This window comes from Oryzias latipes, chromosome 18 (assembly GCF_053564925.1).
Source record: "Oryzias latipes strain Hd-rR chromosome 18, Olatipes_Hd-rR_3.1".
Lineage (NCBI taxonomy): Eukaryota > Metazoa > Chordata > Actinopteri > Beloniformes > Adrianichthyidae > Oryzias > Oryzias latipes.
This window is the reverse complement of record NC_136254.1, coordinates 7816674-7887687: the sequence shown is the minus strand read 5'-3', so window position 1 is coordinate 7887687 and position 71014 is coordinate 7816674. Positions and strand designations below refer to the sequence as shown.

Here is a 71014-nt window from a genome sequence, read left to right as displayed (position 1 = left end):
GATCATATTTTTTAAATGGTAAATACTTTAAAATTGTTGACATTTATTATGCAGCGTTGAAACTGTGAGCTACGTTAATGGGACCCACATTTGAATGGACTTAAAATTTCATAAAATGTTAACTTTGAGAATAAAAGGGACACCGTTTTCCTTCACACTGAAATCAAAGTGTTGGAATGTGCATCACTATTTTTTCCTGTTCTGTCAAAATGGATAACCATGGCTTGATCCTTGTGGGTAAAATACATTTATATCTAACCCTAATAGTTGATAGTTGATGTTTTTTTTGCTGCCAACATTCTAGTTGGACAGTTTGATGGAAAACCAGCAGCAGAGTTAATACATGGAAACAAAAATCGGTGTAAAACTTAACAGGACCAATCCCAACATGGCAGAGGAAGTTGAATATTTTCATGTGGATTTAGGGGCTTTTGATTGCAGGTGTCGTCCAGGTGTGTGTCTGAGCTCCTGCATTCTGAAGAAGATGAAGCACCAAATAGCAGACTTCCCCAGCGGGCCGCTGGATATTTACAGGAAGAAGGCCTCCTTCGACTGGAAGGAAATGCTCGTCTTCATCGATGGAGATGAAATCCTCCAGTTCAAGGTGAACTAAGAGTCTCTGCTCCTGCTGATGATCTGCATTGGTAGTTCAGTCTCACTTGCTGGAGTCTGTAAACATGAAACTTGATGTGTAAAGACCCACTCTGATGAAAATTGTTTTTTTTTCTGATGATGGAGGACATTTATAAAGAAAAATAAGCGTAAAATTGAACTTCTGAGTATTTCTTTATTCAAACTGGTGTCAATCAGGAGTGAAGGAGAAAATACCGTTGGAAAAAGAGCAAATTTGTGATGTTCAACCTCCCTGCTCCAAGCTCTCAGCAATGGGTAGACTAGAGGAATAAAACACAGTTCTTTTCCATTTTGGCTTAAACTGTGTGATCATAATTAAGAGACCATTGGGAACACTTTCATAATAACTTTAAAGATGATCAGAGTGGAGCTTTAAGGCTGTTTGAGTTCAGTTTTGCAGCTTTTAAGCATCAGAATCTTTTTAGTTTTCATATAGGAAAAAAAAAGACTAAAGGGGCTTTTCTGAAAATGTTCAAACTCAGAGAGCTCCTGAAAAATGTTGGAGCTACAAAAAAAAAAATCAAACTGTGTTTTATTAAATATTTATATCTTGTCGGGACCTTTCCAAATCAATCCTGTTTGACTAAACCAGACTTGACGGAACCGTTCCTGGTTGGATCAGTCTCTCTGTTAAATGTGTTTGAGAATAAATGCATCTTTTCAAGATGCATTGTTTTTTTCAAGATGCATTTTGTCAAGGATTTTCTTTTTTTTTTTTTTTCAAGATGCATTGTTTTGTTTTGTCTGCATGTATTCTGTATTCTTCATGCAGGAATACATCTTCAAGAGTCTGGAGAACGATCCTCTGTTTGCCCGTCAGCCAGGAGAAGACCTCTCCGTAGAGAAAATGAGAGAGTTGAACTTCCTCAGGTGAACACGTATGATGAATAAATGATCCCATTCTTCAACATTTCCTGATGAGATTTTTAAAATCTGCAGAGTGAAGCAATTATTCCGCTATAATTTCCTGACAAACGAAGAAGCGACGGCAAACCCCTGGAAGCAGATGATCCTGGAGGACTGCCTCTGCATGTACGACTGGCCCTGCCTCGGCAAATTATTCCTTCACAAAACAGTACGTCTGCCGTATTAGTATCATTTATAGAAAGACAAACATTCTGTTTCCCCTTTTCTTGATTGTTTCAAGTCAAATTTTTAATTTCAGATGTTTGGGGGAACCATTGCTAAGTCGGGATCAAAGAGACACCAAAAATTTGTTGAAAGCAGCGAAGACATGACGGTAAGAAGAAAGACAAAGAGTTTGGTTTTAGAGGAAGTCCTTTAAGCTCTCCCTGTCTTACTGACCCATACTGAGGGACAGCGTAATGGCTCTGGGAACATTTGCAAATGCTATGAGTGAACTTCAGATTCCAACTTTGAATATTTTAACATTTTGATTTCAGTTGGTTCTGGAGTTTATATTACCAGCAAACTATAAATCATAAATTCTGACGAAAGCCTGAAACATTTCACTGTGTGAATATGATTCTATAGAACAGTTTTTTCAACCTTTTTTGAGCCATGGCACACTTTATCCTTGACAAAAATCCCGCGGCACACCAGCATCCCAAAAAGAAGGGGGGAAAATTATAGTCTGTACTGATGTACAGCCCCTCTGCAAACTCACATGCATTTTTGTCATAATTTTGTTAGAAAAAGCTGGAAGCTGCAGCTTTTTTTTCTAAAAGATGTAATAAAGGTTAAGTTAAAAGATTTAAAAACTGGTTTATGTGTGTTCGTTGTGGTTTCAAGACGTTTAAGAGGAGAGACAAATTGTGCGCTGAGACGCTGTCACTTTTAACCCAATGCATCATGGGAGATGTAGTGCAAACAGCCGCCGAACTCAGACAGACTTGCGTCTCCGAGGACACCAGATCTTGTGGAAAGCTACACCGCTAAAGACGAGCTTTAGCTGGTATTTTTGTTAGAACTGAGCGACTTTATCAGAACAGAACAAGGAAGTGAAGACTTTAACCACTTGTGATTGGTCAGACTGATGACATGTGATTAAGAATCCAAGAATGATTGGTGGAGACAGTTAAAGGGGTGGGACTTTTCCAAAAACAGCTGAAACTACGGCTAAATCGCGGTACCGTCATTCTTACCGAAATGTCTTTAATAGAATCAAATAAACACAAAGAAAAAAGTATTTTATGATCTTTCATATTCCTAACTCCTCAGTGTTTTATCAGGACCTGTTTGGATGAACACAGAGCTGTAAATGTTTTTAGATCAGTGAATGAGGGTAGTTTCCCACGGCACACCTGACCATCTCCCACGTCACACTGGTTGAGAAACACTGCTTTAGAAAACACAAATCTCTGTTTTAAAATTAACTATCAGAAATATTAAACATTTCTCACAAAATTGTAATTTTTGAGAAGCACAGGTTTTGGTAAAAAAGCTGAGGAACACTTGAGGATCAGGGTTGGGTAGATGAGCACTGAGAAAACACTTGATGCCACATCGGTGACTCCTGAGTTATTCCTCCCATGAGGCTTTGCTGCCTTTGAATGACTTACCTACGAGTTCTCAGGTCTTTGGCTGTTTCGCACTGACTGAGCTGAGCCATGGCAGCAACACCAGAGCCCTGAGGACCACAGCCACATACGACCCATCCACCCAGGTCAGCCCACTCTGCCCATCACCCCAAACATCAAGGCTTGAAATCATAGAGTATAGAGAGACTTCTTCTTTCTGGTTTGGTGTAGGAGTTTGTGATCAACTCTCCAGACTTCGAGGCAGCCAAGTTCTGGATGGGGAACCTGGGGAAGAACGCCACCCACTGTTTGCTGTATGCCCAGCTCTACACACCGGACCAGGTCTGCCACGGCCTTCACGCCTTTGTCGTGCCGGTAAGATCCTGAAAACCATTTGTCTCTACAGAGGTCAAAAGTCTGGATCACAGACATAGATTTGGACTGCTATCAACCACTTGCTGTATCTTGTGAATGGGCTGCATGTGAAGTGTGTGGTCTGTGTAATCACACATAAACGTGAGCAGAAGACGTGTTGTGTGTGAACCAAACAAGAATTAGCTGTGGCGTTCCTCAGGGTTCCACACTTCCATCTTTTTCATGTATGCTTCCTTGAGTCTTTAAAAAGAAGATTATAAAAAAGGAAGGGGCAGCGTGGCTGTGTAGTGGTTAGCACTCTTGAAAAAAAGGAAGAAGATCCTGGTTTGAATCATGGTTGGGTTTCTGTGTGGAGTTTGCATCTTCTCCTCGTGCATCTGTGGGTTTTCTCCAGGCATTCCAGTTTCCTCCCACAGTCCAAAACAAAAAAGCTTTCTAGGTTATTTGGTGGCTCTAAATTGCCCTTAGGTGTGCATGTGAGTCTGACAGTATGACCCTGCAACAGACTGGCGTTTGGTTCAGGATGAACCCTGCCTTTGCCTAACAGTGGCTGGATTGGCTCCAGTAATCTAATACCCCAGAAGGGATTCAGAACCTGAAAATGGATGGACGATAAGAGAAAAAGGCTTTTTTTATGTGTTGTTTCCTTTTCATAGACTTTCCTTATGAAGTCATTTTTATTTGCACCAATGTTTGCTTTAAAACTACAACTGATTTGTTTTAAAGGGAAAGATTTCAAAATGAATGTATGAATATGAAGTCAGAGCCTTGTGGAACACCAGAACTAACTGTAGCAGAAAACACTGATGTTCAAACATCTCCACATCATCAAATCATTTTCTGCAGTCAGAATGATGAACGTATGGATGTTTGTGTTTTTTAGTAAAAGATAGTTTGATGTTAAACTCTCTGCAGGTCAGAGACCCAAAGACCTTGCTGGCATTGCCAGGGGTTCTAGTTGGAGACATAGGCAAGAAACTGGGCCATAATGGACTGGATAACGGGTCAGTGAGACCAGAGACAGACACTTTTCTGTATTCTTATTTTGTCTGTATCTAAGGTTAAGTTATAACTGCCTTCTCAGTGGTTGAAATGGTTGAGCATATTTAAAAAAACGTTTAAAACATTGATAGTGTACATTTATTTTTGTTATTATTATTACTGATTTTTTAAAATGGTTAAACACAGGTTATTTTCTTCTCTGGGACAGATAGAAGTTGGATCATAGAGAACACAACGTTACCAGAACTGTGACTTTGGAATTTTACCTTTAGACAGTTTTTTCCACCAGTTTCTTTTTAGTACCATTAAAATTCCCAATGTGGATCAGAGCAGTTTTTAATTTACAACAATGTTTAACTTCAAAAGTACACCACATCTTTTTACTAACTGCACGGAAACTGAGAGGCTTCAGCATTAAAAAGCAGCTAACAGAAAATAAGAAAATCCCGGGTTTTCTTCCTACCAGGTTTGTAATGTTCCACAACGTGAGAATCCCGCGAGAAAACCTGCTGGACAAGACGGGAGACGTTACCCCTGATGGACGCTACGTCACTCCGTACAAGGTCAGAACTCTGCTGAAGGTTTAAAGATCCTGAAGAAAGCCGGTTTCCATCATCATATTTCGTTTTACTACTTCTTCACCTCTTTATCCGATTCTCTGTGTCTGTGTAAAACGTTTAGAATTGAAGCTTTTCGTGGTAAACTGAGGGGGACCTGGCTGCAGACAGGATGGCGCCAAACATCATTAACAAAGCGGAAATTCTACGAGATTTCAGAATTGTAGCACCTTTTATTTAAATCTTTTAATGTGAACAAACCATTAAGACGAGCTTATAATTGGTCAAAAACGGTCATTGGTTTATTCATTTCAAAAATGATATTAAGAAAAGATTTGTAAAACTGTTAACGCTTTCAAACCAGAGATTTAGCTACCATGTTTACATTTCTTTGACTACAGAAACCTTTCAATACTGAATGCGATCAACGTGAATCAGTGTATTCTGTCTCGGAGAAAAGCAGCTTTGCACCGGTATGCAACACTTTATCTGAGTAATGTGTTGCATATCAGTGAAAAGCTGCTCTAAAGTGTTGCTTACCGGCACAAAGCCACTTTTCTCTGCTGATTTGCTTTGATCGGGGAAGGAGTTATGGTATGTCAAAGGGCAAAGAAGACAACTTAGGTGTTAGAGATTGTAGCTTAAAACTGGAAAAAAAAAAATAATAATAATAATCACAACTCTTAGAGTCGGCAGTTTAATTTCAGCCAAAAAAAACGGTACTATTGTAATATTTTTTGACAGATTAAGACTTTCAATTGAAAGTTTCTTCCTTTGATCCAAAATTTTAAAGAACTGTTTGTTTTTTTTAATCAATGAATAATAATATAATAGAAATGATAATTGGCTTATAACCAGAAAAGAAAAGTGACAGGCAGAGAATCAGAGGATCTGACTAGTTATGGCACTGTATACTGTATACTTTGCTGACGTTAACCTGCTAGCGTTAGCATACTTCAATTCAATTTAACACTGAACCACAACTGTGGATCCCAGCTTTTAAGGAAAAAACAAGCATAGTCTAAAGTTAAACAATAAACAGGTTAGCTTGAGTATAAAATAGAGAGGGTCAATGAGTGAAAAAAAAAAAAAAACCTTTCTATAACAAAAACCTGGTTGTCACCAACTGGCCTCCTTTCCTTGTTTAAATGGGGAACAAGCAGGTCATGTATTTGCTCTCTAAGCTTCGTTTGGCCTTGTATATCATACAGGACTGCACATGCAATAGAGAGAATATGTAAATAAAGGAATTTCCTCAATGAACTCTGTTCACATCACCTCACTCCGATTTTGCTTTCTCTAGTAGAAACTGCTTTGCATCCAGGCTTTGTGCTTTATTTTGTTCAAATAAACAGTTTTATAACATTTTCATTTTAAAAAATCTGTTTCCCTTGTGTTCTGCACAGTTTGTCAAACCTTTCTTTTAAAATTTTCTCTTTATCTTCTGCAGGACCCCAAGAAGCATTTTGGAGCTTCTCTTGGGGCTCTGTCTGGTGGCCGTGTGTTGATAAGCAGGATGAGCATCGTTCACTTAAAGCTGGCTGTGATTGTGGCGATCCGCTTCTCAGCCACCAGGAGACAGTTTGGACCCAAAGACACAGAAGAGATTCCAGTGCTGGAGTACCAGTTACAGGTGGGGGTCAGAGCCAGAGGCGGAGTTACAGCAGCCTGTCCTTTGGGCAATAAGCAGATTCTCTTCACAAAAAGACAACAGTCTGTCCATCTGCTCAAGAAACATTATAGTTAGAACATCAGGAGAATGTGTGAAGCTGGAAACTATAGACAGTTATGCACTGAAGGAAGTTTGCCTGAAATACTTAAATTTATTCCTTCATGATAGAGCTGTGCTTCAACTTTCCTTAAACTAGTTTCTCCAAAAACTTTAAGCAGATTACTTTGAAAGAGAATAATCTGGAGAGAATGAGTACACTAAGGTTTCCAAAACTCAAAGGAATTCTAGCTCTCATGTTACTAAACACTCGGTCCAGTCAGCATGAAATAAAAGTCTGTTCCAGCTTGAAGGATCCTAGCAGACATCCTGAAGAGTCTCAGTCTTCAGGCTCCAGCTCAGATGTTGAGTCTCAGAGGAGAAAAGGCCACCAGAGCTGAGGATGTGGCTGCAGCTGATCACGGATCACAGCTTTTGGTTTCTCTGCAGCAATGGCGTCTCATGCCTTACCTGGCAGCAGCTTACGCTCTGGACTTCTTCACCAAATCTGTCTTCATGAACTTTGTAGAGTTCCAGATGGGACAGATGATGAAGGACAAGAGTGACAGACAGGTGAGTGGACAAGCTGCACGTCTGGACCTCAGGCAAAGGTCATTGATGGATCAGAGGCTCACTCACCGCCTCTGCTTGGAGAAACCAAGCAGCTTCAAGTGTCAGACTTTGCTGGTTTCGTCCACAGGACGAGTTGGGTCGGGAGATCCACGCCATCACCAGTTCCTGTAAACCTCTGGGCTCCTGGACGGCTCAGAGGGGGATCCAGGAGTGCAGGGAGGCCTGCGGAGGACACGGATACCTCGCCAGTCAGCTTCAGCGCACATGCTCAGACTCTGAGCGGGCCTGAGACCTGACTGCTGTTCTTGTGCGTTTCAGTGAACCGACTCGGCAGTCTGCGTGACGACAACGACCCAAACTGCACCTATGAGGGAGACAACAACGTGTTGCTGCAACAGACCAGCAACTACCTGCTCAGCTGTTTCCAGGCCAAACGGCACAGTCAGTGTCCATCTCACTCTGTGATGAGCTTTGAAGTTTCCGGGTTTTTCTCTGAATGTTTCCTTCAGTCACTTTGACTCTAACACTGCAGACAGAAAGGTGGCAGCAGAGGCTGAGGCTGCAGCTGCAGCAACCATCAGTGAGCATCTCTGCTTCTCCATAACACCTCTGTGTTTGTCTGCTTTCAGACGCCGTTCACATTCAGTCTCCTCTTCACTCTGTGGACTTTCTGGACGATTATCAGAACATCCTGAAGACCAGATTCACAGCAGGAACAATGGAGGAGTGTCTGAACTTACAAGGTCTTCATGAAAAACTAATCACATTTATTAGACAAATGCAGTTTTTTATGGGAACGAAGAGTTTTCCTCAAAGCAGAGTTTAGTTTATCAAAACATATTTTTACCGAAAGAGGCAAGGCAAGTTTATTTGTATAGTACAATTCGTACACAAAGTAATTCAAAGTGCTTCACAAAACAGAAAAATGCATTAAAATCATGATACATCTTAGAAATAATCATTGTAAAATTTACTTTAAAAGAAAAGAAAAAAATTGAAAATTGATTTAAAAATAAAGGAAGGAAAGAAAAGTGCAGATAGGTATGAAGGGCCGTATAAGACATTATTTATTCTGAACCATTCACATTCATACATTCTTGCTCTCACAGTCATATATACTCTCTTTCGCATACATATATTCTCTTACGCATACATATATTCTCACTTGCACATACATATATTCTCACTTGCACATCCATATATTCTCTCTCTCGCATGCATATATATTACTTAACACATACATACATTCTCACTCTCATTGTCACTCTTAAAAAAGAATATATGTATGTGAAAGGCAAGTATATATGTGCATGTGAGGAAGAGTATATATGTGCGTGTGAGAGAGGAGTATGCATGAAACGGAAGTGACTTTGCATGAAAAGGAAGGCACTTTGCATGAAAAGGAAGGCAGATGATTTCTCGTGCTCTGATTGGACGAGAGGCTGCCACCTCCTATTTTGAACAGAGGCTAACATGAACCAGCAAGAAGGAGCCACGGTACATATCGCCGTATTTGCTCACTCTTCCAGAAGGATGTTGTTTCCATTTCTTATGTAGTTTCTTTTTGGAATAATTTAGTTTATCATTTAGAATGGAAACAAGATTTGGAATTTACCAGCAAAATACTTTTTAACCAATAAAGTGAAAGAAATCTCATTCAAACTAATCCATAAATTCTATCCATCCAAACTATAACTGCAAAGGTTCAAAAAAGATATTGATGTTGCCTGCTGTTTTTGTCAAGAACACCTTGAAGATGCTGTACATTTATTTTGGTCATGTCCCTTTTCCACTACTTTCTGGTCTAAAGTTTGTCATTTCATTTCCGCCCACATTGACCCTGACTTTCGCCTGTACTTAGAAAATGTTATGTTTGGCATCACCCACTGTCCATCTCATAAAAAAGAACAGTTGTACTTCATTAACCTTTTGTTGTTTTTATGCAAATGGCACATTTATAAATCAAAAGTTACGAATCATACTCCTCATTTCTCACTCTTTATCAATGAGTTCAAACAATACATTAAGACAATAAGAAACTCTGATAATAAGAACGCCATCAAAACATTAGATCTGTGTGTTAGTTTCAATATATCTGCATAAAATGTATTAACCCCCTGGCTTGTTCCTTCGTTGTTGTTGTTCACTGTTTAACATTGTTCTGTATTGAATTTTTACATTCAATAAAGTTTGAAAAAAAAAAGGAGCCACGGGGGTACTGCAGCAGGCCATCGGAACCTTAAGAAGTATTTTATCTTCACCTCACCATTGCCTTTTTTAAGACATGACAGCTGGTTTTCCCACATTTATATGAAGTTATGGATCGAAAACAAAAGGAATTTGTTTTAATGTAAATGCGTGTTCCGGCGTCTACAGGAAGTGTCGCCCATAATTCATGCAAAGGCTCATGGGGGCTAGGAATAAGGTGGATACGGGTTTTCTGTTTCGGTGGCGCTTCTATTACCATTATTGGTATTTGAGACATTCCTTTGTGCCTCTAGAAATGCAGACAGATTTGTGACCACTTGAGGTGAAGATAAAATATTTCTTAAGGTTCCGATGGCCTGCTGCAGGACCCCCGTGGCTCCTTCTTGCTGGTTCATGTTAGCGTCTGTTCAAAATGGGAGGTGGCGGCTTCTCGTCCAAGCAGAGCACGAGAAATCATCTGCCTTCCTTTTCATGCAAAGTGCCTTCCTTTTCATGCAAAGTCACTTCCGTTTCATGCATACTCCTCTCTCACACGCACATATATACTCTTCCTCACACGCACATATATACTTGTCTTTCACATACATATATTCTTTTTTAAGAGTGACAATGAGAGTGAGAATGTATGTATGTGTAATGTAATATATATGCATGCGAGAGAGAGAACATATGGATATGCAAGTGAGAATATATGGATGTGCAAGTGAGAATATATGTATGCGTAAGAGAATATATGTATGCGAAAGAGAGTATATATGTATGTGCAAGAGAGTATATATGACTGTGAGAGCAAGAATGTATGAATGTGAATGGTTCAGAATAAATAATGTCTTATACGGCCCCTCATAGATAGGACCTTTCAGTCATATACACGGCTAAACAGAAATGTTTTAAGTCTAGATTTGAACATGAACACAGAAGAGGCCTGTCTTACGACTTCAGGGAGGCTGTTCCAGATTTTAGCTGAAGAATATTGAAACGCTGATTCCCCTTGTTTAGTTCTGACTCTGGGAATCAACAGGAGGCCGGCCCCTGAGGATTCCCCTTGTTTAGTTCTGACTCTGGGAATCAACAGGAGGCCGGCCCCTGAGGTCCTCAGATTACGAGATGGTTCATATGGCACTAACATGTCAGAGATGTACTTTGGTGCGCGGCCATGGACAGACTTGTACACAAGCAGAGCTGCTTTGAAGTCTATTCTTTGAGATATAGGGAGCCAGTGCAGAGAACTGAGCACAGGACTAATGTGATCATACTTCCTGGTTCTGGTCAGAACTCGAGCAGCAGCATTCTGGATTTACTGAAGCTGTTTTACAGCTCGTTTGGAGAGGCCGGTGAGCAGGCCGTTACAGTAGTCTAACCTACTGGAGACAAATGCATGAAGAAGTATCTCCAGGTCTGGCTTTGACACTATGTTTTTGATTTTGGCAATGTTTTTCAGATGGTAAAATGCCGCTGATGTTACTGACTTGATATGGCTGTTAAAGTTCAGGTCAGAGTCCATGATTACCCCTAGATTTCTGACTTGATTTGAGGGTTTAAGAGACAGAGAATGAGAGTGAGAATGAGTCCAACAGATGAGAAGCAGAAGAAGCAAGAAGCTCCTTTGACGTCTTTGTCTCTGCAGTGTCTCTACTGCAGTCTAACAGCGCCCTCGTCTGTCTCCTCAGTGCCTCTGGATGCCTATAAGTGGCTGGTTTGTTTCCTGATGGAGGAGAGTCAGAAGAGGCTGGAGCAGGAGAGAGCTGCAGGCAGAGACGACTTTGAGGCTCGGAACAACAGCCAGGTAGGAAAAGCAGCTTCATTTCAAACTAAAACTCCCACAGAACGTGATGGATTCTCCATAAATGTGCTGGGAATTGTGGGAAAAATGGGAACAATACATTAAAGATTAGTCACTGTATTGTTTTTCCAATCTGTAAAATTGTAAAGCACACATAGTGAAGATGAACACAGAAAAGAAGACTTGGAGCCGCGATCACTATGTTGAACCTGAGAGTGTCTCTTTGTGAAAATTATCTTATCATCAGATGTTTTTTTATTTTTTATTAATGTTTCCCGTTTTCCAGTTTTTCAGTGTTTTTTTTTTCAACATGGTCTAATTATTGGCTTCCAGCAAAGATGACATTATATATCATTAATGTGACTTATTTCTTTTTGAAAATATTTCTGCATACAGAATGTGAAGAAATTGAAGGGATTGATACTAAACTTTCTTAAAGAAACTGTCATAAAAAAGGTTTGGTCTGCTTTAGAGATTCATAAAAGAGCTTAGAAATAAAACAAATCTTTTATTCAAACAGAAAACATTTGATGGTTTCCCTGTTTCAAGTCTTTCATAGATTTATTAAATGATTCATCCTTCATAGGATCAGGTTAAACCACTTCTGTTTTTCTTCTCCATTGTTGCTCTGAGAAGTTTCCTGAATCACTTTCAGTCTGAAATCTCCAAAATCTGTGAAAACGGCTCCTGATCACAGAATTCCTGCAGTGAAATACCACTGATGACCCTAAGGTGGCGCTTTGGACAGAATTCCAGTCTAATAGGCCAACACTTTGGTGTTCTACTTTGTCCTCCTGGTTTCAGACGTTGAAGCTGCGGCCGTCTTTGTCCAGGTTTACTTCTGCAGGTCTCTGGCCATCGCCTTCATGGAGCACTGCTGTCTGCAGAACTGTCAGCAGCTGATCTCAGATCAGGACACGCCGGCTGCTCTCAGAGCCGTTCTCAGCAAGCTCTTCTCCCTGTATGGACTGTGGAGCCTCAGCAGCCACATGGCCACACTGTACCAGGGTATGTTGAGAAGGAGGCGGTCTGCTGGAGGCAGAGCTGGTAACACAAAGGTGATCTGTGTGCAGGCGGATATGTGAATGGAAGGAGGCCTGCAGAGCTGCTGCAGACAGCAATCCTGGCTCTCTGCTCCCAGGTACACAAAGACATCCACCCACAGAGCAATGACTGTACGGCTGATGATGCTGATGCTGAATCTGTTTGTGGCTCAGCTGAAGGATGACGCCGTTGCTCTGGTGGACGTCTTGGCTCCGCCCGACTTCATCCTCAACTCTCCTATTGGTAAAGCAGACGGACAGGTGAGAGCATCACCAGGAGCCGACTGCACTGAAAATCTCTTCATACCATGTTTAATGATTCAGCAGAAACGGCTGTTCTTGATGAAGAAGTGTCTCTCCTGTCTGCAGTTCATGGTTTTGACTTGTTCTTTATCAGTCCTGATGTTTCTGGATGATCCAGGCTCCATTTCTCCAAGCTCAGCAGGAAGTTTCTAGTTTAGTGTGGTTCTTTACAGGAGTAATGATTCAAGGCTTTCCTGCAGTTTCTGGGTTATATTCAAAGACCCACTATAATGAAAACTGTGTTTTGGGTGTTTAACACAAACATTTTCCTGATGATGGAAGACATATAGAAAGAAAATGAAGATTAAAACTGCATTTTAGTGTTTCTTTATTCAAATTGTCGTGAATCAGGAGTAGACAACATAAAGACTTGCCTTTGGAGAAAGCTTGTAGACGTTTTTGTAGCTAATATCCTGTGATTCATCTCCATGTTGCTTCTTCCTGCAGCTCTACAAGAACCTGTGGTCGGCGGTGCTGCAGAACAATCAGGTGCTGGAGCGCCCCTCCTGGTGGAAAGAGTTCTGCTGGGACAAACCGGTGGTGGGATCTCTGCGCTCAAACCTGTAGATCTTCATCTTCCTCCTTCACTGTCAACCAAAAATGCTCATTTCTCTCTTTTGGGTCAGATTCACTAAAGTCTCTAATGAGGACTGCAACACTGTACAAACACACAAATAGATGACATGTTTCAAACACCTTGACTGCATTTTTTTCTAATCAAAAAGGGTTTATTCCAGACATAATTAAAGATTTAATAAAAACCTGTGTGTGACAGAATTCTTCCCATCTGCTGACTGTCACTGGGTTTGTGGATTAGAGTCTCAGGAGACTCAAGAACTTTAGGCCACAGCTTTAAACAGCAACATCATACAAGGAGGTGGGGGGAGCCGGTTTAGCTCGTGCTGGTTTGACATGACCATGCAGTGTGCTAGAATGTTCTATTTGGATTGGATTCTTTGGATGTGGAAAAACAACAGTGGGCTGGACTTTAGAAAACTAAAATGTGAATGGATTTGACATTCATTCTTGTTTACTTGTTTGTTTGGACACATATTTAATTTAAATGTGATTATCTTCCAATAAATCCAAGGAATGTGGAAAACTTCACCTGCACTGTTCAGTATCAGCTATTTCTCTCTGAGTCACACTGGCTGAAGTTTTGAATAAAGATGTTCTGGATCCATTTTAGGTCAGTGAATCGGATCAAATTGGATTGTTCAAAATGAACCAATATCAACAATGGAGGACCACAAATGACATGTAAAATGAGTCTTTACCCTCCTACTAAATAAACATCTTCAGGTTGTCTGACCACTCTGCCTTTTCTGTCATCCATAAACTAAGAACGCGCAGAGAAAGAGCTGGATCTGTGCATCATGCTGTTCACACAGACAGAGGAAATTCAACTCAATTCAAGTCTGTCCGTCATCAGCACCACTGTTTTTCACTGCATTTCCCATGATGCATTGCGTTATTGTGACAGCTTCTATTACTGTGCTGCTGTTAACCGTCATGAAGCACAATAAATGCAAACATCTCTTCTAACAGTCTTCAAAACATCGTGATGAAAGCAGGAAAACAGTTTATTTCTCCTTTAAGGTTTGTGTTGAATAAAAGAAAATTCCAACTTAGCGTTGCTGCTCAAGTCATGTCATGAAATGCAAAGAAAAACACTGGCTATGTCCGAATTCCTTTACTACTCACTGCATAGTGCACTATATAGGCGTTCACCATTTTGTCTGGATCTACAATTCCAAAATCCAGTGCCCTGGAAATCTCCCAGAAGTCCCTGCGAGAAACCAGATTGGAAAATTATAGACCAAAATCAGTGACGGTTTTAGGCACGGTCCGTACGGGGGGTGGCCCGGTCGCGAATTTAAAGTGGGGGTGGCTCAGTGCTTGGAAACAACAAAGATCTGGGCCACTTTTGGTTTTCTATTATCTGTAATATCACAGATTTTAGAACGGCCTAAAACTTGTGAATTGGCGCCTCCTCCAGCTGCTACTCCTGTCTCTGACACGGTAAATGTGTGTGAAGGAAAAGGGGAGGAGTGAAGGCCGCAGGCTGCAAGGTGAGCACGGAGCGCAGCCGCGGGTGCTAAACCTGGATCATGGCGTGCCTTTAGATGACTCAGCTCATGATGATAATGCAAATCTTTATCGTAGACATTTTTATTATGTGTCTTTATTTTCCATCTAAAATGTATTTTTTAGGTCTGCCTGTTGTTTAGATGGTGTTAGAATCCTATTTGACATAAAGACAGAAGCTAATGCAGGCAGGAAAACAGCTGCACTGTTTAAGATCAAGATTTCTACTGTTGTAGTTGGTGCACAAAATGAGGAAAATGCCAAATATTTTTGGAGTAATCCTACTGATGAGTTACAATACAGACCAAAAGTTTGGACACACATTCTTACTCAAAGAGTTTTCTATATTTTCATGACTATAAATTGTAGATTCACACTGAATGCATCAAAACTATGAATTAACACATGTGGACTGATATACATAACAAAAGAGTGTGAAACAACTGAATATGTCAGATTATAGGTTCTTCATAGTAGCCATAATTGATATAAAAATTTAAAAAAGTGACCTTTGACCTATCATAACTTTAAAAAAAAAAACATGTCTGAAGGGCTAAAGATACAAGAGAAGATGGGACCTGGGGGTGATGGGGGGGCCTGAGAAAGACAACAAAACACCAGAGAGGTCGTCCTCGGTATCCTTAACCGTGTTGTTCTGTGTCTGTGGAGAAGCTCCAGGACACCGTTCATCGGCTGTGGAAGAGAGGCGCTGTGAATAACAACATGCCAAGAGCCATAATGATCCGGTTTGCAATGCGCACGGTGAGAGACGAAGTGTGGAGAAAATCCCAGGAAGCCAGAGTCTGCAAAGAGATGAAGATCTACTTCAGGAAGGACTTTTCCAAAGAAGATCGATGGAGGAGCAAGCCAGACGGAGCGGGAAGAGAGCCTTGAAGGAGGGAAACGTGCTGATTGAAGGGAGGAAAGTGACGCCATGAAGATCAGAGTTTCAGTGTTTTTGTTAAGCTTTAGAATGTTTTAAGTTCAAAGGTTGATAACAACAAAGTTTATAAAAAAAATTTTTTTTTAATTATAACTAATGTTATTGGGGAAAGTTGGTCCCGTATTGTCGTTTTATGGTTTTGGAAAGATATTCTGCTCATTCCTGCATCTTTAGGAAATCTCAGCGTTTATTTAGACACCAAGTATTCTGTTCAGTTTTCATGTCTATTTTCTTTGTTTCATTAAATACCAGAGGTTTGATAAATATTACAAAAGAATTTAAGGCAAATCTAATTTTACTGCTAGAAACCCACTCAGGTCCAGCAGATGAAGTATTTTGGAGCCGCTCAGCAGGAGTCATGATTCTGTTTAACAGGTTTTCAGGGAAGAATAATTAGGCATCTTGGAGATAGAGAAGGCCACTGGTTATTATCAGCTGTTGAAATTTATGAGCAATTCATCATTGTGCTGACTTTATATGGGTACAATAACAAACTACAAAATTAGAATAGGTTGGAAATTTTTTTTTTCCATTCTACTGAAATCATAGCAACAGATAAAATAAAAAAAAATGAAAAATGAAAAAAATATTTATTGGAGGAGACTTTAACATTGTTTCAAATTCCTGGCCTGATAGATTACCCATTAAAGGACAACAACCAGAACACAATGATGTCATCAGAAAATTCAATTTGTCAACAAACACATTTGATTACTGGAGATTAAAAAATCCCACGTCTCTAAACTATACATGGATTAGTGCTTCAAACAATCACAGCGATCAAGAATAGATTATTGACTTATTTCTCAACCGATATCTGCAGATGTAGAAAACTGTGTAATAGAACCGTCTCCACTTACTGACCATTGTCTAATTAGCCTTTCCCTAAAACTGCAAAAATACACACCCATCTCACAACACGTGGAAATTTAACAATAAACTTTTACTAAAAGATATATTTACCAAGGAGATCAAATCTCTATGTTTGAAAGTCAAGGGAATGGAAATGACAAACAAAGGGCATTTATACAATCCAGAGCAATCCACAGCGGCGCTGGAGAAGGCCCAGCGTCCCCACTTCCTAAGAAAACTCAGGAGGAACAACCCGCAAAGGAAGCTGCTGGTGACCTCAGGAGGTGCTCAAGAGCAAAAATGTCTATATGCCCTATCTGAATTTATCTTTAAATGTATGTTTTTTTAATTTACATTTTTTGTCTGTTCTTAAGTTTTTCATTGCATATTTGTTTAAAATTAATTTTAAACATTGTCTTTTTATCATTCTTTAAACCGCTGGAGAGAGTTGATACATTGTGTAAGTGGTTGCATCAATCCTATTCTGTACCAAGAAAAGAGCTCTGTTGCCTAGCAACATGACAAAGGCCCTTTGATGATGCCTTAGTCATGTTGCTAGGCAACGTGACAAAAAGCCCAAGTCAAGACCCATTGATGTCACCAACTGCTTTATGATGTCATGATGACTATACCAACCTGATGTTGGTGCTTTGTTAGTTACTAATTAATTAAAAAATAGAAAAAAACAACAAGAGATAAAAGGTATACAATTCTAAAGATAAAGGGAATAGAATCAGGGTTTAGTGATGTCATAGATCTCACGTGACATCAATGCCCTTATGTAATGATGATGTCAGAGCACCTGATGTGAGTTTGTCATCATGACATCATATGACATCACATGACATCACATGACATAATGTGACATATTGTAGACTGCCACTCTAGTCCACATATACATCTCAGATTTCTAGTCAAAACATTCGCTGTGGTTGAAGAGATCTAAGGTTATTGCTCTAGAAAGAGTACTTTGGAAACGCACTTGGAGCTCATTCTTTGCAGAGACAAAAAGCTTTTGTTTCTGAAATCTTCTGGAAACTCTGTAATTTCTGTTATTTTACACCTAACAAGTGGTAAAAATGCCCTGTGTAACTAAGGCAAACAGGCGCAACAATCCAAGCCCAAAACTGAGTCAAGTTCTGGAGGAACTCAACACGCTGAAAAAGGCCCATGAAAACCTCATCCAGGACAAAAAAGGCCAGGCTCTTTCTACCAAGGTGGAAGCTCTTGAGCATGAAAATGCTCAATTGAAGAAAGAACTAGAAGAACTTGCTGTTCCAACTGACACCAAAGAGTTGAGACAGAAATTCAACAACTTAAAAGAAGAGAAAGATCAGACGACTGAAGAACAGTTGACCCTGAAACAGGCCAACCTTGACATGGTCTGGGAGCTGGAAGAGTGCAAGGCCGTGTTGATCCAACAAATGGACATCAATGACAAAAATGAAGCTTGCATCAAAAAGCTGAAACAGCAGCTTAAAGATTTCAAAGAGCAGAAGGCTGCAAAGGGAGGCAAAGGACCCAAACCAGACACCAACAAAGCCTTTGAGGACCTTGAAAGAAAATATCAGGAGTCTCAAGAGGAAAATGAGGAACTAAAGGCAGAAAATCAAGTTCTGGTCAATGAAGTTGAAGATTTGGAGAAAGAAAATGCTGACCTAAACAAGAAACTGGAGGTCTCTGCTCAGCATGAATCCACAATCACTGAGCTGAAAGAGCAACTGAAGAAACATGAGGAGGAGAAAAAGGCTCTCCTTGAATTGAAGAAACTCAAGGAAAAAGAAGCAGAAGATGCAAAAAGGGAGTTGGAAGAAATGAAGGCAAACAAAGAGAAGAAAACAGTCTCTGTACAGACTGACTCTGATGCTGAGGAGAAGAAAACAGTCTCTGTACAGACTGACTCTGATGCTGAGGAGAAGAAAATAGTCTCTGTACAGACTGACTCTGGGAATCAGGAATGCATCACCAAAGAGGGAGAAACCACACAAGAACAGGTTGAGGTAGAAGAAGAGGAACCAAAGAAAGGAAAGAAGGTTAAGAGGTTTTCCTTCACCAAATTTTGGCGCAGATTGTTTTGCTCTAAAAAAGTCAAGCAAGCGACTGCACACAGTTAAAAAAAAGATCAACCCAGTCTTAAAAAAAGGGGCTGCATGGTAAGGTTTGCATGTTCTTTCCATGCATGCGTGGGTTTTTCTCTGGGTGCTCCAGTTTTCCCCCCACAACCAAAAATAGAAAAGATGTAAATCATGATTGGTCAGGGTTTAGAAGCTAGTGGGAGTGTGTGCAGTGATTGAGTTCAACTTTTATGTTTTGTTTTTTTTTTAATTGAAAAAACGGGCTGCATGGCTAAATTGGCGTGTTCTTTCCATGCATGCGTGGGGTTTTCTCTGGGTGCTCTAGTTTCCCCCCACACACACAAAAAAGTGAAAATCACGATTCCTAAATGTAATGACACAAGACACTGGTAATATCCAGGAAAACATTGAAAAAGATTTTAAGAACATTTTTTTTTGTGGTTAAATTGAAGCTTTTAACAAAAATGTTCATGTTTACTTCCAGTCATTAATTAAAACTGTATTATATTTTATTTCCATGTATTTATGCAAATGTATATAATGTACAATTATGTGTTAGTCTGTAATAATAAAAGTAACATTAAAAAAAGTTAAAATAAAAACAAATATATAATCCAGCCTCAGAGAGTCACTAAGCTGTGTACTTTCTGTGATGGTCCCAAGCCCATAGAAATGGAGAGGGTATATATGCTGGTTGGACTCCAGGTTTTTCTTAGCTTCCATGTTCAGTCAAATAAGCAAAAGGCACTGGTAGATGGTACTCTGGCTTTTGCTAGACGGGGTTCAACTCCCTGCAGTGTCCTTGAAAATTCTTTGACATGAAACATCAAAGTAAATAGTCTTCCAAAAAAGATTATTCTAAAGTTTTAAATATTAATTTATGTTGATAAAGAATTGTTTGGGCATTGATGAATATAGCAATATTAAATGTATTTCATGTACATGTATTCTTTTTTAACTCAGTTGCTTGCATTTATAAAATAAAATGTCAGACATCAAAATAAATAGAAACATTCCAAAAATGAGACTTAATTTCATAAATAGAATAATTAATGTTACATTTCACAGGGTCTTCCACCTCTCTACTGCTTTGCCAACATTAAGGTTTCTGTCCTGGCCCTCTGTGCTGATGGTCAGTCCGACACAAGACCGGACTTTCGGTTGACCCGCAGGACCATCGGGCATCTGGTGGAACAGCTTCAGGTTCCTCACACTCTGGGGGGGTACAGGACACTGAGGTCCTGGTGTTCCTTTTCTGGTTGGCGTGTGGCACATCTTACCGTGTGTTAGCCAAGGTCTTTGACATGCCACGGTCCGCTGTGAGGGACTTTGTCCACAGGACGGCAGACCGCATCCTCCAGCTGATGTACAGGGTCATCCGGCTACCCACTGTGAATGAACTGCCATTAGTCGCCACTGGTTTAGAGCAGCTCTCTGGGTCTGCTGCCTTCCAAAAGGTCATGGGGAGCATTGATGGCTGCCACATAAGAATTAAGGCCCCAAAAGAAAATGCAGTTTATTTTAACAGGAATTTTTTTATTCCATTCAGATGCAGGCTGTATGTGATTCTAATGCCACATTTTTAGATATTTTTGTTGGGTATCCAGGATCAGTCCATGATTCACGGGTTCTGCGTAACAGACCAATTTATGCCAATCAAACATTCCCCCCTGAAGGATACATCCATTTCGGTGATGGTGGGTATCTCTGCATTGCTCAACCATCATGCTGCTCCATGCTAACAGAAGCAAATCACCTTTGTTGCAGTTGGGAGGGAGCAGGAATAACAATGACAATGGGATGCTTGAAGTACCCACAGATATCCTTATCATACAGGCCATTGGCTGGAACAAGTGGAAGGTGGAAAAGCTTGACCAGACACTAGCTAAAAGATGCATCAAGGTAAAAACCAGATAGGTTTTTACTTTTTTCATTCAAACATTACTCAACAATGTTTTTGACAGTACAAAGGATTTCTGAGGCATCGGCAGACCTTGATCAGCTGACAACAGAACTATCGGTACAAGAAAACACTGTCCAGCAATGGGTGTCTGATGCTTAAAAGTGGGCTGCAGGTGCTGTGGAACTTAATATATATATTGACACTTTTTATGTCCAATAATTATTCTAGTAGTGAACTCTAGTAATATCAAGTGAACGCCTTTTTATAGCATCTTGCCTCAAGTCAAAATGTCCAAATACTCATATAATAATATGAAATGTGTTAACTTTTCTCCCCACAAGAACCAACTGGTCAAAATAACCTTGAAAATCCATTGAAGGACTTTATCTGAGCCCAGCAGAGGAAATATGAGCAGTATCACCAGACAGGTGAGGGATAAAATGCAAAGTTCTTGAAGCAAATATTATTTAATTTCATTTGCCACTTAGAAAGTTTTGTTGACTTTTTGTTTGATCATATCAGCTTGGAAAAAATGTCAGCCCAAAGCTCAAGTAACTTTGAAAGAATTCAGTCTCTCTGGTCTCCTGTGGTTGACTCCATGACTTAGGGGGTGGGGAGCTTGGTCGTCGCTGCTCCTTGCCCTTCTGCCGTGGTTTGGGGTGGGGGTCGGGGCTTCCGGTGCCTGGCGGGGGCGGTGGGGGGCGCCGTTAGTCGGGGGGTCGGGTCCGGTGCCTGGGTGGGGCGGGCTGGGGCGCTGCGTGGTCCTCTGGGCTTGGGTGTGGGGGTGCGTGGTGGGGGGGGTGGGGTGGTGGTCTGGCTTGGCTTGGGGGGGTGGTCCCTTTGCCTGTGCTGGGGGGGGTTGGCGGGGGGCCCTGTTCGGGGGGGGGGGGGGCCCAGCGGCGCCGGGTGGGCTGCCCATCTGCACCTGGGGCTGGGATCGGCCCTTCCCTGGCTCTGGGACGGGACGGGACAACCCTCTCGGGGCCCCCGGTCGCTCTGGGTGTCACCCGCTTCGGCTGCGGGGTCTGGGGTGGGGTGGGGTGGGGGGCTTGTCGGCCCTGTCCTGTGGGGGGGGGGGGGCGTTCTGGGGGGGAGGGGGTCCCATTATTGGTACGGGTCGGGGGGGCTAGCGGGTCGGGGTCTCCGCTGAGGCAATCAGTGGTTGCCTCGGCCGGTTGGCCTCCTCGGTCCCGTCGAGGCCTGACCAGAGCTCCTCTAGGGCCGGCGTCTGGGGGTGGGGGCCTTGGCTTGCTCCGGGGGGGGCGACGCTTTCTGGTTGCTCTCTCTCCGTGTGGGGTGGGTGGTGCCGGGCCTGGGGTGTCGGCGCCTCCGGGGGTGGGGCCCCTGGGCTGGGTGGCCCTGGCCCCTCTGCTGGGGGGGGACTGGGGGACGGCTGTTTGACCACCGGGGGACAGTCTACCAGCTGTCCCCAACTTACCCCCTTCCTCATATAACCTCATATTAGGGTGGGGGGGTGGGGGGTCTAGCCTGCGATGCACCTTGGGGGGGGCTACTTGGCAGTGGCCCCCCTCCTATGGTTGCCGTATGGAGTGGGCCCCCCCTCTTTCGGTTTTATTTGCACCTTAGACATGTAGGGTCCTTGGTAGGGGGGGTGCTTGCACATCACTGCAAGAAAGCAGCAGATGTCCTCCTGGCACCCTACCCGGCAATTTTAACCGCACCTTAGACATTTAGGGCCCCTTGGTGGGGAGGGTGAGGGGACATCACTGTGAGTAATCAGGAGATGTCCCCTTAGTAGCCTACTCACCAATTTTAACTGCACCCCCCTTAGTACACACACCCCTCCCCCTTCAATATATACATTCCAACATAAACACACACACATGCACACAAACACCCTCTCAAACACACATACACGCACACACATTTTACAAGGAAGGTGGGACCTGGGTCCATCTGTCCCCTACCCCTTCCCTGGTGGGGGGGTGCGGGCCCCTTGGCGATGGCGGCCGTGTCCCTTGGGTGCCGGCTCCCTGGGCCCGGCGGTGCTCTCTCCGCACGGTGGGAGGGTTCATATTACACCTGAGCCGGGGGTGTTCGTGTCCCTGGGGGGTGGGTCCTGGTCCTTGCCCCTGAGCGCTGGGCCCCGCCAAACTTCCAACATGGCCGAGCCTGGTCGGGCCATATTTATAACACCCCTTGTGGGCCACCCTTTTTTCCCCGGGGTTCCCCCCTCCTGGGCGGGGGCGGCGGACCCCTGCCTTGCTCCTACCTGGACCAACCGTGGGCCGGGTGGGTGGCTGCCTGGAGTGCGGAGCGGGTCTCCCTTGGGGGGTCCTGGCTCGTACCTGGGGTTGGGGCGGGGGGATGCCCGGAACTCCTGGGTGGTGGTGGGGTGCTCGTCTGGGGCTGTGGGCGTCCTTCTCCGGTGGGGCCCTGCGTTGGGCTCTTCCGGCGTGGCGGGGGGGCTGCTTTCCTGGCTGGGCTGGGGCGGCGCTCTCTTTCCCTCCGCGCCTCCCTGCTCTCTGGCTCTGGGGGCGTCGTGGCGGTCCTGCTGGCCCTGGCCTGGGTGGCGGTCTTGGTCGCCCGGGGGGCGGTTGTTTCCTGCCTGTTCCCGTGTGGCGTTGGGGGAATTCCGGCTGCCGCTGCTGCTGCGGCGTGGGTCTGGGTGTGGGGGTGGCTGGGCGGTCCTCCTCCTTTTCACATTCCACCATCCATTTTAGAAGAACATAAACACTCACCTGAGCACAGGTGTTAGCTCACCTTTGCACTTATAGTTTGAATGATTAAATGAATGAAAGATTTTACACTAGTAGGTTTAAAGGCATAGGTAGGCGTTCGTGAACACTATCTGTTTTGTGTACATGTTGACATGTGGACATTTTTGCAGCTAGCAGGTGTGTTGATAATATTTGAGTGTGTGTGAACAGGCCCCGCCCTTTTTGTACTACATTTGAACCGTACCGTAATGATAAACAACCAGTAAACCTGTCTGCTCTATGCTGCTTCATGGTCTTACCCCCCCTCTCACTATCACCCCCCCCCCCCCCCCGACATCCCTCCCTCTTCTTCCCTTCTTTCCTTTTCCGTCCAGTCCAACACCAAAGATTTTCAATCATGGTTGAAATGAATAAAGTTTGGCCTCATTTACAAAAGGGGTTTATTCAGTCATACCTTTGGTTTGTCTGTAGATTAATTAGATGAATAACCCCTCTTGTTAAAGTAAAATATGTCCAACACAAGAGGCCCTCACCTCTCATCTGCCTGCCTAGCTGTTGGACAGGACAAGTTAAAAAAAAAAAAAAAAAAAAAAAAATAGAAAGTTTTGTTTACAATGTCTTTGCATACATATTACTTTATATAAAACAAGTGGCCTTAAATCATTGCAGCAAGAAAGATATGCTGTACAGACATGTACCCTTGGATTTATATCAGTTTTTAAATAAAACATAAAGAGCTTTACATTTCATCAAAAATGTTATGTAAGGTTTTCTTTCTTGTTGCAATGATTTAAGGCCACTTTTTTTATATGAATGTAACACCCATTAGTTACACTAAGGAAGTAATCCCTCGATTTTTATGTTATTGTGTTTCTTTACTTTATTCAGTTATACAGTCATACAGTTGTATGGCTTAAGGTAGTTCCGATTTTAGCCAGCAGAGTGCGCGTGCGTTTAGAGACAGAGCCGTTTTTTTTCTCTTTCCTTTTGGATGCACTTGTGCCAGTCAGAACACGGACAAAGGACATGAACTCAGAGCTATACGTACTTTTTGGGAGTAACAGCTAAACTTTGATATTTTGGTGTGTGTGTTTTTTTTCAATCCTACTTTCGTGAGCGAGTGCTGTGGATAAACATCGCTGATTCTGTATATTTTTTTTCTTGTCGAGTGAATCTCCGGTGAGTAAAAATATCATTAGCCTCAAGATTAGCATGTTAGCTGAAGTCATTTTGCCTAATTAATTGGTCATTGTATTTTGTGAATGTATGTACATGTTCAATGTTGTTCGGTTGATTATAAAGAAAAGAAAAACAATCGGAGGTAGATTGAGTAAATGTTGGTAAAGTGTTATAACTCATGTGAAAATCCAATAATAATCTAACTATTGGTGTTTTGTAGCCAGCAATTTGGTGCATCTAGTTTTTTTATTAAATATGTCAATAAAAACACACATTGTGCACTGTTAGGCTACAAAAAAATATACATATTTGTATATTTTTTTTTATACAAATTTTTTTTTGTGTTGCTGTAAAACTAAAACTATTTTGCAGCTATGTTAATTTTGTCACTGAAATTCCCTTTTTCATTGATACAGTGAGAGAATACTACTGTGCAGTAAATAAGTAGATAGAGATATTTAGAACATAAGTGAGACAAAAAAAAAATTTTTATTTCTAAATTTAGAACTACCACTCCTGCTTCGTGCAGGTTGTTTTTTTTTTTTTTTTTGGTTCTTCCCCAAAGTGAGTTAAAAAGATGGCGAGCCAGAACCGGGATCCATAGACCAACGAGCGGGACACAGGCCTACGCGCGCGGAGGGTGTGACGTCTGTTCAAGCTTCGCTGTTGTCTGGAAGGAGGATAACCATCTTTTCACGCAGATAAGACAAAAGAAAAAAATCACACTACCCGGGTAGATGTACATTGACAAAACTCTGAACACTGACTGACGTTGAAGACTTACTGGACAGACATATTTTTCTTCTGGGCCCTTTTCCTTTATTTCTTTTGTATTCAGCTGGCATTTATACTAATTGATATAAAAGAACCTGTAGTTACTGTTTGTTGCAGGAATTTGTGAAAACAATATCTTTTTTTATTTACTATCTACATTTTGTTATTAAACTTGTTCCATCTATTCTTTGCAACCCCAGTGTCCATGTTCACTTTATCCTCCTAGAGCGTGCTTACCTCTTCTGATATTGGTCCAGGATTTTAGTCACGTGATTTCCAGGTATTGTAAACAAAACTTTCTAAGTGGCAAATGAAATTAAATAATATTTGCTTCAAGAACTTTGCATTTTATCCCTCACCTGTCTGGTGATACTGCTCATATTTACTCTGCTGGGCTCAGATAAAGTCCTTCAATGGATTTTCAAGGTTATTTTGACCAGTTGGTTCTTGTGGGGAGAAAAGTTAGCACAATTTAAATTATTTTAGGAACAAAAAGTATTTGGACATTTTGACTTGAGGCAAGATGCTATAAAAAGGCGTTCACTTGATAATACTAGAGTAATTAATTGGACATAAAAAAGAGTCAATATATACAGTATATTAAGTTCCACAGCACCTGCAGCCCATTTTTCAGACACCCTTTGCTGGACAGTGTCTTCTTGTATCGATAATTCCTTAGCTAGCTGATCAAGGTCTGCTGATGCCTCAGAAATCCTTGTTACTGTCAAAAACATTGCAACATTGTTGAGTAATGTTTGAATGAAAAAAGTAAAAACTTCTTAAAAAAACCTATCTGGTTTTTACCTTGATGCATCTTTTAGCTAGTGTCTGGTCAAGCTTTTCCACCTTCCGCTTGTTCCAGCCAATGGCCTGTATGAAAGGATATCTGTGGGTACTTCAAGCATCCCATTGTCATTGTTATTCCTGCTCCCTCCCAACTGCAACAAAGGTGATTTGCTTCTGTTAGCATGGAGCAGCATGATGGATGAGCAATGCAGGGATACCCACCATCACCAAAATGGATGTATCCTTCAGGTGGGAATGTTTGATTGGCATAAATTGGTCTGTTATGCAGAACCCGTGAATCATGGACTAATCCTGGATATCCAAAAATATCTAAAAATGTGGCATTAGAATCACATACAGCCTGCATCTGAATGGAATAAAAAGATTCCTGTTAAAATAAACTGCATTTTCTTTTGGGCCCTTAATTCTTATGTGGCAGCCATCAATGCTCCCCATGACCTTTTGGAAGGCAGCAGACCCAGAGAGCTGCTCTAAACCAGTGGCGACTAATGGCAGTTCATTCACAGTGGGGAGCCGGATGACCCTGTACATCAGCTGGAGGATGCGGTCTGACCATCAGCATAGAGGGCCAGGACAGAAACCTTAATGTTGGCAAAGCAGTAGAGAGGTGGAAGACCCTGTGAAATGTAACATTAATTATTCTATTTATGAAATTAAGTCTCATTTTTGGAATGTTTCTATTTATTTTGATGTCTGACATTTTATTTTATAAACTTTTAATGCTGGAAAATCTCATTTGGCTAGATTTTTGGATTTTCCCATTGTTTTTTAAATATGAAACACTTTGTGTTGAAGGCTTATGTGGTTTTACTATGAAGAGAAAACACAAGACTTTCTCTGAACCCAATAGAGTGTTCAACCTTTCTGGAACAGAAGAGGTTAAAGCATTTTTCAACTGGAGCTCAATCTTTGGTTTGACATGAAAACATTTCCAGGAACAGCAGCTGCCTCCTCATATCTGAAACTTAAGGGGAAAAAGTGTCAGGTTGGTACAATCATAATACAAACCAATGCAAGCAACTGAGTTAAAAAGGAATACATGTACATGAAATACATTTAATATTGCTATATTCATTAATCCATAAACAATTCTTTATTAACATAAATTAATCTTTAAAACTTTAGAATCATCTTTTTGGAAGACTATTTACTTTGATGTTTCATGTCAAAGAATTTTCAAGGACACTGCAGGGAGTTGAACCCCTTCTAGCTGAAGCCAGAGTTCCATCTACCAGTGCCTTTTGCTTTTATGACTGAACATGGAAGCAAAGAAAAACCTGGAGTCCAACCAGCATATATACCCTCTCCATTTCTATGGGCTTGGGACCATCACAGAAAGTACACAGCTTTGTGACTCTCTGAGGCTGGATTATATATTTGTTTTTTATTTTATTTTCTTTACTGTTTTTAATTTTTTTTATTACAAACCAAGAAATAACTATTGTACATTATATACATTTTCATAAATACATGGAAATAAATCCTAAAACAGTTTTAATTAATGACTGGAAGTAAACATGTACACTTTTGTTAAAAGCTTCAATTTAACCACAAAAAATAAATGTTCTTAAAATCTTTTTCAATGTTTTCCTGGATATTACCAGTGTCTTGTGTCATTACATTTAAGAATCTTGATTTTAACTTTTTTTGTGAGTGGGGGGAAACTAGAGCACCCAGAGAAAACCCCACGCATGCATGGAAAGAACACGCCAATTTAACCATGCAGCCCGTTTTTTCACTTAAAAAACAAAAACAAAAAAACAAAAGTTGAACTCAATCACTGCACACACTCCCACTAGCTTCTAAACCCTGACCAATCATGATTTACATCTTTTCTATTTTTGGTTGTGGGGGGAAAACTGGAGCACCCAGAGAAAAACCCACGCATGCATGGAAAGAACATGCAAACCTTACCATGCAGCCCCTTTTTTTAAGACAAGGTTCATCTTTTTTTTAATTGTGTGCAGTCGCTTGCGTGACTTTTTTAGAGCAAAACAATCTGCGCCAAAATTTGGTGAAAGAAAACCTCTTGACCTTCTTTCCTTTCTTTGGTTCCTCTTCTTCTACCTCAACCTGTTCTTCTGTGGTTTCTCCCTCTTTGGTGATGCATTCCTGATTCCCAGAGTCAGTCTGTACAGAGACTGTTTTCTTCTCCTCAGCATCAGAGTCAATCTGTACAGAGACTGTTTTCTTCTCCTCAGCATCAGAGTCAGTCTGTACAGAGACTGTTTTATTCTCCTCAGCATCAGAGTCAGTCTGCACAGAGACTGTTTTCTTCTCTTTGTTTGCCTTCATTTCTTCCAACTCCCTTTTTGCATCTTCTGCTTCTTTTTCTCTGAGTTTGTTCAATTCAAGGAGAGCCTTTTTCTCCTCCTCATGTTTCTTCAGTTGCTCTTTCAGCTCAGTAATTGTGGATTCATGCTGAGCAGAGACCTCCAGTTTCTTGTTTAGGTCAGCATTTTCTTTCTCCAAATCTTCAACTTCATTGACCAGAACTTGATTTTCTGCCTTTAGTTCCTCATTTTCCTCCTGAGACTCCTGATATTTTCTTTTAAGGTCCTCAAAGGCTTTGTTGGTGTCTGGTTTGGGTCCTTTGCCTCCCTTTGCAGCCTTCTGCTCTTTGAAATCTTTAAGCTGCTGTTTCAGCTTTTTGATGCAAGCTTCATTTTTGTCATTGATGTCCATTTGTTGGATCAACACGGCCTTGCACTCTTCCAGCTCCCAGACCATGTCAAGGTTGGCCTGTTTCAGGGTCAACTGTTCTTCAGTCGTCTGATCTTTCTCTTCTTTTAAGTTGTTGAATTTCTGTCTCAACTCTTTGGTGTCAGTTGAAACAGCAAGTTCTTCTAGTTCTTTCTTCAATTGAGCATTTTCATGCTCAAGAGCTTCCACCTTGGTAGAAAGAGCCTGGCCTTTTTTGTCCTGGATGAGGTTTTCATGGGCCTTTTTCAGCGTGTTGAGTTCCTCCAGAACTTGACTGAGTTTTGGGCTTGGATTGTTGCGCCTGTTTGCCTTAGTTACACGGGGCATTTTTACCACTTGTTAGGTGTAAAATAACAGAAATGACAGAGTTTCCAGAAGATTGCAGAAACAAAAGCTTTTTGTCTCTGCAAAGAATGAGCTCCAAGTGTCCAAGTTTCCAAAGTACTCTTTCTAGAGCAATAACCTTAGATCTCTTCAACCACAGCGAATGTTTTGACTAGAAATCTGAGATGTATATGTGGACTAGAGTGGCAGTCTACAATATGTCACATTATGTCATGTGATGTCATGTGATGTCATATGATGTCATGATGACAAACTCACATCAGGTGCTCTGACATCATCATTACATAAGGGCATTGATGTCACGTGAGATCTATGACATCACTAAACCCCTTTATCTTTAGAATTGTATACCTTTTATCTCTTGTTGTTTTTTTCTATTTTTTAATTAATTAGTAACTAACAAAAGCACCAACATCAGGTTGGTATAGTCATCATGACATCATAAAGCAGTTGGTGACATCAATGGGTCTTGACTTGGGCTTTTTGTCACGTTGCCTAGCAACATGACTAAGGCATCATCAAAGGGCCTTTGTCATGTTGCTAGGCAACAGAGCTCTTTTCTTGGTACAGAATAGGATTGATGCAACCACTTACACAATGTATCAGCTCTCTCCAGCGGTTTAAAGAATGATAAAAGACAATGTTTAAAATTAATTTTAAACAAATATGCAATGAAAAACTTAAGAACAGACAAAAAATGTAAATTAAAAAAACATACATTTAAAGATAAATACAGATAGGGCATATAGACATTTTTGCTCTTGAGCACCTCCTGAGGTCACCAGCAGCTTCCTTTGCAGGTTGTTCCTCCTGAGTATTCTTAGGAAGTGGAGACGCTGGGCCTTCTCCAGCGCCGCTGTGGATTGCTCTGGATCGTATAAATGCACTGTTTACGTTTTCTGAACAAATCTTATCAAGTTGGAATTTGGAGCAAGTTTAACTCGGCCAGATCTTCCTCTGAAGGATCAGCCGTACTGCATAAAATATTCATATTTCTGACAATTTCCTTTTGCTTTATTTTTCTATTTTTGCCAATTTCACCTGCTATATGTCTGCTTTTGAATGTAAACCACTCCCACTTCCCTTTGTTTGTCATTTCCATTCCCTTGACTTTCAAACATAGAGATTTGATCTCCTTGGTAAATATATCTTTTAGTAAAAGTTTATTGTTAAATTTCCACGTGTTGTGAGATGGGTGTGTATTTTTGCAGTTTTAGGGAAAGGTTAATTAGACAATGGTCAGTAAGTGGAGACGGTTCTATTACACAGTTTTCTACATCTGCAGATATCGGTTGAGAAATAAGTCAATAATCTATTCTTGATCGCTGTGATTGTTTGAAGCACTAATCCATGTATAGTTTAGAGACGTGGGATTTTTTAATCTCCAGTAATCAAATGTGTTTGTTGACAAAAATAAGTTTCTGATGACATCATTGTGTTCTGGTTGTTGTCCTTTAATGGGTAATCTATCAGGCCAGGAATTTGAAACAATGTTAAAGTCTCCTCCAATAATTATTTTATCTATTGCTATGATTTTAGTAGAATGGAAAATCTTTCATGCGAGTTTTTCCAACCTATTATAATTTTGTAGTTTGTTATTGTACCCATATAAAGTCAGCACAATAATGAATTGCTCATAAATTTCAATAGCTGCTAATAACCAGTGGCCTTCTCTATCTCCAAGATGCCTAATTATTCTTCCCTGAAAACCTGTTAAACAGAATCATGACTCCTGCTGAGCGGCTCGTGCCGTGTGATAAAGGACTGTATCTCCCCATTGTTGTTTCCAAAATACTTCATCTGCTGGACCTGAGTGGGTTTCTAGCAGTAAAATTAGATTTGCCTTAAATTCTTTTGTAATATTTATCAAACCTCTGGTATTTAATGAAACAAAGAAAATAGACATGAACACTAAACAGAATACTTGGTGTCTAAATAAACGCTGAGATTTCCTAAAGATGCAGGAATGAGCAGAATGTCTGTCCAAAACCATAAAACGACAATACGAGACCAACTTTCCCCAATAACATTAGTTATACGTTTTTTAATATTTGTATATACTTTGTTGTTATCAACCTTTGAACTCACATTCTAAAGCTTAACAAAAACACTGAAACTCTGGTCTTCATGGCGTCACTTTCCTCCCTTCAATCAGCGCGTATCCCTCCTTCAGAAAGGCTCTCTTCCCGCTCCGTATGGCTTGGTCCTCCATCGTTCTTCTTTGGAAAAGTCCTCTCTGAAGTAGATCTTCATCTCTTTGCAGACTCTGGCTTCCTGGGATTTTCTCCACACTTCATCTCTCACCGTGCGCATTGCAAACTAGATCATTATGGCTCTTGGCATGTTGTTATTCACAGCGCCTCTTTTCCACTGCAGCCGATGAACGGTGTCCTGGAGCTTCTCCACAGACACACAACCACACGGCTAAGGATACCGAGGACGACCTCTCTGGTGTTTTGTTGTCTTTCTCAGGCCCCCCCATCAGCCCCAGGTCCCATCTTCTCTTGTATCTTTAGCCCTCCAGACATTTCTCTCTCAACTCTTTGTTTTCTGATGAGAGATGCTCCACACCTTCTTGCAGCTCCACAAAATTTTATTTCTTCTCTTTTGTAGATTTTCCAATCACATCCATGTGATTCTCTATGCCTTCCAATTTCTTTTCCAAGTCGTCAAATCTGTTCAACGTGAGGGAGGCTAGCATTACCAGCGCCATCTTGTTTTTTCAAGGCTCCTCGTTTCTTCACTCTTTTTGGTTTGGGCTGTTTCAGCAGATCGGGTCATTCACATCCTCAGCAGCCGCTTGCTCCATTTGCACCGTATCTCCTTCTAATAACTGAAGAATGACTAATCATGGTCGCTAACGTTAGCTTGCCTTGGGTTAGCCATTCTTTGAGAAGTAGAGAAAAAATATGAAAAATGTATCTTGGATCAGGTATCTTCTTTTTTTATATTGATTTTCTGAGGCTTCTGGGGATGGTTGGTCTCACCACAATTCCTAATTGGACACAAAATTTGGTTTCTCTTTCAGAACCTGCCCCAAAAACCGCCACTCACTCCACCATCTTCCAAAACTCTCAGGTCACGTTTGTTCTGAAGCACTTGTTTTAATTTTAAAATTGATTATAGGTCAAATGTCAATCTTTTTTCTTAAGCCCTTGTTTTTATTTTTAAAGTTATGATAGGTCAAAGGTCACTTTTTTAAATTTTTATATCAATTATGGCTACTATGAAGAACCTATAATCTGACATATTCAGTTCTTTCACACTCTTTTGTTATGTATATCATTCCACATGTGTTAATTCATAGTTTTGATGCATTCAGTGTGAATCTACAATTTATAGTCATGAAAATATAGAAAACTCTTTGAATAAGAAGGTGTGTCCAAACTTTTGGTCTGTATTGTAACTCATCAGTAGGATTACTCCAAAAATATTTGGCATTTTCCTCATTTTGTGCACCAACTACAACAGTAGAAATCTTGATCTTAAACAGTGCAGCTGTTTTCCTGCCTGCATTAGCTTCTGTCTTTATGTCAAATAGGATTCTAACACCATCTAAACAACAGGCAGACCTAAAAAAAATACATTTTAGATGGAAAATAAAGACACATAATAAAAATGTCTACAATAAAGATTTACATTATCATCATGAGCTGAGTCATCTAAAGGCACGCCATGATCCAGGTTTAGCACCCGCGGCTGCGCTCCGTGCTCACCTTGCAGCCTGCGGCCTTCACTCCTCCCCTTTTCCTTCACACACATTTACCGTGTCAGAGACAGGAGTAGCAGCTGGAGGAGGCGCCAATTCACAAGTTTTAGGCCGTTCTAAAATCTGTGATATTACAGATAATAGAAAACCAAAAGTGGCACAGATCTTTGTTGTTTCCAAGCACTGAGCCGCCCCCACTTTAAATTTGCGCCCGCGCCACCCCCCGTACGGACCGTTCCTAAAACCGTCACTGATTTTGGTCTATAATTTTCCAATCTGGTTTCTCGCAGGGACTTCTGGGAGATTTCCAGGGCACTGGATTTTGGAATTGTAGATCCAGACAAAATGGTGAACGCCTATATAGTGCACTATGTAGTGAGTAGTAAAGGAATTCGGACATAGCCAGTGTTTTTCTTTGCATTTCATGACATGACTTTAGCAGCAACACAAAGTTGGAATTTTCTTTTATTCAACACAAACCTTAAAGGAGAAATAAACTGTTTTCCTGCTTTCATCACGATGTTTTGAAGACTGTTAGAAGAGATGTTTGCATTTATTGTGCTTCATGACGGTTAACAGCAGCACAGTAATAGAAGCTGTCACAATAACGCAATGCATCATGGGAAATGCAGTGAAAAACAGTGGTGCTGATGACGGACAGACTTGAATTGAGTTGAATTTCCTCTGTCTGTGTGAACAGGATGATGCACAGATCCAGCTCTTTCTCTGCGCGTTCTTAGTTTATGGATGACAGAAAAGGCAGAGTGGTCAGACAACCTGAAGATGTTTATTTAGTAGGAGGGTAAAGACTCATTTTACATGTCATTTGTGGTCCTCCATTGTTGATATTGGTTCATTTTGAACAATCCAATTCGATCCCATTCACTGACCTAAAATGGATCCAGAACTTCTTTATTCAAAACTTCGGCCAGTGTGACTCAGAGAGAAATACCTGATACTGAACAGTGCAGGTGAAGTTTTCCACATTCCTTGGATTTCTTGGAAGATAATCACATTTAAATTAAATATGTGTCCAAACAAACAAGTAAACAAGAATGAATGTCAAATCCATTCCCATTTTAGTTTTCTAAAGTCCAGCCCACTGTTGTTTTTCCACATCCAAAGAATCCAATCCAAATAGAACATTCTAGCACACTGCATGTTCATGTCTTTACAAATTCAAAGTGTTTCCACACATTGGACTGGAATGATGGACTGATCCGTGTTTGCTGATATCGCTGTGACAACATGTGACTCACAATCAAAATGGTATTTTCCAAGAAGATGGATTTATTTCATTTTGAAACTATTTTCTAATGGTTTAGGTCGATTCGATGAACAACTTGCCTCAGACAGATAATTGCAGCGCCTGGTGGGGAGTTGGAAATGCTGTGGAACAGAAGCCCAGACAGACTCTGCATGTTGTGAGTCTGTTGAAACCTCTGGCTGAGTCATCTGTCAGAAGGGAGAACTTTAGCTGGAACTGAGGGAAACAGCAGACATGAAGTTCAAGTAGACCATGTCTTCACCTCCTTGTATGATGTTGCTGTTTAAAGCTGTGACCTAAAATTCTTGAGTCTCCTGGGACTCCAGTCCACAAACCCAGTGACAGTCAGCAGATGGGAAGAATTCTGTCACACACAGGTTTTTATTAAATCTTTAATTATGGCTGAAATAGACCCTTTTTGATTAGAAAAAAATGCAGTCAAGGTGTTTGAAACATGTCATCTATTTGTGTGTTTGTACAGTGTTGCAGTCCTCATTAGAGACTTTAGTGAATCTGACCCAAAAGAGAGAAATGAGCATTTTTGGTTGACAGTGAAGGAGGAAGATGAAGATCTACAGGTTTGAGCGCAGAGATCCCACCACCGGTTTGTCCCAGCAGAACTCTTTCCACCAGGAGGGGCGCTCCAGCACCTGATTGTTCTGCAGCACCGCCGACCACAGGTTCTTGTAGAGCTGCAGGAAGAAGCAACATGGAGATGAATCACAGGATATTAGCTACAAAAACGTCTACAAGCTTTCTCCAAAGGCGTCTTTATGTTGTCTACTCCTGATTCACGACAATTTGAATAAAGAAACACTCAAAAATGCAGTTTTAATCTTCATTTTCTTTATATAAGTCTTCCATCATCAGGAAAATGTTTGTGTTAAACACCCAAAACACAGTTTTCATTATAGTGGGTCTTTGAATATAACCTAGAAACTGCAGGAAAGCCTTGAATCATTATTCCTGTAAAGAACCACACTAAACTAGAAACTTCCTGCTGAACTTGGAGAAATGGAGCCTGGATCATCCAGAAACATCAGGACTGATAAAAAACAAGTCAAAACCATGAACTGCAGACAGGAGAGACGCTTCTTCATCAAGAACAGCCATTTCTGCTGAATCATGAAACATGGTATGAAGAGATTTTCAGTGCAGTCGGCTCCTGGTGATGCTCTCACCTGTCCGTCTGCTTTACCAATAGGAGAGTTGAGGATGAAGTCGGGCGGAGCCAAGACGTCCACCAGAGCAACGGCGTCATCCTTCAGCTGAGCCACAAACAGATTCAGCATCAGCATCATCAGCCATAGTCATTGCTCTGTGGGTGGATGTCTTTGTGTACCTGGGAGCAGAGAGCCAGGATTGCTGTCTGCAGCAGCTCTGCAGGCCTCCTTCCATTCACATATCCGCCTGCACACAGATCACCTTTGTGTTACCAGCTCTGCCTCCAGCAGACCGCCTCCTTCTCAACATACCCTGGTACAGTGTGGCCATGTGGCTGCTGAGGCTCCACAGTCCATACAGGGAGAAGAGCTTGCTGAGAACGGCTCTGAGAGCAGCCGGCGTGTCCTGATCTGAGATCAGCTGCTGACAGTTCTGCAGACAGCAGTGCTCCATGAAGGCGATGGCCAGAGACCTGCAGAAGTAAACCTGGACAAAGACGGCCGCAGCTTCAACGTCTGAAACCAGGAGGACAAAGTAGAACACCAAAGTGTTGGCCTATTAGACTGGAATTCTGTTCAAAGCGCCACCTTAGGGTCATCAGTGGTATTTCACTGCAGGAATTCTGTGATCAGGAGCCGTTTTCACAGATTTTGGAGATTTCAGACTAAAAGTGATTCAGGAAACTTCTCAGAGCAACAATGGAGAAGAAAAACAGAAGTGGTTTAACCTGATCCTATGAAGGATGAATCATTTTAATAAATCAAAATGTGGTTAACACCATAATTACACGAGGATAAGAGGGGCATTACTGATGTTTGATTTTGTAAATAAATGTAAAAGAACTAGGCCAGAAGAGCAGCGTCTACTGAGCCTGATTAACGAGACACGAGACAGAAGTTGACTGTGTGCTGTTTGTGTTCCAGCTGCTCACTAAAGGCTAACTCTAAAATAAATCCACATTTGTCCGGGTCATCCTTTCAAGTGTGCAACATATATACCCTCTCCATTTCTATGGGCTTGGGACCATCACAGAAAGTACACAGCTTTGTGACTCTGAGGCTGGATTATGTATTTGTTTTTTTATTTTATTTTCTTTACTGTTTTTAATTTTTTTTTATTACAAACTAAGAAATAACTATTGTGCATTATATACATTTGCATAAATACATGGAAATAAAACCTAAAACAGTTTTAATTAATGACTGGAAGTAAACATGAACATTTTTGTTAAAAGCTTCAATTTAACCACAAAAAATAAATGTTCTTAAAATCTTTTTCAATGTTTTCCAGGATATTACCAGTGTCTTGTGTCATTACATTTAAGAATCTTGATTTTAACTTTTTTTGTGTGTGGGGGGAAACTAGAGCTGAGAAAACCCCACGCATGCATGGAAAGAACACGCCAATTTAACCTTGCAGCCCGTTTTTTCAATTAAAAAACAAAAACAAAAAAACAAAAGTTGAACTCAATCACTGCACACACTCCCACTAGCTTCTAAACCCTGACCAATCATGATTTACATCTTTTCTATTTTTGGTTGTGGGGGGAAAACTGGAGCACCCAGAGAAAAACCCACGCATGCATGGAAAGAACATGCAAACCTTACTGTGACAGAGCACAAGTCTGTCACGATTTGAGTTAAATAAAGTGTATTTGCTTCTGACAGCATCAGTGGGTGCACACACTGTATAGCTGTAAACTTCCAACAGTTCTTGCAATTCACTTTATTTATTTTCTGTTTTTGGTTGTTTTCTATGTCTTATCTGTTTACTTCCTGATTTCATAGGAGTACTTCCTGTATCCTGAATGTCCAGTGGACCCACCTATTGTTTTGGTTTCCTTTGACAGGCCTGTTTTAAATTCAAAATGATTTCTTTTTATTTTGCATTTTTGTTTAAAGAATGTTGTTAAAGTTTGGACTTCTTTGTCTAATTATTGCTTTGGTAATTAGGAAAATGCATGTAATTGTTCTTTTGTTTTTAGGAAATGTTTGATTTTGATTGTTAATTGTGTTTGTTTGGCAAGGGGTGGAGCCAACCACCTATAAAAGAGGACCTCTTTTCAAGATGGAGTCTGTCTGGTGATGTCTGGCTGCCATGCTGCTGCACTGTAGGCTGCAGACTTGCCACATTATTTTCAATGGGTGCATTTTTCCCCACATTCTGCCTTACAACTACATAAAGAATGAGAGCACTTTGACTCTTTGTGTGGACAGTAGTTTGTAATTCTGACATATGGTGTCAGAAGTGGGATCAGTGTCTTGGAAGGAGGCCAAATATGGCAAGCCGCAAAGGCCCAAAGAGGAGCTACGCACGTCCCACAATGCGAACCAGAAGTCAAGCGGTGAAGGATGAGGAAGTCGAACCAGACTGGGAAACCGATGACGATGGGCCATCAGCAGAGCGTCCCGGCCCGAGTGGAGATGTGGAGCAGCCTAAGATGGTGGAAATGCTCCAGCAGTTCCTTGGCGCACAGAGGACCAGAGAAGAGGGTTTGTTGGCTGAACTGAAGAACCTGAGGGTGGTTCTCCAATCCCAGAGACAACCTGCATCAGATGTAAGTGACTCTCCACGCGCAGTTAGGAGTGAGGCCTCCTTATTGCCACTCCCAACACCAGCGCCCCCACATCGTCGAACAGATTGCGATGAAGTTGACATGGACATGACAGCTGTACCCTCCATGATGCAACCACCACCCTTCCATCGGAAGGACCCCAAGATGCTACCATATCAGCCGGAGGAAGATATTGAAAATTTTTTACTCCGTTTTGAGAGGATTGCAAAGACTTGGGGTTGGGTGTACACTGAATGGGCATACAGACTTGTACCATTGTTAACAGGAAAGGCTCTAGCAGCCTACTCAGCGATGGATGAGGACCTCTCAGACTCCTATCCTGATATCAAGGAGGCTTTATTGGCCAAATTTAATGTCTCAGCTGAGACCTATAGACAACGTTTCAGAGACACTAATGTCCCACAAGGGGAGTTGCCTACAGAGACCTATCATCGTCTTAGGGGTTTATATCGTCGATGGATAAGGCCTGACCAACGTGGTGTAGAAGATATTGGAGAAATCATCATCTTGGAACAGTTTCTTCGGACCTTACCCCCTGATATACGCACGTGGGTGAAGGAGCATGAACCACCAACTGGGATGGAAGCAGCTAAACTTGCAACACAGTACATTAATGCTCACAGAACAACTGGCCCAAGGACACAGCAGCGGGTCTTTCATCACACCCTTGGAGATGGGCGGCGGCCGGTTGACAAAAGACCAGAGGCTCAGAGAACCGGCAGTGGCGTGAGTAAGACTACACCTCGTGGTGACAATGCAGGACAGGCTTTAATCTGCTATTATTGTCAGCAGCCTGGACATAAAGCTTCTGTGTGTCCTCTTAAAAAGCCCAAAATGTCTGGTTATTGTTGTGTGCCACAAATGAGTGTTACTAAGTTGCAACATCCATGTTCAGACCCTGCTTCTTCCTACCCAGTGATTGTTAATGGTGTTCATTTAACTGCTTTATTAGACAGCGGCAGTTCCAAGTCTTTGGTAAAGAAATGTTATTTACCAGACCATGTTCTCAATTATAAGAACAAAACTGTTATTGAGTGTGTCCATGGAGATGGCAAAGTATATCCCACTGCTGAAGTTACTTTGGATCTGGATGATCGAGCATTTCTTTTGCAAGTTGCAGTGTTGGACAAAATGCCAGTGGATTGTGTTATTGGGAGGGATTGTCCTCTTTTGTGGGACTTACTTGGGGACAAAAGACAGACCAATGTTGTTGCTGTAGTCACAAGGTCTCAGGTTAAGGCTGGGCTGGAACCTCTTCCAGATCTTCATGGTGATCTTTTTGAGGGCGGCTACAAAGGCCAAAAGAAAACACGGCGTCAACGCCGTCAAGAAAAGCATAGAGGGTCTTTTGAATCTCTTGAACAGAAACCTCAATGTCAGAATTTTGTTTGGGATGTACCAAATGACATTAGACATTTGCAGTTGACTGACACTACTTTGGCTTTTCTGTATAATCAAGTTGAAACTGAAACTGACAATGTCTCTACAGATACAAAATGTGTGTTAGATAACGATATTTTGTATATTCAGGGAGAAACAGGTAAGCGGTTGGTAGTGCCTACTGGATGCAGATCTGTAGTTTTGCACCTAGCTCATACAGTTCCATGGGCAGGACACCTGGGCCATCTAAAAACATATGCAAGATTAGCAAAGCGCTTTTACTGGCCAGGTATGTTTAAAGATGTCAGAGACTTTTGTGCTTCATGCCCTCAGTGCCAGCTGACCAGTTTAAATAAGGTTAAACAAGCACCGCTACATCCTCTGCCAGTTATTAGTACCCCTTTCCAGCGCATTGCCATGGATATTGTAGGACCCCTGGAGAAAAGCAGTTCTGGAAACAAATATATTCTGGTCATCTGTGATTATGCAACCCGCTTTCCGGAAGCTTTCCCTTTACGTACCATCAAAACGAAGGCAATAATAAATGCTCTTGTTCAGCTTTTTTCTCGTGTAGGAGTGCCGAGCGAAATCCTGACTGATCAAGGTACCAACTTCACCTCCAACCTGATGTTACTACTGCATAAAGAACTGGGCATCAAAGGAATCCGGACAACGCCATATCATCCACAAACTGATGGCCTGGTGGAGAGATTTAATCAGAGTCTCAAGCAGATGTTGCGTAAATTTGTTTCAGAAACTGGACGTGACTGGGATAAATGGTTGCCTTTTCTCCTGTTTGCATACAGAGAAGTTCCCCAGGCTTCCACAGGTTTCTCCCCATTTGAGCTCCTGTACGGGTGGCCAGTCCAGGGACCCTTGGATTTGCTGAGAAAAGAATGGGAAGCAAGTAAGAAACCAGTGGCTGAGGGAATCCTGTCCTATGTACTTCAGATGAGGAATCATTTGGAAAAGTACAGGGACCTGGCACAAGAGAACCTTACCAGAGCCCAAAGAGACCAAAAATCCTGGTATGACAAGAAAGCTCGTCAGCGTGAGTTGGAACCAGGTAAAAAAGTTTTGATACTTTTACCGCTGACGGCAAACAAACTTTTGGCTAAATGGCAGGGTCCATATGAAGTGATTAGACGGGTTGGTCCAGTAACATATGAAATAGCACACCCAGACAAAGGGAAGCACAGTCAAATATATCACGTCAATTTGCTGAAAGAGTGGAAAGACCGTGAGCAACTACAATCTCAACAGACATTAATGGTGTGCAAAATACACGAGGATGGTGATGACCCTATTACCTGTATGCCAGATGTTTCTTCTATGCAGCCTCGATTGGATCATCTTTCACTTCAACAGAAACAGGAGATGTTGGATCTACTGGCACAAGTACCTGGCCTGTTCAAGGATGGACCAGGGAGGACTTCGCTAGTCCAACACACCATCCATCTAAAAGATTCTGCACCTATTCGACAGAGGCCTTACAGGATCCCTGAGTGTCTGACACACTCTCTTAAGGAGGAAATCAAGAAAATGACAGACTTGGGGGTCATTGAGCCATCTGAAAGTGAATGGTCTAGTCCAGTGGTAATGGTTCCGAAGAAGGATGGGTCCCAGCGTCTTTGCATTGATTTTAGAAAAGTGAATGCTGTGTCCCGCTTTGATGCATACCCCATGCCTCGTGTTGATGACCTGGTAGAGTGTATCGGAAAAGCCCACTATCTGACCACATTAGACCTATGTAAGGGCTATTGGCAGATTCCATTGGAAGCGGCCTCCAGGCAATACACAGCTTTTCGAACACCAGGGGGTTTATATCAATTCACAGTGATGCCATTTGGGCTCCATGGAGCACCTGCCACTTTTCAGAGACTAATGGATACACTTCTGAGGGGTTGTGAAAGTTACTGTTCTGCCTATCTAGATGATGTGGTGGTTTTTAGCCATTCATGGGAAGATCACAAGAGACATCTTAAAAATGTTCTCACAAACATTGAGAAGGCAGGACTAACACTCAATCCACAGAAATGCGAGTGGGCGAGGATGGAAACCCAGTACCTTGGATTTCAACTGGGCGGTGGCAACATTCGTCCCATGGTTGATAAGGTGGAGGCAATACAGAAGACTGAACGACCCCGCACCAAGAAACAGCTGAGATCTTTTCTTGGACTTGTTGGTTGGTACAGCAGATTCATCCCACATTTTGCAACCATGGCAACACCTCTTACGAATCTCACCCGCAAATCCTCACCAAATCCAATTCGATGGTCAGTTGATTGTGAAAGGTCTTTTGATGCCTTGAAGAATGCCATGTGCTCTTCTCCAGTTTTGTGCAGTCCAGACTTCCAGAAACATTTTTTGGTGCAGGTGGACGCCTCAGACGTTGGACTTGGAGCAGTTCTGACCCAGAAAACTGAAGGACAAGAAAGACCTGTACTGTATCTAAGTCGTAAGCTGCTGCCAAGAGAAACCAGGTACTCGACTGTAGAAAAAGAAGCGCTTGCAATCAAATGGGCCTTGGACAGTTTGAAATATTATCTCTTGGGGCGTGACTTTGATCTGGAGTCAGATCATAGAGCGCTGCAATGGATCCATACTATGAAGGATCACAACCCCAGGATCATGAGATGGTACCTTGCCTTACAACCTTTCAGTTTCAGCATACGTCACAAGCCTGGAAGAAACAACACCTTGGCAGACTACTTATCTAGATTTCCCACAATGGCAGCGCTCGGAGAGGGGGAAAGTAATGTGACAGAGCACAAGTCTGTCACGATTTGAGTTAAATAAAGTGTATTTGCTTCTGACAGCATCAGTGGGTGCACACACTGTATAGCTGTAAACTTCCAACAGTTCTTGCAATTCACTTTATTTATTTTCTGTTTTTGGTTGTTTTCTATGTCTTATCTGTTTACTTCCTGATTTCATAGGAGTACTTCCTGTATCCTGAATGTCCAGTGGACCCACCTATTGTTTTGGTTTCCTTTGACAGGCCTGTTTTAAATTCAAAATGATTTCTTTTTATTTTGCATTTTTGTTTAAAGAATGTTGTTAAAGTTTGGACTTCTTTGTCTAATTATTGCTTTGGTAATTAGGAAAATGCATGTAATTGTTCTTTTGTTTTTAGGAAATGTTTGATTTTGATTGTTAATTGTGTTTGTTTGGCAAGGGGTGGAGCCAACCACCTATAAAAGAGGACCTCTTTTCAAGATGGAGTCTGTCTGGTGATGTCTGGCTGCCATGCTGCTGCACTGTAGGCTGCAGACTTGCCACATTATTTTCAATGGGTGCATTTTTCCCCACATTCTGCCTTACAACTACATAAAGAATGAGAGCACTTTGACTCTTTGTGTGGACAGTAGTTTGTAATTCTGACACTTACCATGCAGCCCCTTTTTTTAAGACTAGGTTGATCTTTTTTTTTAATTGTGTGCAGTCGCTTGCTTGACTTTTTTAGAGCAAAACAATCTGCGCCAAAATTTGGTGAAGGAAAACCTCTTGACCTTCTTTCCTTTCTTTGGTTCCTCTTCTTCTACCTCAACCTGTTCTTCTGTGGTTTCTCCCTCTTTGGTGATGCATTCCTGATTCCCAGAGTCAGTCTGTACAGAGACTGTTTTCTTCTCCTCAGCATCAGAGTCAGTCTGTACAGAGACTGTTTTCTTCTCCTCAGCATCAGAGTCAGTCTGCACAGAGACTGTTTTCTTCTCTTTGTTTGCCTTCATTTCTTCCAACTCCCTTTTTGCATCTTCTGCTTCTTTTTCTCTGAGTTTGTTCAATTCAAGGAGAGCCTTTTTCTCCTCCTCATGTTTCTTCAGTTGCTCTTTCAGCTCAGTAATTGTGGATTCATGCTGAGCAGAGACCTCCAGTTTCTTGTTTAGGTCAGCATTTTCTTTCTCCAAGTTTAGTTTATTAAATTAGTTTTATAAACTAATTTAATCAAATATTAAAGGATAATTAAAGAGGTTTTCATGACCAGATGATGATTTCTATGAAGCTTTTTCTCTGAAATTATTGTTACATTTTTCTTTAACAAACTTATATAGTAGAGTGATGGGAAAGCTCTGCAATTTCAGTCATTTCAAAGATAATTTAATAGTAAATGCTTGATGCAAATGATCTGACCTGCTAAAGAAAGAAGGAACTAAACGCATCAGGGGGACAGTGATTAAAAAACATTCAAAATTTCCTGATGAGTAAGTTTAGAAAACATTGTGATCACAGCTCCAGATCTTCTTTTCTGCGTTCCATCTTCTCTACATTTACTTTACATTTTTACAGTTTAACCCTTGTGCTATCTTAGATGACCCCACCCTTTCATTGACGTGTTCTCCCTACCATGACAAAGGTGGATAAAGGTGGAAAGATTTCATGTAATCCATGGACACCAGTGAAGATCACAAATCATTGAAGAAAAAAGGTTCAGAGCACTGTCTAGTGGGTCTAGATGACCCAACTCCCAACGTTAAAGTACCTAGGATAGCACAAGGGTTACAATCATAATGCTGAAAATCCTCAATGCAGTTTCTGTTTTCACTGTTTGATATTTCCCACAATTCCTAGCATATTTATGGAGAATCCATAGTGTTTTGTGGGAGTTTCTGTTTGAATTGAAGCTGTTTTTTCAAATCCAAACCGCTAAAGTGTGTCATCCAGACTGCTGAGTGGATTGTTGGCTCCCCACTACCACAGCTGGAGGAAATCTACTCCACCAGGCCCCTTCGTCGAGCCACAACGACCCCACCACCCGGGACTCTTCATATGCAACCATCTCTCTTGTGGCAGACTCATGAGCAGTCATGACCCCCCCAAGTGTTACTGACAAAAAGTAAAAGGTAGTTATATTCAAATATAATAACATGAAAGCTTTTCCTTCTTTTCCTACCTGGCTGTTGTTCCGAGCCTCAAAGTCGTCTCTGCCTGCAGCTCTCTCCTGCTCCAGCCTCTTCTGACTCTCCTCCATCAGGAAACAAACCAGCCACTTATAGGCATCCAGAGGCACTGAGGAGACAGACGAGGGCGCTGTTAGACTGCAGTAGAGACACTGCAGAGACAAAGACGTCAAAGGAGCTTCTTCTGCTTCTCATCTGTTGGTCTCTTTAGGTAAAAAGCAGCTCAAACTAGATTCAGTTTAACTCAGAATTTCATGTCAGGAAAATAAATGACAGCAGTGGATTTTAGTGAAAGTATTGAAAATATTTATCAACAAATGAAGATGTCAAACTGTTCAGTCTTGACTCAGTCTTGAAGGAAAATTCAGAAGCAAATTTTTAAAGGTAACATCCATAAACTGCATTGCTGCTGTGAAGAGTTACCTGATGGGATTAAACAGTAAGGGGCCGAGCACAGAGCCATGTGGTACACCACAGAAATCTCTGAAATGAACATTTAAATTTTTTCTCTAATGTTTATCTAGAAATTCTCTAAATTGATGTTTTGATAAACCAAACTCTGCTTTGAGGAAAACTCTTCGTTCCCATAAAAAACTGCATTTGTCTAATAAATGTGATTAGTTTGTCGTGAAGACCTTGTAAGTTCAGACACTCCTCCATTGTTTCTGCTGTGAATCTGGTCTTCAGGATGTTCTGATAATCGTCCAGAAAGTCCACAGAGTGAAGAGGAGACTGAATGTGAACGGCGTCTGAAAGCAGACAAACACAGAGGTGTTATGGAGAAGCAGAGATGCTCACTGATGGTTGCTGCAGCTGCAGCCTCAGCCTCTGCTGCCACCTTTCTGTCTGCAGTGTTAGAGTCAAAGTGACTGAAGGAAACATTCAGATAAAATCCCGGAAACTTCAAAGCTCATCACAGAGTGAGATGGACACTGACTGTGCCGTTTGGCCTGGAAACAGCTGAGCAGGTAGTTGCTGGTCTGTTGCAGCAACACGTTGTTGTCTCCCTCATAGGTGCAGTTTGGGTCGTTGTCGTCACGCAGACTGCCGAGTCGGTTCACTGAAACGCACAAGAACAGCAGTCAGGTCTCAGGCCCGCTCAGAGTCTGAGCATGTGCGCTGAAGCTGACTGGCGAGGTATCCGTGTCCTCCGCAGGCCTCCCTGCACTCCTGGATCCCCCTCTGAGCCGTCCAGGAGCCCAGAGGTTTACAGGAACTGGTGATGGCGTGGATCTCCCGACCCAACTCGTCCTGTGGACGACACCAGCAAAGTCTGACACTTGAAGCTGCTTGGTTTCTCCAAGCAGAGGCGGTGAGTGAGCCTCTGATCCATCAATGACCTTTGCCTGAGGTCCAGACATGCAGCGTGTCCACTCACCTGTCTGTCACTCTTGTCCTTCATCATCTGTCCCATCTGGAACTCTACAAAGTTCATGAAGACGGATTTGGTGAAGAAGTCCAGAGCGTAAGCTGCTGCCAGGTAAGGCATGAGACGCCATTGCTGCAGAGAAACCAAAAGCTGTGATCCGTGATCAGCTGCAGCCACATCCTCAGCTCTGGTGGCCTTTTCTCCTCTGAGACTCAACATCTGAGCTGGAGCCTGAAGACTGAGCCTCTTCAGGATGTCTGCTAGGATCCTTTAAGCTGGAACGGACTTTTATTTCATGCTGACTGGACCGAGAGTTTAGGAACATGAGAGCTAGAATTCCTTTGAATTTTGGAAACCTAAGTGTACTCATTCTCTCCAGATTATTCTCTTTCAAAGTAATCTGCTTAAAGTTTTTGGAGAAACCGACATGGGGCCTCTGTCAATTACCTTCCCCCTCCCCCGTTCCTGCTCTGCCCTGGACGCGACCAGCTGGGTTCACTTACCTCATCTTCATCCCCGCCTACTTAAGGAGATCCAGGACCTGTTTTCGACGCCAGTCCGTTGTTCCTTCCTCGGTGCTTACGTCTGGCCAGCTCACGTTGTGTGCCTTGTCTAAATCCAAGCTTCGTTAACGTTTTATCTCTTCTCCACCCTCAGGAACTGTCCGCTTCACGGGTGAACCTCAGGTCGCAGTCCACCGCTCACGCTCTCCCCCTTGGATTCTGCCGAAGTCACGCTCTCTGGACCTTCCTGCGGCAAACCTCCAGTCAGCCGCCACGCCACGTCAAGACTCCTAACTACTCACCCTCTGTTAATTAAACCATCTTAAACTTACCTCACGACTCCTAGTGTCCTTCTGGGTTCCAGCGTTTGGGTCTGTCAGAAATCCCGCAAGATCATGACAGAAACTAGTTTAAGGGAAGTTGAACCACAGCTCTATCATGAAGGGTTAAATCATTATTATAGTTATTATCATCATCATTACATTTATGGACTTTATCAATAAATATAGAAAATGTATACGATAAATGCTCTACAATATTAGTGCATAAACTTTTTGTCTTTAGTTACAGTTTAGTACAGCACAGAGTTTCATTCATTGGCTGATCAATTTCTTCAGGTATTGTGAAATTCAGTGATCAGACAGTTTGATCAAATCCACCTGTAGCTGGTACTCCAGCACTGGAATCTCCTCCGTGTCTTTGGGTCCAAACTGTCTCCTGGTGGCTGAGAAGCGGATCGCCACGGTCAGAGCCAGCTTTAAATTGACGACACCCATCCTGCCGATGTACGCACGACCTCCAGACAGGGCCCCCAGAGAGGCCCCAAAGCGCTTGTTGGGGTCCTGCAGAAGAAAACAGAAACTTAAGACTGTAAACTCTTCAGCACACAAACTGATTTCTTTCAAAGTTGTAATAAAGCTACAGTCAAATCTGCTGATGAAATCGGAATAAGACACAAAATCTAAATCTCTGAAACACACTAAATGACTCAAAGTAGAGCTAAACCTGACAGATGTATTTCCATTTCATTCTGAATCAGGGTTTATTGATTTAAAGGGCCTTTATCGTGCTTTTCTTGGGTCTTTTAGAGTACATCCATATATATAATTTATTACCTTTGCCACACTAAAGAACAATTTTTCTTTAAATATGAGTTCTTTTTGCAGTTTTTTTTCCTTCCTAGAAGTAAGACGACTCAATCTCTGAAACTCTGCCTTTCTCTCCTTGTGGGTACCGCCCATTTGATGACGTCATCCCAGAGTTGCCCTCGGCAGCGTTTCTGCCTCCCGCCCACAAAAACAAGCAACATCTGAACTTTTGCAAAGATGGATGAGCATATTTTGCATATAAAAGGAAAGTGTTCAGTCGATCACCGCTAGCTAAACAGAGAAAGTGGTTAGCCTGGGGGCGGGGCTGGCAGACTCTTCCTGGAAGGGGCGATTCCTCACTTTGTGAAGTCACAATGTGAGGACCCCTTGCTTCCTTGAGCTGGGACTTTCTCCACACAGACACCTGCATGAACATAGAAGCAGAAAAAGAAGTGAAGACATAACCAAAGATGATGATTGAAACCAACTTTTCTTCAGGCTCTTTAAACCTTCATTAGTTCAGCAGGAGCTAGGAAAGACAAACGATCCAAACCTCTGTGAGAACCTTCCACCCATGTCAACACCCCCAAAGGTGTTGAAACCACAGAAAGACCACGTTTCATTTTGAGACATGAAGCTGATAAATGTGAAGAGCATTGGTCAAACTGGAACATCCACCTGAAACGTGGGATAAATGAGAAAATCCTCATTTGTTCAGCAGAGTTCTGACCTTGTACGGAGTGACGTAGCGTCCATCAGGGGTAACGTCTCCCGTCTTGTTCAGCAGGTTTTCTCGCGGGATTCTCACGTCGTGGAACATTACAAACCTGATAGGAAGGAAACAAACTTTGTAATGACTCCTACATTTCCTATTAAGATATATTTAGCTGCATTTTAATGCTAAAGCCTATCTGTTTCCATGGTAAAGATTCTGTTAAATTAACACACAGTTTGTGTTCTGTGTCTTCCACCTCCTAACCCTTCTAGAGAAAAGCTGGAAGCTTTACATTAGATACAGACAAAATAAAAACACAGAAAAGTGTCGGTCTCTGGTCTCACTGACCCGTTATCCAGTCCGTTCTGGCCCAGTTTCTTGCCCATGTCTCCAACAACAACCCCTGGCAACGCCAGCAAGGTCTTTGGGTCTCTGACCTGCAGCACAGAGTTGAACATCTTTGATCACTAAATATTAATAAAGTTAAGCTCATTTTGAGTGCAAGTTCTACAAAACATAAACACAAAAATGGATCAAACAGCTTTTAAGTTTTGATGTTGGAGATATTTGAGCATCAGAATGTTTCTGCTGTGTTCCACAAGGCTCTGACTCAATATGAAGGGAGAGATTTCATTTTTCATCTCAGTTTTTACTACAGGCTCTATAATTGTACTCAAGTCCCTGTTCATGACTTTATTTTAAGTCTTTGCGTTTAGAAAAAAATCCAAGGTTTCTACAGTCATTCAGATGTTAGTACAAATAAACAAAAATAGATCAGAATGGAAATATATTATTTCAATAGGGAGCCAGAAGCTTAATTACTTAAGAAAAAAACATAAAAAACAAAGTTGTTGCAGTTCATACAGTTTTAACGCTTGTGTTATCTTAGATGACCCCACCCATGCATTGACGTGTTCTCCCTACCATGACAAAGGTGGATGAAGGTGGAAAGATTTCATGTAATCCATGGACACCAGTGAAGATCACAAATCATTGAAGAAAAAAGGTTCAGCGCACTGTCTAGTGGGTCTAGATGACCCAACTCCCAATGTTAAAGTGCCTAGGATAGCACAAGGGTTAAGTGTGGGTACGCAGGTTCCGCTGGTGAGCCTGGTTCCTGCAGGGGGCCTGGGCAGGCCTCCTTGCCCAGGAAGAGGAGCGTCTGCCCTTGGTCTGGAGGTGGAGCTAATGTCGGCTTCTGCTTCCAGGCTGTAGCCCAGGTGGTCCAAGTTCAGAGCCCTGTGGAACACCATAGCTAATTCTCGGTTGGTTCACATGAGTCATGTCTCCTGCTCATGTTCATGTGTGGTTACAGGAGGAAGGAAGGCTGTCTTTTTCATCAGGAAACTTCATACTACCTGAAAAAATGTGCAGAAGTTGTCCTGCAGCTGCAAACCTCACGTGCTCTATAAACCATGTGAACCAACAGCACCAATCACAAGACAGAAGTTTGTCTAAGCAGACGGCGTTCAGGGGAATTTTCCCACACAAGGATTCGACATTACATCCCTTGTAAACATTTTGTTTGTCAGGACTGCCCAAAGCGGCACTTCCGCCTTCAAAAGCCGCCTTTAAAGCTCCTCCTCTGCTCAGAGACTCGGTCCTCCTGAGCCGGGCAGCTCACTCAGATCAGTCGTACGGACTGAGGTCTGAAGCGTCCTCCGGAGAGTTGTACGTTACAAAGCCCCCTTCCCGCAAACTCGAGGACTCCGGCTGCACTGATCAGAGACATGCTTGGCTCGCGTTGAGCATGTAGCCACACCGAGTGAGCTCTGATGTCATCGCCCCGCCTCCCTCCTGGAAATGCTGACTGGTATTGAGTTTTGCTACAGTTTTTGCAGTGTGAATGTGAAAAAGGGAAAATGCAATCCCCTCTTTGCATTTTCGATTTATTTATGTCACAAAATGAGCGATGTTGAAGTAGAAAATGAAAAAGCATTTTAAAGGACTGGCATTTAATTTTATTTTTGAGCCATTTGATGCAGTTACATTGTAAAAATGAACAAACATTTCTGTTAATCCATTTTAATGATCAAATTAGATTTTTCTAGATGAATTTTGCTACACATTTACCAGAACTTTTTGAAAATGAAATGTATAATACTATTTTCTTTATAATTTTAATTAAGTGACAGAATAAGCAGTGTTTAAGTAGAAAAGAAAAAAGCATTTTAAAGGATTTCTTTTTCATTTTGAGTCAAGAAATGCAGCTTCATTTTGAAAATGAAGAAGCATTTCTGGTATTGACTTTTATTTTTAGTTATGCTTCAGAAACGCTTCCATAATTTTGAGCTGTAAAAGTGGAAAAGCTCGACTAGCTTTCCCTAAAACAAATATTTCAAAAAATCCCTTGTTCAACAGTGTGACAACTTTTTTTTTTCCGTTTGACAATGTGACCCCTAACTTTTGAAGTTTTGTCCTGATGACGCTGTGATACAGAACTAAACCTGAGGGCTGTGCTGGAAAAATATTGTGAGAACCATCATTACATCTCCTCCTTCCTCTTTCGGCTTCTCCCATCAGGGGTCGCCACAGCGAAACAACCTCTCCTTCGAGGACGAGTCGCATGGTTAACTTGGCAATGTTTTACGCCGGATGCCCTTCCTGATGCAACCCTCTCAATTTATCCGGGCTTGGGACCGGCACAGAAGCAGAGAAGGGAATAGGGAGGAGCCCGGATTCGAACCTTGGTCTGACGGACAGAAGGAGCCGCAAACCAGCACAAGCTAAACTAGCTCCGCTAGAACCATCATTACATCTGTGAGACAAAAAGGACTTACCGGCACGACAAAGAAGGGAAGGCCATGGCAGACCTGGTCCGGTGTGTAGAGCTGGGCATACAGCAAACAGTGGGTGGCGTTCTTCCCCAGGTTCCCCACCCAGAACTTGGCTGCCTCGAAGTCTGGAAAGTTGATCACAAACTCCTACACCAAACCAGAAAAAAGAAGTCTCTCTATACGCTATGATTTCAAGCCTTGGTGTTTGGGATGATGGGCAGAGTGGCTGACCTGGGTGGATGGGTCGTATGTGGCTGTGGTCCTCATGGCTCTGGTGTTGCTGCCATGGCTCAGCTCAGTCAGTGCGAAACAGCCAAAGACCTGAGAACACGTAGGTAAGTCATTCAAAGGCAGCAAAGCCTCATGGGAGGAATAACTCAGGAGTCACCGATGTGGCATCAAGAGTTTTCTCAGTGCTCAGCTACCCAACCCTGATCCTCCAATGTTACTCACACCTTTTTTTGAATCTCTGGGAAAAAAATGCTTTTTTTTTGACAATGAATTTAAAAAAATCAATTCAAATGAATTTTTAGACATAATCTTTACAGATGGAGTGGATTGTTTTTTGCAACTTTGATAATGCAACCACAAAGGGGCACTATCCAGCGCTTTGGTATGAGAGTTCTAAGTTTGAGTTATTAAAAAGTATAATTATAGTATTATTATAAAGAATTATTTTTAAGGAAAATGTCCTCCAGTGTAACTCTAAAGCCAAATAAACCATGTAAATCACTGACAGAACTTCCATACTGGGTCAGTTGTGGTGCAATTGATTCACAAGGTGCTGGTGGAAAATTGGGGGTGGACTTTGCTAAAAGACCGGTCTGTCTAAAGTTGGCCTAATTGCCTCTCTGCCTGTCATTAATTTTGGAAGGGCCAACATGTTTCCTTGTTGTTGGTTTGGACTTTAGTTTTTGTATAGTAGTTGTAGTCTTCTGTGTCTTTCTAAAACGTTTGGGGCTGCTGGTTGAACGGGGAGACCTTGAGGACCAGAGTTGGGCAGGTGCTTTAAAACCAAACAGGAACTCCTTAATCTTTCTTCTTACCGTCATGTCTTCGCTGCTTTCAACAAATTTTCTGTGCCTGCTTGTTCCTGAATTAGCAATAGTTCCTCCAAACATCTGAAATGAACACATTAACAGGAAAAGGGTAGAAGAATGCTAACACAAGTAATGATACAAACTTAGACTCTCTGAATCAGTGCATAAGTTCACGATTTGATTTATAGTTTGATCCAACTCAATGCTAATACTATTTCCTATAGCTTTATTTTTTTTAAATGAAAATTCATATAAACTGCCACCTTCTAGGCGTGTGAGAGCTTGAATTATCCTAGGGACTATGCTAATCTTGTAAAATGCATTTACCAGGAGGTACTGTCCCTGGTTAGGGTCTCCGATGGCAAATGAGTCTGAGGTGACGAGCCAGACTAAGAGCACTTCAAATTCCCCTTTTGAATATTTTAAAACAAGGCCTACTAGATCGCCTAGACTGACATCAACATAATCCCAGCCCGGAGCCAGGCCTGGGGTTCGGGGCTTACAGGCAAGGACCAGGCAGAATAGTCATTGGTTGAGGTTCTTCCCAGTGAGTGAGAGAATTACATCACTGCCATTCCAGGGATGTCAGGGTCACTGTCAGGGACATGTCTCTACCTGGGATCTTGGCTTCTGAGGCAAACTTTAGTACAGAGTACCCACCCTTCTTGGAGTCTCCAGGAGAGGTATTAGAAAGTGCTCCAAATGGGACTCTATTGTCTTACTGAGAGACTTTGTTGCATAAATGGACAGTGACAGTTATACCTGGAAGGTCATGGTTGGGAGAACTGTTCTGAATCCCTGATTTTGGAATTTTGTGTCAGTCCCAGTTTGTTGACAACACCGTGTTTGAGTACAAGGTTGTCCATCAGTGCACATGGAACCAGAACAGCCAAGGAAGACGGTGAATGATCAACTTTGACGTTGTGTCATCTGACCTTCTGTCATGTGTTTTGGACATTTGGATGAAAAGAGGGGCAGAGCTATTAATCAATCACCCACTGGTGGAGGAGAAGGTCGGACAAGCCACGACGACTAAAAAGTATTGGGGGAGTCTTTTGGGCATATTTTGCTGGGCCCACTGTCAGAAGGGTCCTTAAACCCTTATGAGCAAGGGCTCTAATGAGGTACCACTGTCTACTGACGGCGTGGCTGTAAGATTTCTGGTATTAGTTGGGGCGGCAATCCACAGATCTGGGGACTGTCGCCAAAAGTAAGGGATGCCATCAACCTGTAGGAGCTGGGCTGACTTCCGGGACTCCCAAAGCAGTCAACATGTAGTGATAGTCCAATTAACATCCACCACAGTTAATTGAAGAGGCAAACATTCATGTGTAAGAGGAGTTTGGGGAGGCCATAGAGAGGGACAATTGGTTGGCATCAAAGAAATTCTGGCAAGCCATACCAAACCTCAAGAGGGGAAAACGGTTCTCTCCCAATACTGTCTACAGAGCTGGTGGAAGCTACTCCACTCAACTGAGGACATTGCCAAGAGGCGGTCGGAATACTTATACTCGCCGACATGCATTCCACTGAGAAAACATAGGCTGAATAGCCAAGGGTGGGCAACAACATCCCCAAGCTGTAGTCAATGAACTAGTCAAAGCTTCTTGGTACCAAGGATCCCAAGGTGGATATTGTGGGGCTATCCTGAAATTCTCCTTTTGACATCTCACAGTGCCTCTGAACTGGCATACTGGTCGTCCTTGTAAAGAGCAATTCCTGTTCCAAAGGGTTCTCTACAGCTACAGTACACACACTTGTATACATTATTCAGCATCCCTAAAAAAATCCACTCATGGGTAGTGCTGAAGAGAATTCTGACAATAGTCAAACCACAGGATCAAAAGGAACAGATCAGTTTTTGTCCTGGTCGTGGCTCTACTTACAGCAGAAAATATTTTCTGGAATTTTATCAGGTGTTGTTGTTCGTCAACTCGTAGTCGAGTATGACCATAGCAATACTAATAGTACATTGTCTAAGGGGCGGAGGGATGTGTCCGCATATGGCTAATAAGGCCAATATGGGCAAGAAAACCCCTTCCACAGGTTGAACACCAGTGAGAGGGGGTCGTGTTGGTAGGTTGGTCAGCTAGAGCCTTACGTTTTTGGCGTTTTTCCTTGGCTGCGTTGGAACGTTTATTTTCTGAGTAGATGGCACCTTTATGAATCAAGTTACGCCAAGTCGGTCTGTCAGATGCTGCAGTTTCCCACGTGGAAACGTCGATATTGAAATCTTTCAGATGTGATTTGATGCAGTCTTTGTAGCGTTTGCGCTGGCCTCCAACTTTCCTGCTACCATGGCTGAGTTCACCATACAGCAGCTGTTTGGGTATCCTGGAGTCTGACATACGGCAGACGTGTCCTGCCCATCGTGTCTGAGCTTTGCGCATGGTGGTAATGACGCTAAGGAGGTCTGCTCTCTCCAGGACCTCAGTGTTTGTGATTCGATCATGCCAGCGAATATTAAGGATGTTTCGGAGACAGCGGAGATGGAACTGCTGGAGAAGTTTCTCATGTCTTCTGTAGGTGGTCCAGGTTTCGCAGCCGTAAAGAAGTGTTGTTAAGACGACTGCTCTGTACACTTTGATCTTGGTGTTTTGTAAGATGCCTCTACGTTCCCAGACTGACTTCCTCAGTCTCCCAAAGGCACTGCTTGCCTTCGCGATGCGGTTGTTGACTTCTGCATCGATGTTGGCGTTGCGGGAGAGAGTGCTGCCGAGGTAGGTAAAGTTTTCTACATCTTGAAGTCGCTGCCCCTTGACTGTGATGTTTGGTTCCTGATATGGTTTTCCTGGGGCGGGCTGATACATCACTTCAGTCTTCTTGATATTGATGGTGAGGCCAAAGTTGTCGCAGGCAGATGAGAAAGCGTCCATTTCCTGTTGCATGTCTTGCTCATTGATGGCATTGAGGGCACAGTCATCAGCAAAGAGCAGGTCACGAATCACAGTTTCTTTTACTCTAGTGACGGCCTTCAGACGTCTGAGGTTGAACAGCCTTCCATCACACCTATACCTGATGGGTATGCCTAAGGGTGTCTCCCTGAAAGCATCAGTCAGCATTGCAGAGAACATCAAGCTAAACAGTGTAGGGGCAAGTACGCAACCTTGCTTAACTCCATTTGACACTTGGAAAGGGGCAGAGGTATTTCCATCATCAAGAACACGGGCCATCATCCCATCGTGAAATTGTTTAACAATCTTTACAAACCTGTTTGGGCAGCCAAATTTTGCCATGATTTTCCACAGTCCCTCTCTACTCACAGTGTCAAACGCTTTTGTTAAATCTACAAAGGTGGTATAGAGATCTTGATTGTGTTCCACACTTTTCTCCTGGATCTGACGAGCAGCAAAGATCATATCAACAGTCCCTCGACCTGCACGGAAACCGCATTGGCTCTCAGGGAGATGACCTTGCTCAAGGTGTTTAAGGAGGCGATTTAGGAGCAGTCGGGCAAAGATCTTTGCAGCGATGGAGAGAAGTGAAATCCCTCTATGGTTGTCACAGGAACGCTTGTTGCCCTTTCTCTTGTAGATGTGGACAATTGTGGCATCTTTAAAATCTTGCGGGAGGGTCTCACTTACCCAGAAAGATTGGAGTAGCACTGTTAATTTGTGTAGGAGAGAAGGGCCCCCTGACTTGAATACTTCAGCAGGGATGGCGTCAGAGCCAGGTGCTTTTCCAGTCGACATCTGCTTGATTGCCTTGGCAACCTCGTCCTCTGATGGTATTATATCCAGGTCTGGGTTAATGTCCACCTGTGGGAGGCGTTGGATAGCTTCGTCATTGATAGAAGATGGACGATTTAGTACGCCATTGAAGTGTTCTGCCCATCTCTCTACAATCTTGTTTTTGTCAGTGATGAGTGTTGCTCCGTCGGCGCTCAGTAGAGGGGAACTGCCTGATGTTGGTGGTCCGAATATACACCTGAGCGAGTCGTAGAATCGTTTCATGTCGTGTCTGTCTGCAAAGCCTTGAATCTCGTCAGCCTTTTCACTCAGCCATGTATTTCGAATGGAACGGAGTTTTGATTGAACCTGTCTACGTTTACTGACGTAGGCATCTTTCTTTAAGACTGAGTTTGGATCGCACTGATGAGCTCTGAAGAGCTGGTGTTTTTCTTCCAGAAGAGCTGTGATTTTGGCATCATTTTCATCGAACCAGTCTTGATGATTCCTGGTAACTGGTCCGAGCACCTTAAGGGCAGCAGAATGAATTGTTGTCTTCAAGGAGTCCCAGTCGTTTCCGATATCCTCAGTCAACTGATTTTCTAGGCTTTCTACTAGTTTTTCTTGAATGAAAGGGAGCTTAAGCTTGTTGACATTGAGCTTTTTTACAACCGTCTGACCCTGTGGTCTTCTTTTGGACTGAATATGCATATTGGTCTTAGAAATGATGAGACGATGGTCCGTCCAACAGTCAGCACCACACATCGCCTTAGTCACGCAAACATCCCGTCTGTCCTTTGCTCTGACGATGACGTAGTCGATGAGGTGCCAATGCTTAGATCGAGGGTGCATCCAAGATGTTTTCTTTCGAGATGGGAGGCGGAACATGGTGTTGGTGATAGCTAAGCCATGGGTGGCGCACATTCTAAGCAGGAGGAGACCGTTACTGTTGCATTTTCCTACTCCATGGTGTCCGAGGACACCTTCCCAAGCCTGGTGGTCTTGACCTACACGAGCATTAAAGTCGCCAAGAAGTAGAAGCTTATCCGACTGCGGAACAGTGGAAATGAGGGCATCCAGTTCTTCATAGAACTTCTCCTTAGCATCTTCCGGGTTAGTCATGGTGGGGGCGTAAGCGCTAATGAGGGTAGCGGATCTCCCTCTGCCCAGTGAGAGCTTGAGTTTCATGAGACGATCGTTTATGCCTTCTGGTATATTGTCAAGTTTCCCTATAAGATGATCTTTGATTGCAAAGCCAACACCAGACTCACGTCGCTCTTCACTACTGCGGCCACTCCAGAAAAAGGTGTAGCCGCCTCCGATCTCATTGAGCTGGCCTTTGCCTGGGAAGCGTGTTTCGCTGAGGGCTGCAATGTCGACGTTATAACGGGCAAGTTCTCTCGCTACGAGGGCCGTTCGTCTTTCTGGTCTCCTTGACTTACAGGTGGTTGAGTCGAGGAGAGTTCTAACGTTCCATGACGCAAGGGTGAGCTTGAGTGTTTTCTTCTTGAGTATTTTCTTGTAATTTCGACCGCAGTGTGGGAACCCGCCAGCTGCGGTATGCTGGCCAGGTGTGTTGTGGAACAGGCTATGTTTAGAGCACCTTTTCTAGCTCCGTCCTCAGGCTACGGAGGCAGGCAGAGCTATCCTGAATAGGGCTGCCTGGTCGCTTAGGGGGCTGCCGGACTTCCCTGCTGTCCCAATCAGAGAAGAACGACCGTATGGCCTAAGCCGCCTGTGTGTAGGATTGCAGCTACAGCTTCCAGTGATTCCGCACCTGCTGCTTCGCCGTTCCCCCATCGCCACAGGGCTTTGAATAGGTCGATGAAAGTATTGCTATGACGTGCGCTGTACTTGGATTAAAGTGAAGGTGGCTTGCGCAGCACCAGCCTCACTCTCTCGTCCTGGTGAGCCTGACCCAACGGCAAGACAGGGCCAAGACAGTTGGAGACTCATCGAGGGTGCAGGAGCTGCCGGAGAGGGACGAAGTACGCCTTCTAACCGTCTGCGGGGCTTCACTCCGGATTTGCTGTCGGGGTTTACTCCCTTAGCCTTTAGCCAACCAAGACCGACCTGCAAGGCAACAGGAGGCTTATGCCACGCAGTCTCCATTATTTCGCCGAGACCCTGGCACGGGGGGCTAAGTGGGTACTCGATCTTGCCCAAGGATCTCCCACGGACTAGTGGAGGGAAGGAGGTGTCCTACTTCTCCATTCTAGACCTGCTCCAGGCTGGGCCTAGCCACCCAGGCTGGGCCTAGCCAAAAATATTTTCTGGAATTTTATCAGGTACTACGGGTATAATCACCTATGATGCCCTGGTTATTTAGGTCTTTTGAAACAAAGTGACCCATAATGCACTCCTTATGACTCACTCCTTTGTTGAGAAAGACCTTGGCGAGGCAGGACCAGTCGTACATGCCGAGGCAGTCCTCCAGGGTTTTCAGCTTCCAGGGGTTCCCATACGCTTCTTCTTTTGTCAGGAAATTGTAGCGAAAAATTTGCTTCATCCTGCAGGTTCTAAAATTCTCGTCAGAAAATGTTTGTGAAGAGCAAGATCATTTATTCATCATACGTGGTCACCTGAGGAAGTTCAACTCTCTCATTTTCTCTAAGGAGAGGTCTTCTCCTGGCTGACGGGCAAACAGAGGATCGTTCTCCAGACTCTTGAAGATGTATTCCTGCATGAAGAATACAAAGAATACAGAATACATGCAGACAAAACAAAAAGGGCACCACATTAAACAATGTAGTGGTTCCATAGATTGTAAAAATAATGGACAGCTCAACCCCTCCCTTCTCGTCTTCCCAAATAGGATGTACCATTGCTTCCTGGTATGGGCGCTGCCATGTTGAAACCAGTTTACAATGATTGAGTTGCTCTGAGTCATTGTATCTATGGTCACTACATTGCCATAGATACGATGACTCAGAACGACTCAGACCAATTACTGTCGACTGGTTTCAACATGGCGGCGCCCGTATCAGGAAGTGTTGTTTTTATGGTCTATGAGTGAACGTAGAACAGATACGTTTATTTCCAGACACTTTTTACAGGGAGACTGTTTCAACCAGGAAAGGTTTCATCAGGTTTGGTTTAGTCAAACAAACATAAAATTAGTCAAATGGAAAAGCACCGACTTTCAAAACTGCACAAAAACACAAGAAACAACCAATGTTTGGCAACAAAATATAAGAATGTAGATTAATACAAATTATTTTATAAAACAGTTTGATAATAAAATTTCATTTAAATGCTCTGAAACTCTAACATTTTTCAGCTCTTCGAATTTGAACCACTGTAGTCTTTTCTTTCACTTCATACGAACTAGAAAAATTCTGATGTTTAAAAGCTGCAAATCTGAACTCAAACAGCCTTAAAGTTCCACTCTGATCCTCTTTAAAGTTATTATAAGTGTTCCCCATGGTCTCTTAATTATGATCACACAGTTTAAGCCAAAATGGAAAAGAACTGTGTTTTATTCCTCTAGTCTACCCATCGCTGAGAGCTTGGAGCAGGGAGGTTGAACATCACAAATTTGCTCTTTTTCCAACGGTATTTTCAGTTCACTCCTGATTGACACCAGTTTGAATAAAGAAATACTCAGAAGTTCAATTTTACGCTTATTTTTCTTTATAAATGTCTTCCATCATCAGAAAAATAAAAAATTTTCATCAGAGTGGGTCTTTACACATCAAGTTTCATGTTTACAGACTCCAGCAAGTGAGACTGAACTAGCAATGCAGATCATCAGCAGGAGCAGAGACTCTTAGTTCACCTTGAACTGGAGGATTTCATCTCCATCCATGAAGACGAGCATTTCCTTCCAGTCGAAGGAGGCCTTCTTCCTGTAAATATCCAGCGGCCCGCTGGGGAAGTCTGCTTTTTGGTGCTTCATCTTCTTCAGGCTGCAGGAGCTCAGACACACACCTGGACGACACCTGCAATCAAAAGCCCCTAAATCCACATGAAAATATTCAACTTCCTCTGCCATGTTGGGATTAGTCGTGTTAAGTTTTACACCGATTTTTGTTTCCATGTATTAACTCTGTTGCTGGTTTTCCATCAAACTGTCCAACAAGAATGTTGGCAGCAAAAAACCCATCAACTATCAACTATTAGGGGTTAGATATAAATGTATTTTACCCACAAGGATCAAGCCATGGTTATCCATTTTGACAGAACAGGAAAAAATAGTGATGCACATTCCAACACTTTGATTTCAGTGTGAAGGAAAACTGTGTCTTTAACGTGTCCCGTGTTCTCAAAATTAACATTTTATGAACAAAACTTGTGAAAAAAAGTGAAATTTTAAGTTCATTCAAATGTAGGTCCCATTAACGTAGCGTACAGTTTCAACGCTGCATAATAAATGTCAACAATGTTAAAGTATTTACCATTTTAAAAATATGATCCAAGACAAAAGCAAATATATCACAGAAGTTTGTGTCTTTGAACTTACAGGTTAACCAATCTTCAACACAAAAATCTGTTTCTGGGAGTGGTTTGTTGATCATCATGGTGTGGTCAGTACACTTTGACTTTATCAGAGCTGTTCTCTCTAACACATTAAGCCGTAGTCACATGCACCCATACGGGGGTTTGACCTGTGTTGCTGTTGTGGGACTTCGGGTCTTTTGGATCTTCAGTGGAGCAAAGGTCTGTCCTTCCCTCCCTTGAGGCTTTTTCGGCTGCCCTTAAGGGACGTTATGAAAATGGAATGTACCATTGTCATAAAAATGGAATGTACCATTGTCATAAAAATGGAATGTACCATTGTCGGGAAATGTATCTGTAAATGTATAGTGAAGTATTTGTTATGTGAATGTAAGTTACGTAAGGGTTAATGGCTGACGAAGTGTACATATCAGAAATGATACCATGGTCCGGGTAAATAGTTGATTCTGTTTGGCCAAACTGCAAGAACGCACAACCACACACTCACATCAACACATCGGGACAATTTAGATTCTCCAATAAACATAAACTTATGAAGCATGTTCGACCATTTGACATGAAAACCCAGAAATACATGAAATCATTAAAAAAAACAGTTACAGAATGGAGAAATAAAGAGAGTAACAAACATAATCTGACAAAGATAAAAGAAAACTCTCAGAGGAGCGGCCCTGGCAACCCTCCTTAAGAAGAAGCATGGCTTGGCATGGTACAGCGAGACTTCTGCCTTCCGCGGTCCTATTTCGTCGAAACTTCCCCCCGGACTAGCTTTGTCTGTGGACCGGCAGAGCTGTAGAGCGTAGTGCAGCGTAGTGCAGCGGAGCGCGACGCCCCGCGATCCGAAGCTCCAGATCGCCGAAGGCGGAAGTGATCTGAGAAACTCTAAAACATTATATGAATTTGTTTTTCCAGTGGTGTCCAGACAAAATAAAGGCTGATGTTATTCCCTCATATTTACATCCAAGATGCTAATTACGGCATTATGGAGTTCCTCCATGGCTAATGTTTTTAGCACGTATTAGCCTCATGCTAACCCTTCTATCGGGTCCTTGGAGCCAAGAAAAAAGCACTGACCAGACAGATTAAACAATTGTGAGCCAGCAGGCCCTTAATATTTATCATAACAGTAATAAAAGGACGATACGTGTTGGTCTAAACGGCAAATGTTTAGCATGGCGAAATGTGCTATAGCTGTTGATGGGGCTCCAGCTGTCCTCGAACAGCAAAATCAGCGCCAAGCTGCAGGAGAATATCTTCTAAATGTGCTTTTCTAACGGTAATGATTATTCATCTGAAGGAGGACCGCGGAAGGCGGAAATGCTGCTACGTAGTCCTGATGAGCTGTGTACAATCATCAGGAGTGCACAGCCGTCACAAAGCCACAAAAATGCAGATTCATTTTAAAAATGAAAAAGCAATTCTGGTTTTGACTTTTATTTTTAACTATGCTACACAAATGTTTCAATACCTTCACTGTTTTTGAGTTTTAAAATGTCAGCTTTTTTCAAAATGTTATTTAAAAGAAACATTTAGATATTGTCATGAACAGCTGAAAATGCAGCTGTGTAAATATTAGTCTCCAGAAACACTGTTCTGGTTCACTACTGCCACCTGCTGGCATAAATGACAGTCAAGTAAAGCTCCATAAGTGAGTGATGAGCATAAACATGAAGCTGCCTCATAACAGCTAAAAAAATTCCAAATGCCTGAAGCAGAAGAATGAGGCAAAAAAGAAAACCTTACATAACATTTTTGATGAAATGTAAAGCTCTATATGTTTTATTTAAAAACTGATATAAATCCAAGGGTACATATCTGTACAGCATATCTTTCTTGCTGCAATGATTTAATGCCACTTGTTTTATATAAAGTAATATGTATCCAAAGACATTGTAAACAAAACTTTCTAAGTGGCAAATGAAATTAAATAATATTTGCTTCAAGAACTTTGCATTTTATCCCTCACCTGTCTGGTGATACTGCTCATATTTCCTCTGCTGGGCTCAGATAAAGTCCTTCAATGGATTTTCAAGGTGATTTTGACCAGTTGGTTCTTGTGGGGAGAAAAGTTAACACATTTCATATTATTATATGAGTATTTGGACATTTTGACTTGAGCCAAGATGCTATAAAAAGGCGTTCACTTGATATTACTAGAGTTCACTACTAGAATAATTATTGGACATAAAAAAGTGTCAATATATATATTAAGTTCCACAGCACCTGCAGCCCACTTTTAAGCATCAGACACCCATTGCTGGACAGTGTTTTCTTGTACCGATAGTTCTGTTGTCAGCTGATCAAGGTCTGCTGATGCCTCAGAAATCCTTTGTACTGTCAAAAACATTGTTGAGTAATGTTTGAATGAAAAAAGTAAAAACCTATCTGGTTTTTACCTTGATGCATCTTTTAGCTAGTGTCTGGTCAAGCTTTTCCACCTTCCGCTTGTTCCAGCCAATGGCCTGTATGATAAAGATATCTGTGGGTACTTCAAGCATCCCATTGTCATTGTTATTCCTGCTCCCTCCCAACTGCAACAAAGGTGATTTGCTTCTGTTAGCATGGAGCAGCATGATGGTTGAGCAATGCAGAGATACCCACCATCACCAAAATGGATGTATCCTTCAGGTGGGAATGTTTGATTGGCATAAATTGGTCTGTAACGCAGAACCCGTGAATCATGGACTGATCTTGGATGCCCTACAAAAATATCTAAAAATGTGGCATTAGAATCACATACAGCCTGCATCTGAATGGAATAAAAAGATTCCTGTTAAAATAAACTGCATTTTCTTTTGGGGCCTTAATTCTTATGTTGCAGCCATCAATGCTCCCCATGGCCTTTTGGAAGGCAGCAGACCCAGAGAGCTGCTCTAAACCAGTGGCGACTAATGGCAGTTCATTCACAGTGGGGAGCCGGATGACCCTGTACATCAGCTGGAGGATGCGGTCTGCCGTCCTGTGGACAAAGTCCCTCACAGTGGACCGTGGCGTGTCAAAGGCTCTGGCTACCACACAGTGAGATGTGCCACACGCCAACCAGAAAAGGAACACCAGGACCTTAGTGTCCTGTACCCCCCCAGAGTGAGAGGAACCCGAAGCTGCTCCACCAGATGCCCGATGGTCCTGCGGGTCAACCGAAAGTCCGGTCTTGTGTCGGACTGACCATCAGCATAGAGGGCCAGGACAGAAACCTTAATGTTGGCCAAGCAGTAGAGAGGTGGAAGACCCTGTGAAATGTAACATTAATTATTCTATTTATGAAATTAAGTCTCATTTTTGGAATGTTTCTATTTATTTTGATGTCTGACATTTTATTTTATAAAGTATTAAGGCTGGAAAATCTCATTTGGCTAGATTTTTGGATTTTCCCATTGTTTTTTTAAATATGAAACACTTTGTGTTGAAGGCTACTATGGTTTTACTATGAAGAGAAAACACAAGACTTTCTCTGAACCCAATAGAGTGTTCAACCTTTCTGGAACAGAAGAGGTTAAAGCATTTTTCAACTGGAGCTCAATCTTTGGTTTGACATGAAGACATTTCCAGGAACAGCAGCTGCCTCCTCATATCTGAAACTTAAGGGAAAAAAGTGTCAGGTTGGTACAATCATAATACAAACTAATGCAAGCAACTGAGTTAAAAAATAATACATTTACATGAAATACATTTAATATTTCTATATTCATCAATCCCTAAACAATTCTTCATCAACATAAATTAATCTTTAAAACTTTAGAATCCTCTTTTTTGGAAGACTATTTACTTTGATGTTTCATGTCAAAGAATTTTCAAGGACACTGCAGGGAGTTGAACCCCGTCTAGCTGAAGCCAGAGTACCATCTACCAGTGCCTTTTGCTTTTTTGACTGAACATGGAAGCTAAGAAAAACCTGGAGTCCAACCAGCATATATACCCTCTCCATTTCTATGGGCTTGGGACCATCACAGAAAGTACACAGCTTAGTGACTCTCTGAGGCTGGATTATATATGTTTTTTTATTTTAACTTTTTTTAATTTTAATTTTATTATTACAAACTAACACATAACTAGTTATTGTACATTATATATATTTGCATAAATACATGGAAATAAAATATAATACAGTTTTAATTAATGACTGGAAGTAAACATGTACATTTTTGTTAAAAGCTTCAATTTAACCACAAAAAATAAATGTTCTTAAAATCTTTTTCAATGTTTTCCAGGATATTACCAGTGTCTTGTGTCATTACATTTAGGAATCGTGATTTTCACTTTTTTTTGTGTGTGGGGGGAAACTAGAGCACCCAGAGAAAACCCCACGCATGCATGGAACGAACACGCCAATTTAACCATGCAGCCCGTTTTTTTAATTAAAAAACAAAAACAAAAAAACAAAAAATTGAAATCAATAACTGCACACACTCCCACTAGCATCTGAACCCTGACCAATCATGATTTACATCTTTTCCATTTTTGGTTGTGGGGGGAAACTAGAGCACCCAGAGAAAACCCCACGCATGCATGGAACGAACACGCCAATTTAACCATGCAGCCCGTTTTTTTAATTAAAATAAATCCATAAAAGTTGAACTCAATCACTACACACACTCCCACTAGCATCTGAACCCTGACCAATTTTGATTTACATATTTTATATTTTTGGGCACGCAAACCCCTCCACCGCAATAAGGTGGCAATTCAAGGAGGGGGGATTTTTGTAACTTTTAAGATACATAATACTTTTGCTATTTTTGTAATTTCTTTTTATTTATTTTTTATTCTAATTATTAGGGAACTAAAATAAAACTGTACAGTGATTAAAATAAACTTTTTTTTTATAACCAAACAAAATAAAAACTCAGACAAAAAGTAAAACAAAACTGAAGTAGTTAAAGAAAACCTAGCTAAGACGTAAAAGGGGAGTCGTGGAAAGTTACCTTTAAAACATTCATTCATTTTTTTCATTTTCTTAACCGTTTTATCCCTTTTGGGGTCACAGGGCTGCCGGAGCCTATCCTGGCCACTTGTGACTTGTCACTTCTGAACAAGTCGCCAGTTTGTTGCAGGGTAGAATGTCCTCACTCACACACCCATTCACTCCCGCATTCACACCTGTGGTCAATTTAGAGTTGCCAATTAACCTATGAAGCATGTTTTTGGATGGTGGGAGGAAGCTGGAGACCCCGGAGAGAACCCACACATGCACGGGGAGAACATGCAAACTCCACACAGAAAGGTCCCCCACTGATGTTCTGTTTTTCACGTCCCCCAGCCGGGACTTGAACCGGGGGCCTTCTTGCTGTGAGGCAAGAGCGCTAACCACTGCGCCACCGTGCAGCCCTTTATTCTATTTTTTAAAACAATAAATTAAAAAATAGACTCGAAGATACACATTTACAAGATACACATTTAGAATAGAAAAAGAGGAAAAAGCCTCACTAGTTTTTACCCACACGATAACAATTCAATGTTTAACTCTTTAACACTGGAGCTTTTCCTATTGTTTGGCCGTTCTTGGACAGTCATAACTCCATCTAAGGTGTTAAAGGGTTAAAGCCTGAATGTGTGTGGGTGTTGGGGGGGGGGGGGGGGGGGCTTGGCCTGTGTGAGGTAAATGGCGTTTACTTATAAAGTGCTTTTCCACCTTCTTTGAAGGCCCAAAGCCTTCACACACATATTTACACACTGGCGCCGACCTTCCACCAGAGGGATGGTGGGGTTCAGTGTCCTGCCCAAGGACACAAGGGCGTGCAAGGCAGGAATTGAACCTGCAACAATTCGATCAGGGGTCGACCGCCCTACCACTGCACCGCGGTCGTCTCAGGGTTGTGGTGGGGTGGGGGTAGAGGGCTCTCTCTCCAGAGCTGTGGTGGGGGGTCCACTTAGTCTTTTTTTTCTAGATCTTCTAAACAGGTTCAGGAACCTCCGACCAACATTTTTCTTTGTCGTCTTCTCTTTCAGCTCATCCACCTGCTGCTGTAGTTGATGAACTTGGAGCTGGAAATCCTCTTGAGTTTTTCTGATGATGGTCTTTTTCTTCTTGACAACTTTCTTTAGGTGAGCGATTTGTTGTGAAAGAGTGGACTTTTCTTCTTCCAGCTGTTGTCTTTCTTCTTCCAGCTGCTGCTGGCCTTCCAGTTCTTTCTGGACCAAAGCAGCTCTTAATTTGGTGGACTCCTCTACCTCCAGGTCAAAGCTGTGTCTGGCTTGATTTGTTTTGACCCTCTCTTGTTTAAGCTCTTCTTCCACTTGGTGTAATTTCATGCTGAGGTCCAAATTCTTCTTGTCAGAGGCCTTTTTTACCGTCTCAAGCTGTTTGTCTTTTTGCTCCAGCTTCTCCCTCAAGATGACCTTAGAATTGCTTATGACCGCATCTTTTTCTTTGATGGTTTCTTTTAATTTTCCCATGGCCTTCTTGTTATTGGAGAGCAATTCTGAAATGTTCTTTTCACTTTGGTAACAGGCTGCCTTCTGCTCCTCACATTTTCTTTCTAATTCAGCTATTTTTTCCAGCATGGAGTCCTTTTCCCTATTCCATGCTTCTCTGTCTTCATCCATCTGATCTTGTTCTGTCTCCAACATCATAGCATAGTGATATTGAAGATCCCCTTTCTCCTTTTCCAAATTTGTGGTAAGCTCCAAACGTTCCTGCTGTTGCTTCCTTTCTAGACCCTCAATCTGATTTTGGAGCTGGACGATCTTTTTCTTGGAGACCCTTACAGAATTGCTTAAGATCACATCTTTTTCTCTGATGGTTTCTCTTAACTGTTCCATGCCCTTCTCATTATTGGAGCGCAATTCCAAAAAGTTCTTTTCAGTTGCGGCCTTATCCTCCTCATGAGCTTTTCTTAGTTCAGCCATTTCTTGCTTGATGGAGGTGTTTTCTTCTCTTTCTTTAGCCAGCTGAGTTAGTGCTTCTGTTAATGTCAGCTCATGGTAATTTAGAAGACACTCTTTCTCCATTTCCCATTTGCTGGTGAGGTCCAAATGTTCCTGCTCATGCTGCACTTTTAGGTCGTGCATCTGACGGAGTAGTTGGACCATCTTTTTCTTGGAGACTCTTTTAGACTCAGTGACCTGGGTCTCCTTGTCCTCCTGAGCTGACTTTAGCTGAGCCATTTCTTTGAAGACGGAGGACTTTTCTTCCTGCCATTGCTGTCTTTCTTGGCTCATCTCTTCTACCAACTCATCGGCTTTCCGAGCGGCTTCCCGCAGCATATAATCTTTCTTCCGTTGCTCCATTTTTAGGTCGTCGATCTGACCTAGTAGTTTTACGATCCTTGTCCTGGAGACCTTTTCAAATTTGCTCATGATGGTCTCTTTTTCTGTGATGGTTTCTCTTAACTGTTCCATGCTCTTCGCATTATTGGAGAGCGCCTCCAGAAAGTTCTTTTCAGTTGCGGCCTTATCCTGCTCATGAACTTTTCTTAGTTCAGCCATTTGTTGCTTGAGGGAGGTGTTTTCTTCTCTTTCTTTAGCCAGATGGTTTTTGGCTTCTGTTAATGCCAGCTGATGGTCATTTAGAAGACGCTCTTTTGCTAAAAGTTCTGTCTTGTGGCTCATCTGTTCTTCAAAGTGATCAGCTTTGAGAGCAGCATCCGCCAGCTTCTGATCTTTCTGCTGGAGAAGCTCCTTCAGACGCTCTACTTCACTTTTCAGAGCAGTGTTCTCTACTTGAAGTGCTTCTGCGTTCTCCACTGAGGTCGACTCAGAGGTTGAAGTCGGCTCATCCAAAGCAGTTGAATTTTGTTTTCCCTTTCCCAAGGGTTTGATTTCCTCAGGCTGAGCTGATTTAGGGACAGACACCGGCTTCACAGGAAAAAATGCAGCTGGGCGAAAGGAGACGGGTGGAGCAAAACTTAAGGGTTTTAACCCTAAGGTTTGGTTTTGTGGGCAGGTTTTAGGCTTGAGGTTTCCCCAATCCTGCTGTCTTTTTGGTTCAGGGGTTTCTGGCGTCTCAGGAAATTCTTCATCCTCATTTTCAGAAAGGGGAGAGTAAACATAGTGAGGAGTTCCTGGAGTCTCGGGAAATTCCTCCTCCTCCTCCTCATCATCATCCAAAGGGGGAGGGTAATCATTGTCTTCGTCAGTGTCATCCCAGTCCATGAAAGTGTTTAGATTTTTAGGACGGGTAGAATCAAACCCAAAATAAAAAGTGGACTCGTTCTCCACAACAGAATCAAAATAGCTGAGTTGCAAATTCTTGGTGCTTTTTCGGACAGGACGGCGTCTTGATGGTTCCATGGTACGATTTATTGAGGTTTCTAATCAGTTTGACAAGAAAAGTTCTTTGTAACTGATGGCACTTCTTCAACTTAATACTTGGTTCTTTGCAATAGACGAACCTTGTGTGGATGAGAATCTGAAGATTTTGGTTCTATAAAGGAACTTTTAACAATACATCATGACAGCTGATGTTACATCATATGACATCATTTGACATCAAATGTTTTCATTTGAAGTGATATGACATCATATGTTCTAATGTAATGTATGAGTTATGTCATTGGTGGTGTGATGCGTAGTGATGCAATCAGCTTTGATATGGGGGGGGGGGTGTATTACTTAAAATTTTTACCTAAAATCTATTTTTATGTTAAAGAAGCACACAAAACACACCTTTGGAAAACACACACAATCAAACAACCTAAAAAGGATTTGAATCCCGATATTGACAGCCGGGTGAAGTTTCAGGAGAGAAAGGGAGGTTAACTCCAAATTCTTGTTATTTTCACAAATGTTTCAAGTTCAATTTAGTTGAATTTTTCATTGATTTGCACATTTACATTTTAGGCAGTGGGTTTCATTTTTGTCTGTAGCCCCCTCTTGAGTTTACTATCAGGATTGCTTCAGTGTCAGATGTAAAATATTTAGTCTGCATCAAATTGAACAAACCGACTTTTTAAAAAAATAGTGAAATGTATTTCCTTTGAGTTCCATTGGCCTCTGTGAATGAATGAATGTGTAATAATAAGTGAAAAGGATACCATGTTGGTTGAGGCCTTTTTTCTAACTCAGTAAAAAAAAGAAAAACAAAGCTCCTTTTTTTGCTTTTACGTTACTGGTCCGGCCCACTTGAGATCAGACGGGTTGAATGTGGCCTCCGAACCAAAACCAGTTTGACACCCCTTATTGAGGCCCTGTCTATAACCCTTGAAAATGCCAAAAATAACAAAATAGGACTTTCATAACTGCTAATGGAGGGGTGTTAATGTTAATGTTCCAATTCCTTCTTTAAGAATGACTTTTAATCACATTTTCGTTCATAAACAAGATTTTTAACCTAAAATAATGCAAAAATTCTCTCATAATGAAAGTTCATTTTTTTTAATTATCTGTTTTTCCTCCTTATTTTACTTGATTTAAATTCTGCTCCAATAGTCTTTTTTTCCATTGGTGCTTGCACGCCTGTGGCGTTGATGCTGCATGTTATCCTTTGTTCAGTTGGAAAAAATAAACCAACTTTGGCCTATAGCCAACACATTACTGGCTGTATCATCCAAAGGCCGCTAACAAAGGACCAACACTAACGGGTGAAGGCAGTCCGGTCGACTCGGAAACACACGGACTTTGGCCAGCTCCACCTTCGCCTAAAGTGCAAGTCCTGTTTCTGTTTTAGAAAATGTCCCAGTCTTCGTCAAAAAAAGCCTTTTTAATACCATTTAATTTACAAAAAACAGACTACTTGTCGTTTAGTGAGACTTGGCACAGAGTCCTGCTCTGTATTTACTGAGGCGTGTCCCCCAGGATACTCTCAGGAGGTAAAGGCCACCGTCATGGAGGAGCCTGTTGTTTACCACACCAACCTCCAACTGTCCCCTTCCTCTTTGCCTAAGCTCATTAGAAAGTCTCTCATTTCAATGTTTGTCATCATGTCCGACAACAATGTGACTCAGTGGCGGTTCTACACTAACTTACTCCCTGGGCGAGTAAGGCAAGGCAAGGCAAGGCAAGGCAAGGCAAGTTTATTTGTATAGCACAATTCGTACACAAAGTAATTCAAGGTGCTTCACAAAACAGAAAAATGCATTAAAATCACAATACATCATAGAAATAATCAACATAAAATTTACTTTAAAAGAAAAGGAAAAAAAAGAAAGGAAGGAAATAAAGGTGCAGATAGGACCTTTCAGTCATATACACGGCTAAACAGAAATGTTTTAAGTCTAGATTTGAACATGAACACAGAAGAGGCCTGTCTTACGCCTTGCTCTTTCATCCTTCTTTAGAGCATTTTTTTTAGAGCTGGACTCCTGCTTCATTTTTAGCAATAATTTCTTAATGTGTGACGTCCTGTGTGTGTCTTTGTGAAACATATCAGAGGGATTAGATCTAAAAAATAAAACTTATTGTAATTAATATGTTTAGGTCTTATAAAACATTAAAGACTAAATCATAGAACTCATCAGTGGGATTACTACAAAAATATTTGGCATTTCCCTAAATTTGTGCAACACCAACAGTAGAAATCCTCCAAAAAACCTCAATCCATGAAAAATGGTCTGCCCCCACCACCCCTCCCCCTTCCCTTCCCCTTCCCTCTCACACACGCGGCTCCGTCTCTATGACGGGAGGCGCAGCTGCGGCCCAGAGTTGATTGTCAGATAGAAAAAGACTCCCAATCACCTGTTAGTGTGATTCAGCCAGCCACCGGCGAGTTGCGCTCCCCTCTCGAGTTTTTTTTTACTTATGTTCCAAAGACTACCGCAAAGAGGTGTGGCCGCAAGCGTCTTGCAGCAGAGGGCGGTGGTCACGTGCGCATCGGGTCTGCTGTGTCGGAGCAAAGAATTGTGGGAAATAATCCCCATTGCCTGCTTTTGTCGAAATTGGGTTGAGCACGGATGTTTGTTCTGCCTAAATCCTTTTCATGTGCCTGTTTTACGTTGTTTCACTCTAAATTATTCTTTTTTTTTTTTGCACCATAAGTGTGAAGAGGAAACAGGAGGAAGACATTATTAAGAGTCTGATGTGTCAAAATAAAAGTACTGTAAATTCCGGACTACAAAGCGCACCCAATTATGAGCCGCACCCACCCATTTTCACGTGTTTCACTACTTTTAAACATACACAAGCCGCGTCGGAATAAGAGCCGCATGTCACGTCCCGATTCACAGAATAGGTAAAGTTCATTACCATTCTGTGGGAGGAGTCGACATTGCCTCATGCTCGTGCATTTGAGTACGCCCACATCTGCCAAACCGCATGGACCTCTATTCTGTTCACAAGTTCCTCAGTTATGGTTTATTTATTTATTTTTTTAGTTTTTTTTACTTATTGACAATCTAGGTATCATACATAAAATTACAAACAGTAACCATATAATCAACATTACATCCCTCAGTTATGATGAGGAAATTTACATCCACGATCCCCCATTTCCCATGAGTCTTAGGGGCTAAAGAC

General features: G+C 42.1%; 3 protein-coding genes across 5 annotated transcripts in view; 1 reads left to right on the top strand and 2 right to left on the bottom strand.

Moving 5' to 3' along the window:
* LOC101168027 (peroxisomal acyl-coenzyme A oxidase 3) overlaps positions 1-13426 on the top strand; it is a 25075-nt gene extending 11649 nt beyond the window's left edge. For 2 of the 3 annotated variants that reach the window (XM_023966139.2, XM_023966138.2), the window contains exons 2-19: positions 442-604; positions 1406-1503; positions 1573-1708; positions 1799-1873; positions 3170-3259; positions 3345-3488; positions 4404-4492; positions 4957-5053; positions 6498-6680; positions 7206-7328; positions 7456-7576; positions 7647-7769; positions 7958-8071; positions 11207-11322; positions 12153-12327; positions 12393-12460; positions 12537-12623; positions 13113-13426. In XM_023966139.2, the coding sequence (XP_023821907.1) occupies positions 485-604; positions 1406-1503; positions 1573-1708; positions 1799-1873; positions 3170-3259; positions 3345-3488; positions 4404-4492; positions 4957-5053; positions 6498-6680; positions 7206-7328; positions 7456-7576; positions 7647-7769; positions 7958-8071; positions 11207-11322; positions 12153-12327; positions 12393-12460; positions 12537-12623; positions 13113-13232 (2079 nt within the window). In that variant the 5' untranslated portion in view covers positions 442-484 and the 3' untranslated portion in view covers positions 13233-13426. Of the gene's footprint in view, positions 1-441; positions 605-1405; positions 1504-1572; positions 1709-1798; positions 1874-3169; positions 3260-3344; positions 3489-4403; positions 4493-4956; positions 5054-6497; positions 6681-7205; positions 7329-7455; positions 7577-7646; positions 7770-7957; positions 8072-11206; positions 11323-12123; positions 12328-12392; positions 12461-12536; positions 12624-13112 lie in introns of those variants that run through there. The other variant, XR_013651239.1, reaches the window with a different exon arrangement.
* Positions 13427-34407: 20981 nt separating this feature from the next.
* LOC101174354 (peroxisomal acyl-coenzyme A oxidase 3-like) lies at positions 34408-59177 on the bottom strand. The gene is made up of 18 exons (XM_023966163.2): positions 58947-59177; positions 57751-57848; positions 57543-57678; positions 51507-51581; positions 50692-50781; positions 50464-50607; positions 48032-48120; positions 47699-47795; positions 46540-46722; positions 45387-45509; positions 45139-45259; positions 44946-45068; positions 44644-44757; positions 44002-44117; positions 35467-35641; positions 35334-35401; positions 35173-35259; positions 34408-34683 (listed from the first exon to the last, which is right to left on the bottom strand). Exons 1-18 carry the CDS (start codon positions 59160-59162, stop codon positions 34564-34566), a joined length of 2175 nt encoding a protein of 724 aa, XP_023821931.1. The 5' UTR covers positions 59163-59177; the 3' UTR covers positions 34408-34563.
* Positions 59178-64684: 5507 nt separating this feature from the next.
* Positions 64685-67961, bottom strand: LOC111949271 (uncharacterized). Its single transcript, XM_023966133.2, has one exon. The coding sequence runs from the start codon at positions 67853-67855 to the stop codon at positions 65432-65434; it is 2424 nt and encodes an 807-aa protein (XP_023821901.1). The 5' UTR covers positions 67856-67961; the 3' UTR covers positions 64685-65431.
* Between the last annotated feature and the right edge of the window lie 3053 nt (positions 67962-71014).

Excerpts from the sequence above, each read along its gene's own strand:
- LOC101174354 (XM_023966163.2), bottom strand. The coding sequence starts at position 59,162 with ATGGCAGAGGAAGTTGAATATTTTCATGTGGATTTAGGGGCTTTTGAT. Across the intron at positions 51,582-57,542 it reads AGGTCTTTCTCAACAAAGGA|ATGTTTGGAGGAACTATTGC; the intron begins GTGAGTCATAAG and ends TGTTCATTTCAG. Across the intron at positions 45,069-45,138 it reads AGGACACGGATACCTCGCCA|TGAACCGACTCGGCAGTCTG; the intron begins GTCAGCTTCAGC and ends TGTGCGTTTCAG.
- LOC111949271 (XM_023966133.2), bottom strand. The coding sequence starts at position 67,855 with ATGGAACCATCAAGACGCCGTCCTGTCCGAAAAAGCACCAAGAATTTG.